The sequence below is a fragment of the Corylus avellana genome, chromosome 4, assembly GCF_965113065.1.
Source record: "Corylus avellana chromosome 4, dhCorAvel1.hap1.2, whole genome shotgun sequence".
Taxonomy (NCBI): Eukaryota; Viridiplantae; Streptophyta; class Magnoliopsida; order Fagales; family Betulaceae; genus Corylus; species Corylus avellana.
The window spans coordinates 23,242,165-23,304,264 of record NC_142493.1 but is presented as its reverse complement, the minus strand read 5'-3'; the positions used below and the strand labels follow the sequence as shown (position 1 = coordinate 23,304,264).

Genomic DNA, 62,100 nt, shown 5'->3' with positions numbered 1-62,100 from the left:
CAACTTTTTTTAATGTGAGAAAAATGAAGAAAATTATTTGTTAATGTGAAAAAAATGAGTTTGTCATTTTTTTTTAAAAAAAAAAGAAAGAAAGAGAAATTAGAAGAAATCTTTATCAAACAAACCCGACTTTCTAGAGGGCCACCGATCAAGTTTAACATTTTAGATGGGAGACTTGGTTTATGTGGTGTAAAAAAATTTGGTTACGTACTAAAAAATAAAATAAAAATTATATCATATGCGCTATAGTTTTTTTCAACCATTCAGATTTTCATTTAAAATTTTATTTTTTAATAGTCCAAATTTAATTTTATTCTCTATTAAAAAAATAAAATATGAATTGCTAAAAAAATTACCACGTGTAAATGAATTAGACCCGATACAAAACATGATTTTGAGTGGAGTAATGATATTGGAGATACCGGCTTGCGTGAACAGTACATATGCCAGTGATGTGGCACATGCCATGTTTGCCCAGAATAAAAAAAAATAAAAAAATTTGAAAAACGCTTCAAAACCCATTCCCCAACAAAAACCATTCCCACAACCATTTCCCCCTAAATTTTTCCCCAAACCCATTCAAAATCGCCTCCCCCTCTCTCAATCAAGTAATGCTTGGCGCAAGGGAAGGATCCGGTGGAAATCCGGAGTTGCCTAAGGAGCCGCCGTCCACCATACGGTGCTTCTCTCCCCACACTCCTCTCTCTCTCTCTCTCAGCGACACCCGCTAAACGACACAGTTTGCATTTTTACTCTTTTCTGATCTTTGATTTTTTGCCCATTGCTTGCTCAAATTTCTTAGAAAGGAAAACTCGAACACGCTTGCTTGTTTTTTGAAGAGATGGTGTTGAAGGGAATGGTTCCAAATGACTGCACATACAAGATGTTGATGGAAGAAGTTGAGGGTAAGAGTATGACAAAAGCAAAGGAACACATTGAGAAGTTGATGTCAAATGCAAAAGAACAAAGAAGCATCTAACACACCTTTTAGAGTGCCTTGTAAACATCAGGATCAATTGGTTCAGCTGTTTTATACTATGGTTCTGGTAAGTTTTTTAATACATTTCCAATGTTACAGGCAACTCTTCATCAGTATAGTTTGTCTCACCCCATCTAGTTTTGTGAATCTATTACGATGAAAGCAACCATTTTATTTACTCAGATGATCAATGTAGAATTTCGTATAATGTTAGGCAGATAATCAATATATCATGCCAAAATAAGTGATAAATTACTGACGTATGATGTGGGTTATTTGAACTTTGAGCACGCTTGCTTTTTCTTTCTCCAGTTTTCTAGAAACTTTGGAGGACAAATTACCACTTCCCCTGTTGTTAAAACTTAAAATTCTACTCTACAGATAGTTAAGACAACCAGTGTGTTTGACACAATATTGCCTGTCACAGGTTTCTTGGGCTTCCAGCTGGGTTAGGATATTAACGAACTCCAGGCATGGGATAGCCACAATGATGGGCTCCAAAAATCCGGAAATTTTACATGAAAAGAATAATACATGCACCACATGTATTCTGTGTATCCAAAAAATTTAGAATAATACTACTTTTCACACTCGTTTATCACATACTTCATACTGACTGATATGATATGTTTTAAGTAGCTGACATAAGAAGTTACTTAAAATATACCATATCTGTCAATATGAAATAAGCATGATAAATGCATGTGCATAATAGCATTACTCAAAATTTTAAGCTACAGCAATTAGACAGACAGTGTTCCTACAAAAGTTTTCCAGAAGCAGAACACAACCGATAGTATCAGCTTTTCAAAATTATATTGTACTTCCTTCAAATGACACTTTTGGTGGGATTTTTAGGTGTTCATTGCTTTTGCTGTGAACATCACATTTGCCCTTCCAGCATAGGGGCCGTTTTTCTTTCTATAACCAAGCAGGCTTGTAACTTGAAGCATTGCCCATGTAAATTGTTTGTTTTATGGAGAGCTTATACTTGCAGATTCTACTGGATCATATTATGGCCTGTTAAAATTGGTTCACTTCCAAGTTTGCAAAGGGAATACCAATTCTGACAATTTATATTGTATTATTGACACTAAATTTTTACATTTAATATTGTTGTGTAAATAATACAATGATTGCCGAAGTAATTGATTGAATTTATAAATATAAAGTAAAGAAAGTTTCTGTGAAATGCTCTGTTCAACTGTTAAACAGAAGTAAATAGTTGGAGATACAACAGGTTGAGGTGAAGTGACTAATCTAAAAGTTGAGAACTTAAGCGTCTGCGTGATTGGAACCTCCTTGCTATTGGCATCTCCCACCCTAGTCTTTCAAGGAACTCCTCAATCAACCTACGAATTCATGTAGAGGAATAAGACAGGGAGCAAAATGAAAACCAAACACACTACGTAAGACCCAAGTAAACTCACAGGCTACAAATGGCCTTCTGTGATGATGCCAGCTCGCGGTCCGGGAATGAATCCTCCAATCGGAAGCTCAACCAAACATACAAATCCAACACCTTCCGTTTTGGTACCAAAAAAGAAATTTTAGTTGCAAATCCACGTTATATAATAATAGTGAAAAATGGAATTCAGTAACATATTTCCTTGAAGAAGCTCAAGTTAAACAAAACCTCTATCTTCAGCTCCTGAGCTTGACAAAAGAATACTATTGACAAATTAGGAACTAAATGACTGTAAAGAGTAATAAATGTTTTCGCTTTTGAACCTCTATTGATATCGAAATCATTTACAGACAGGAGAAAATGTACAGTTATCTACATACACCATTGGCTGTAGGGGTGCCGATGGTTTAATGGCCGAATTACAAGAGTTTTCATCCGAATTTCTTGGCCAAATTTACAACTAAATCAATGGAACTTATATATATATATATGCAGCTAAAAGTTTAGAACTAAAGTACCTTAAGAACTAGCAATTACTTAACTCCAATCCCTTCATTATATAATTAATTCCAAACATACAACAGATGCACCTCCTTTTCTACTGTGCAGTGCCTACAATCACAATAAACTCTGAAAATTCCATTCCTCAATAAAACTTATGTACCTTTTGATTCTAAAATTATTCCTAAACATTGCAATTTACAATTCTAATATTATAACTATTTCTAGGTTTATTAGAAGTGGTGACTATGCAAAAACAAAGAAAAAAGAAAAAGTAATGCCTATTTAAGAAGATTGTAGTCACTTGCAAAGTCCAATATAAAATTTTCAGATTCTCGGTTATGTCTACTTAAGTTGTTACTTGATTATTTCGAACAGTGCTACAAAGTAGAAGATTGCATCAATGAGTAGAATTTCTGAACCAATGGAAACAAGACCAAGTTTTGTCCCCCAGGATCAAAAAAGTGATACTAAAAAGAAAATTACCTTGTGGATGGATTCAAGCTCTTTGAGAGCAGCAGGTGTTTTTGGCACCTGAAGTGTTCCTGGTGTAAATATTTCTCGCAGCCGTACTATGCCATTGTTTGCATAATTTTGTGCGAACTGGCGCATCATAATATATCATATTAATTCATAGTTAAAAACAAACATCAAATAGTTTTTCAAGAACTATAAACTTGATCTTACTTGTGTGAGACCCTGAGATGAAATCTCATCACCCATGTCAACTGGACTGCACAAAACATAAATTAATGATACTGAAACTGAACAAGTTAACAAAAGAATAAAGCTACCTAACTTGCTCAGTCCACCAAAACAGGTAATCATATTTTAAAAACTTGGGGGACAAGCTAAAACAAAAACAAATTTTGACCTTTTCAGATGGATAAAAGACAACACCTGATGCAGAAAAGGTACTTATCATGCAACCCGAGCGGCAATTCATCAATAACAGCAGCAACTTTCTGACATCAATATCACAATTAACATCTAAAGCAAAAGTTGATAAAAGATAAATACATATTGAAGAAAGTGAAATGACCAAAATTGTTGACCTTCTTATAGCCTATTTGAGATTGCGTTTAAAAAATAGAGCTTTTAAGTCAAAAAGAGCTTTTGGATAAAAACTTCATTTTAAGCTTTTGACAAAAAGTGTTTTTTTTTATCATTTTTAAGCTTTTTGGACCCTTAAAAGCGCTTTTAGTTTTTTTATCAAACAAGTACCTTTTTTTTTTTCTAACCGACTTTTTGAGTATTAAAAGCACTTTTAGACTCCTCAAACACAATCCCAAACAGATCCTTAGTAGCCAAGAAGAAAGCAACATATTGGGATATGTTCCCCTGATTGATGGGGGGAGAATGATAAAAACATACCAAAGTTTCTTCACAATCAGCAATAAAATAATTCTCAGATAATTTGGCGTTGTCCAGAAAGTGCTCCTGCCCAAATCAAAAGCCTCTAACTATCAAATAGTTGGAAACAGATTACTGTCATAATGCAAAAAAAGTCGAGTTTCTACAAGTTTTTCAACATTTTAACAATCAGATTTACTTCTCAGTTGGCTGAAAGTATTCATTACAATTTCAAATGTTCCATCGCATTCAATGAGGAATCATGGTTTGTTTTACAACCATAATTTCTTTACTTGTTTAAACCTTTTTATCATTTTTTACCAGTTTCAACCGGCACTCAGGTGATGTCAAAGGAAATTAGAAGTGGATTATTAAAACAGAAAGGAGTTTTCTTGGGAGCTAAAATATGTAATTGATGGATAGACTCTTTTTTTTTTTTTGATGGGGAGGAGGATAGATTACTAAAAATACACTCATCAAAGTCGGGAAATATTACACTCATCAAAGTGATATATATATATATATATATATATATATATATATATTCTTTTGCACTATCACATGCAGCGTATGGGGAGGGCAGGAGAGTGAAGCTCCAACATTCAACAACCTCCACATACAATGCAAATGAATTTTCGCTTCTCTTTTCTTTCTTTTCCTCACAGGTAAAAATCCATGACATAACAGATTGAATCATAACCCTTAGCATCAGCTATGCAGACACAATTTTAATTGTTCTAAAAAATGTATAACTCAATAAATAGACAGGCACAAAATATATATATATATATATATATATATATATATATATATATATATATATATATATATATGTTTTTGATAAGCATGAAACAAATAAATAGATGGCTATAGAAGATACAAAGAAAACAGAAAGTGTCAAGTGAACGCCTACCAAGATCTGATGGAGGTCATTTGTTAGGTGTACACGTGAGTACATGAACATGAGTTCGAAAGTAGGAAATAATCCAGCACGCTGCATAAGAAGAGTTACTTCGATTAAAAAAATGATGATGCAACGTAAAACAATGATACAAAAGCCCATATTTATATTGTAATTGACAAGTAATTAGTAGTCAGATGCATAAGATGTGTGGTGGCCATTTTGATGATGGTAGAATAACCTCTAGAGTGGGCGATGGGGATTTGAGTGATGAATGAAGCAAGGGTAGATCCTCTGCATCGATACAAGTCACTTCACCAACAGGAAATTTTGATCCATACCGGCCCGCTCTCCCTACAGGTAAATTCAACAAGCCATCTGAAGCGTTCATGGAGGATCAGAATATACAGATCAAACCATTCCAAGCTCAGGAAACAAACAACAACAGAACATTATCACCAAGCGACTATTCTTTACTCAATATGCAAGTGTTGGCATAACAGATGATATCTTGATAGCACATAAATTGGTTGAACATAGTGACCATTAGGTAATTCCAGACAAAGGGAGATCTGCAGCCATGAGCCTCTAGCCTCACCCATGGCTCACTTCAAGGGCAAGCCCCAAACTCATTCCAAGCTTTCAATGAGATACAACATATAACGAATGTAAGAGAGAGTATCCAACATCTATATTCAAATAATGTATCAGGCATAATGTCTTAATGATCTCAAGCTCTACATACTGCAAGCTCTTCTTCCAAAATACAAAAAATAAAAAAATAAAAAAAACTATCAATGCAGCAAAAAATGAAAATTAACATTTAACTAAAATAAATATCTGTTGTTACATTGATGTCAAAAAGTTGCAGGTTACCAACAGAAAAAGGAAATCCTTTCACAAAATTTTCCTGCCCAATTTCCACATTAACATGAGCTTTATAGGTATTGAGTAACAAGTAACAGTTAAAACTTACAACCATGCTAAAAATCACTACCAAAACAAAATTCTATAGTTTGGCTAGGATTAAGCTACCTGCAATTTGCTTGATTTCTGAAATGGTAAGATCCCGCATCTCAATACCATCAAACTTCTTCATAGTTGAAAATATGATCCTGGAGATGTTCAAGTTGAGACCCATCCCAATGGCATCACTAGCCACAAGGACATCAAAGTCACTGCTTGCATCGTTGAACATTGTTGCCTGCAGTCCTAAAGAATGTTTTAACTCAGCAAATCCATAATCATCAACTATAGAGGACCATAAGAGAGAAAATAAACAAGCAACTGAAAATTGAGAGAAGGTTTACTTTTATGTTTATGTGTGTGTGTATATATATATATACAGGGAGAGAGAGAGAGTGGAAAAAGTGGAAAAAACCTTCAAAGTACATTAAGAAAAATCGCACTTCCACCAGGAGAAGTAGCCATTGTAAATGAATTTTGTTATCAGTATATACCAAACACATAACTCACTGTAGAGGAAAACATATTTTAGATAAGGGGGATAACTGTGAGTTTTTCACAAATGTATAACAGAAAAAGGAAAAAAGAAAAGAAAAAGTAGATAAAAAAAGAAGAAGAAGAAGAAGCAAGGAAATGTAAATGAGATTTATTGAGAAAATACATCTGTTGCAATGAACTAAGCATAAGTAAAACAGAGGCGAGATAAAGCTTTTTAGACACAGGAAGGAAGGCATACCTGTCTGGTTCGAGTCTCAGGCGGCAGTGAACCATAAACTACGGAACAAAGATGCTTTTCCTCATTTTCAATTTTCTTCTACAGTGGTGGAGAGGATACAAATGAACTTAGAAAAGTTATTTTTCAAAATAAAACTCATATTATGTCACATGTGCATCGTTTAAACAGAACTCGGAAAAGAGAAAGAAACAAAGTTCTCTTATGTCAAGAAAGTAAACTCAATACGTAGGATCTCAATGGCAACAAAAGTTGGAAAGTAAATTTTCTATCTTTCGTAAGCCAAGGAGCAGAGTTTAAAACATGAGTAGAAGAAGGTTTTATTGAAGGAAACCCTTCAGTTCTTGAGTAAATAAAAAGAGTGCTTCCACTTCTGCCAGCTTGATCTCTCCCAGCAGTACAATAGTAACATGAGCTCGTCTGGCCACCACTCAGACTACTGAGGACCTGTATCTTCTCCCTCTTTTCTCATTCTCCTTCTATTGGAAACAGAACTTAGGGGCATTTGACAAAGACTAAAATAGGATGCCCTAGAACACCTTGAAGTGAAGTCCATAGCAAATACTCATTTGAACTCCATCAATAAGAAGATTAACTGATTCAGACTCTTTCATTCCAGACCACCTAAGTAGAGCCATGAAGATAAATTCACGGGTTACCATCATCCCATAGGCCTCAATAATTTTAAATCGTTAGTCAAATTTTGTGTATCTTCTCCCTCTTTCTCATTCTCCTTCTATTGGAAACAGAATTAGGGGCATAGCAAAATACTAGCCTTTGACAAAGACTAAAATAGGATGCCCTAGAACACCTTGAAGCGAAGTCCATAGCAAATACTCATTTGAACTCCATCAATAAGAAAATTTACTGAATCAAATTCTTTCATTCCAGACCACCTAAGTAGAGCCATGAAGAAAAATTCACGAGTTACCATCATCCCGTAGACCTCAAGAATTTTAATCATTAGTCAAATTTTGTCTATGTTATATGGCATACTTACAGGCTAACTAACAAAGTTTCCAAATTGTAACTAGAGAATTCCAAATTGTGCAAAGTAAACAAGGAAGAAAGCTATTATATGACATCTCTGAGTCCAACTTGAGTCTGATTTGAAAATTATTCCAAAACCACACAACAAAATTATGTATTGATCTGTCTGCTGAAGCATATAACAAATTCTACCATCATTAAAAATATAGATTGATCTAAAAATCTAAACATGGGGGTCTTCAAAGTTTCATATAATTTCAGATTGGAATACAGCTTTCTGTCTCCACCTCCTTCTGCTGAAATATCCTTACATATCTGAGCAATCTAGCTACAATCGCCTCTCCAAAGCTAATTACATGTGCAGCTTGAACATGCTTTTAGAGCTTCTTGGGCTCAAGTATGAAAATACTTACAAGTAGAAGATAGAAACTTGATATTTATTATCAATAATAATTCAGAAAAAGAATAGTGTTGCATGGAGCAAGAAGACCAGGGAATCTATTGATCAGCTTCTACTCCACTGCGAAGTAGCTAAAGATTTGTGGGTATTAATTTGTCTTTTCCGAATGGAGTGGGCAATGCCCCAACGTGTGCTAGTTGGAGAGGCCAGGTTGGTCACCACCATAATATAGAAGTTTGGAGGACTGTTCCCCTTTGCTTGATGTGGTGTATTTGGAGAAAACGCAATACTCAGAATTTTGAAGATTGTGAGAGAATGCAATACCCAAAATTTTGAAGATTATGAGAGAACTGAAGTTGAGTTAAAAGCTATGTTGTTCAAAACCCTTTATGGGTGGATGACTGCTTTCAACAGTTCTCACTTTTCTAATATTTTAGAATTTCTTATTTTTTTCTTCTTCTTCCTAGTTGGGTGTCTCTCTTGTATACTTCATGTATACTTAGGTTGTGTTCCTTTGCGCTTTCTAATAAGATTGAATTACTTATCAAAAAGAAAAAAAGAAAAAAGAAAAATAAATAGCTTTTACCTTTTATTACTTTGCTCATGATCCAACTCCAATCATAACTCTTAACAAGTCTGTCAACTGAAACTAATGAACCATAATGAGTTTGATGGTATGTTCAAATCAAATTCTGCACCCATTACCAGTACCAGCTTAAAGCCCATTTTGTAACTCCCAAACATCTTTCCAGAATGCTCCATGCCTCAATCATGTGTCCTCCATTAGGATCACCATTCTGACATGATCTACTGTTTCTACTTATAAAAAGACATGATCTACTGTCTCCATTTAACCATGTAGCAAAAGTCATGTATTTTATACAGGTAATTTTACCCAAGCCTGTAAGCCTCATGTGGATCAGACGTTAGATCTGATCATAGTTTGGAAAATTGCTTTATTAAGATAAAATGAACCAAATCAACATGGCAACAGCTTAGAATAATTTCACAGCTTCCGCCCACATGGTCATTCTACTCATTTTTTCTTTCATCCTTTTTTTTTGGGGGGGGTGGGTAAGAACATATCTTTCCATCTAAATACACACAAAAAGAAAAACAAAATAAATATTTTTTTTTTTGATAGGTAAATAAATAAATAAATTGTAAGATAGCTGGATAGGCTCATGGTCACTGCAAATATATCATTGCAACAAGAAAATTTAGACAAGAAAAAATAATGATTCAGGACAAGATAATTAAACCCACGTCAAGTGGGATTAAACAAGAAAGAAAACAAGGGAACAGAACATAACGATAAAAGTAGAAACAAAAGAGAAGTAACTACTGACCTTTAATCTGTATATCTCACGACGCGAAAAGGTTACAATACAATCGCCTGTTTGTATATGAGAGAAGGAAACAAGAGGGACCTTTGATGGAACTAGTGGTGAAAGTCTCTCATAATAATGAACCTATTGTATGGCATATACAATAAAAAAAGGTTTTCCAATCAGTAACATGATACAAACACCACAACATTAGCATACAACTTACAGCCACATAATGGTAGACTTGTGGATGGGAGGGGCATTGTGAATTAGAAAATATAGAATGATATCGGCACATTACCATTTGTATACCCAAACATAAACGTCTGAGGATATTGGTTAATCAAAGACAATTTACAGAATTATGACTACTTCAAGAGAAGCTGCTATGGAAACCAAAAAGTGCTCCCTAAACTTTGTTGCAGAAGAATTTCAGGTTCATTTTAGTCCAATGCAGGTAAACAGAATGAATACATCTAAAAAGAAGAAAGAAAAAAAGTTTCGTACCAACAACAAACTTAAATTATCATTAAGAAAAAAGAGAGAAAAAGTTACTTTCTTTTTTAAAGATATTCAACAGAGAACCAATAAATTTGAGAGATGGCAGCATGGGAGAGTGATGGGTGTTGGGGGGGGTGGGTGGGGGGGATAGCAGAAGACCAAAAGAAAAACAAAAAGTCACATTACAATAGGCTTCTCAATTTCATTCTATCTTCTCTTTTGAACAATGAAAGAAAGCGAACTCTATATGGACATTAGACAATAGAAGAATTTGTAAATATGCCACTTCAAATCAATTATTTCAAATCCACAAAAAAAAGTTCTCATCTATTTACGGAAGTGGTAAAGTAGGTTTAATATATCCTTTATGAACTAAAACAAGTAAATTTTGACTCAAGATTACATTAAACAGATTATTACCTCAATCTCATCACCTGTCACTTTGAGTATTTCCTGGATAAGGGGAACAGCAGCTGCATCTCCGCAAAGGTGAAGCTCATCAGCAGAGATTCCTAATAAAGCACGAGTAAATGAAAAACCCCTTGTCCTACATCCCAACATCTGAGGAAGGAAGATAATAAGAATATGAATATAAATAACCACAAAATATAAGTACCTACAGAAAATTCATAAGCTTTTATTTATATAAAACAACACTGATAAAGACAAAGCCACATAGTCCAAAAACTTGGGGTTCTCTGGACCAATATTACTTCACCAAGAATTTCCATCTAGGATTCTTATCAAAAAGAAGTTCCATCTAGGCCTCATCTTCAAACATATAATTGACCAACATGATGTTCAAAGAAACTTCTTATAACTGTGATGGTAAAATAAGCAAAGCAAAGATATTGAATCAAAGTATTGTTATAACATGAAAACAGACTCCCTTTTATTAAATAGGAGGAATATTTCATTAAATAGGAGAAATCTTTTAAATACAATTGTACATGATTTAAATCAATGTCGTGATGCTTTATAGCAGACCCTAACCTTTCCAATAATTGGCTGATTCCCATCTACAAACTATAGAAATTAGATCATTTGCATCAAGGTGCGCACTTTAACTAATTTCACATTTATATAGAATTTAATTAACAGCATCCAAATGCTGATGAACTTGCTAAAATATGCAGGAAGTAAGTCTCCAGATAAACCAAGGGCATGCCTGAATTTCATCAATAACAGCGCAATGGTAGTCTGATGTTACATCAGCCATCTCAACTGTCACAGCCTTGTGTTCTGCACCATCAACTTCCTCTCTTTCTTGTCCCGTAATGAGATCACAAGGGACTTTTGCCTTGTTCAACCGTTTAGCCACCTCCCAAGCCAACAATCTCAATGGACCACAGTATATACCTGCACAGTAATGACAGATGCTTAAGAAGTTTACATACAGCTATAATACTCTCTCTTAATTCTTTTACTAAGAGGATTTGGTAAGGAATTTACCAGATGAACTCGACTCAAGTTGCTTCAGAGCATGGTATGTTTTACCACTATTTGTGGGACCCATATGCAGGAAAACCTTGCGATGTTTCCTTCGAGCATTTGGGTACCATGTATGTGGACGACTAAAATAAATCAAAAACTCCGTTGTGAGGATTCTATGATGGTAAAAGAAAATATTGCATTCACAATTAGCATAAGCATAAAGAAAAGAATTACTGATATCCTATGACTTAAGTATGTGGATAAGACATCTATTAGAACATTGGAAAAAAGGCTTAGTCAGAATCCAACTTTTTTATTTTTTATTTTTTTATTTTTTATTTTTATAAGGAATTGAAATATCATTAAAAGCATAAGGCGCCTCAGGTACATAAAAAATATACAAGAGAAAACACCTAGCTAGCTAGAAGTAGAAAAAAAAAAACTAGAAAATCAGGATAACTAAGCACCAAGGGAGAAATAAATGAAGTTATCCAAAGAAAAAGTATAGAAGAAAGAGGACTCAAGCTCCACCAACGTTCAATCACGGTCCTCAAAATTTCTATCCTTCTTTCCCTTCAAAGGCACCATAAGAGCCAGAGAGACATCATCTTCCACACAACTGCACTCCGAGTGCTACCAACAGTCCACCAATAAGCAAAGAAGCCAACTAATCAGCTAGGCATAACTCAAGACAGCCAAAGCGCCCAATAAAAAAAAAAACATTTCATAAGGTGCAAGCAACCTCACAATGGAGAAGAAGATGGTATGCAGACTCCATAGTCCTCTTACACATCCAACACTTGTTAATTACAATGGCCTCTTAAGATTGTCCATAACAAGGATCCTTCCTAAGGCCTCCAACCAAGCAAAGAAAGCCACCCTCTAAGGAGCCTTAATCCACCAAATACTCTTCCAAGGGAAAGGAGAGCCATCAATACAAACTAGGACACTATAGAAAGATCTGACATTGAACAACCATGTTTTGAAGAGGGACCAAAGCTTGTCTTCACCTTCTCGTCTGCTGCTAATTGAATACAACAAGCTGAAAGACAAGGCAAAGATATCCACCTCTTAGTCATGAGTTGCTCTGCTTAGAAAAAAAAAATAGTCATGAGTTGGTCTAGCAAAGTTAACGTTCCACTTATTAGAGTCACCCAAAAGCACCAAGTGGGCCGCTACAAAGGCATCCTTTGTGTAAGCAATACTCTATAAATCTAGAAAGGCTTCCTTTAGAACTTTATCCCCACACCACAGTTCATGCCAAAATCTAACCTTAGAGCCAACTGCTACCTTAAATCTAATATGACTTGAAAACCCCCCAAGCCCTCCTAATATTCTTTTATAACCACACCCATACACCCCAACAGGTCCATTAGAACACCACCCGCCCCACGAACTGCCAATTTAGTGTTCACGACAACTTTCTACCAAGCCTCTCTCTCACGCATGTAGTGCCATAACCATTTTCCTCCAAGAGCACGATTGAACATCTACACATTTTGAACCTCCAATCCTCCCTCAAAGATTGTAGAGCAGACCTTGGACCAACTTACCAGGTGAAATTTGAACTCTTGGCCTAGCCACCCATAAGAAATCTTGTAAAAGCTTCTCTATACGGTTTGCAACACCCACTAGGAGAGGGAAAAGGAGCATAAAATACGTAGGAAAATTGGAAAAGGTGCTCTTGATATCGCCCTAGACAAATACATCTTTTTCCAACTAGCCAACCACCGATCTAGTGTTTTCAATAACACTGTCCCAAATAGACTTGGCCTTATAGGAGGAGGCCCCCACCAACGAGAGACTAAGATACTTCATAGGCAAAGAAGAAACCCCAAAACCTAAAATGCCAACCAACCCATACACATTCTCAGCAGTATTCAAAGGAACCAATTCTGATTTAGCTAGATTAATCTTTAATCCTGAGACAGCTTCAAAGCATAAAAATAAAGCACGGAGATAGTGAAGGTGGCCAAGCTTAGCCACACAACAAACCAAAGTGTCATATGCAAACAAGAGGTTTGAGATATTAACCTCCTTAAACCCCACAAAAAAGCCTGAAAGAAAACCCCATCAATAGTTGCAAAAATCATTCTACTTAAGGCCTCCACAACAATAACAAAGAGAAAAGGTGACAAAGGATCTCCCTGCTTAAGATGACGGGAGCTACTGAAGAAACCAAACGGATTGCCATTCACCAAAACGGAGAAGCGCGCCAGAGAAACACAAAACATTATCCAAGAGGCCATTTCTCCCCAAAAACCACACATCCTCAACAAGTAAAGAAATTCCAATTGACATGATCATAGGCCTTCTCAATATCTAGCTTCTTAATATATCTTTACTTATCAACAAAAAAAAAAAAAATATCTAGCTTACAGAGCAACCCTGACTCACCATATCTAATCCGACCATCCTTACATTTATTAGCAATAAGTGCAAAATCAAGGATTTGCCTACCTCTAACAAAAATATTATGGGGCTTCGAAACAATCTTCTTGACGACCCTTTTCAACCTATTGGCAAGGACTTTAGCAATAATCTTGTAAACTCCACTTACAAGACTAATAGGACGAAAGTCCTTATGATCAATGGCCCCAAGAACTACTCCAAAGACTATGCGCAAGCAAACGCATACACAGAGACAAACACACACAGATGCAAAAGTGAGGATTGAGAGGTTGTTCTGGTGTCAGAACGAGGAAGAATGAGGAACATATTTTTGGTTAATTCAAAGATATGATTTCATTGACTTCATTGAGGGGTTGTTCTACTTTGAAGAATGTTAGCTTTATCAGAAGATGTAAAGACCAGATAGTTACTAATCCCATATAATGTCAAGCCCCATGATTTTGTATCCATATCACTAAAATAGAAACAAAAATAAGGAATAGAATGATTAACCTAACCGAACAACATAGCAATTCTGTCTCATATGCATAACAAAAAATAGATAAATAAAATCATTTCGAATGCTATGCTAGAGCAAACCAAAAGGTCGTGATATCCAAGAACTCAGACATGTATTATGTAGTTTCAGTCTATAGAATTTTCATGTACAAAATTATTACATTACAAAGGCAAAGGTATTTTTTTCTCTCTCAAGTGAAGATAACACTATATCGGTAGTTGTGAGCCACATTTCTTACGTGAGATCTGTAAAGTCAAACTTCGTGGTACCAGCACAACTGCTGTACTTTCTCGTTGCACAAGAAATGGTAACTAAAGCTGCAATCCTCAATTCCAAGTGCTGCCAAATGGGCTCCATATTTCCTGCTACACAATGGAGAGAAAGGGACTGAGAAAAACTCCAAAACAACACAACTAGTTCAAAACCCACAACAATAAGTTTTTATGTAACTATCAAAAATAAATCCCATTCTGCAGTATACCGAGAAAACAACAAACTGCTCAACTAAGCCCACTATTATCAATTTCCTCAAATTAGTTTGACTTTAAAAAAAAAAAAAAAAAAAAAAAAAAAAAAAGAAGCAAACAAGCAAACTTCTTTCTTCTTTATATTGTCCACAGTTTTCTCGGGTACCAAACACCTTCAACTAAATCATAAAAGAAAAAAAGAAAAAAAGAAAAAAAGAAAAAAAAAAAACTTTAACATGAAATTTAAAGATTTGTCAAAGAAAATGAAACGAGGGTCCGAAGGTCGAACCGTGGAGGGTACGAGAAACTCCCAGAGACGACGAAATTCTTCGACGAAGTAAGAACGAGGCCATTGCTTTTTGGATTGGAAAATTTTATTTTTTTGTCAAAAAAAATCAGGGAAAAACCAATAGCGGGAAATAGGTGTTAACGTAAGCATCGTATTCGAAGGGAAGCATGCGGTGCTCCCTCTCTGCGCTCTCGGGGTTCGTGGGCTTCGCTTCTAGCGCCGTCGTTGGGGGAGAGAGAGTGGGGAAGTCGAAACCGTGGAACATGTGCTACGAGTCGTTTAGCAAGCAAAGAATCTGGGTTCAGTTTGGGCTGGGCTCATGTCCAGTCCACCCAATCTCCAAACCTTTGAAACAACATGGTCCAGTTGACTCGATGTCCCAAGTAGGGGTGGTTTCGGATAACCGAACCGAATAAACTAAATGACATCGTTTTACTTGAAATCACAACGACGTGGTTTTGATTTTAAATCAAAACCACCGACTTAATCGTATATAATATATATTCACAGTCTCACTCATCAGCCGACTCTCTACTCTCTCTCGTCGCCGCCTCTCTCTCTCTCGTCTCTCGTCGCCGCTTGCAGTTTCCGGCTACCAAAATCAGTAGAATTTTAAGGGTAATCTCTCACTCCCTCTCGTTCATCTCTCTCCCATGGTTTTTCTTGTTCATCGAGTTAACAGGAGCTGATGTACGTAGTTATTTTCTTTCTTTATTCTTTAGACTCCTTTAGATTTTCTTGCTATGTTTTAAGTATGAAATCTTACACTGATTCGTGAAATCTTTCTTTCATGAAGCCACAGCGGTGGATTCTGCCGGAACAATGACGAGAAAGCCCATGCTTGCCTTGGAGATTAATTTGATCTCAGCGCAGAATCTCAAACCCCCCTCCGCCAATCTACGCCGAATGCAAACCTACGCAGTAGTCTGGGTCGACCCCAGCCACAAGGTCAAGACCCGAACCGACCGGGTCGGCGGCGAGAACCCAACCTGGAACGACAGGCTCTTCTTCAGTGTCAGCCCGGAGTTTCTCTCCAGTGAGACCTCAGCCGTCTCCATCGAGATCTATGCCGTCGGTTACCTTCGCCACCATATGGTTGGTACCGTACGGTTCCTCGCCAGCAACTTACCGCCCGCCGTCCTATCCGGTTCGAGCATCCCCTCCTTCTCCGCGGTCCATATCCGCCGCCCCTCTGGAAGAATACACGGTGTCCTGAACATCGGAGCCGCGGTAATCGTTCGCTCTCACTTCCCGGCATTGGACCGAAGGCCCGCCATCGGATACCGCGAGCAAGTGGGGGAGAACAAGCACAAGTATGTCTTCTGGTTTTCGCGCACTTCTTTTTGGAAAAAATATTCTTTAAATGGTATTATTTTGCTTTCTTTAAATGGTATTATTTTGCTTTCTTCAAATATATATATATATATATATAGATATTCACTTCTTTCTCTTTCTCTTTCTCTTTCTCTTGCTTAGCCTTCTCCCCTCTCGGTTCATTGGTGTTTATCACACACAGTAAAGCCGACTATGCACCCGTTAGCAAATTTCAGTCCAAGAAGCAACTTATAGATCAACACACCATTCATCTGCTGTCTTGACAGCACTAACCCTTCCTCGATGAATCTCTTCTGCTCTAACCTTCTTCCTAAAACGCATCTGAGAGCGAAGTTTTAGGGAAATAGGACAAAGATCACTCCTTCTTTATAATAGGATTCCGTTGAATCTTTGAATTATTAGGAATTGATTGCTCACTTGTCGAAGTTGTTGCGGGCCTTGATTTCCAACCCGAGGGTCGTTCATGCCGAATTATAAATTGAATATTTGAAGAGTCCAACGGATGACAAATTGTCTAAGTTGTTCTTCTAATCCAAGAATTACCATCTTCTGCCCATTTTTCCAGTCACCGTAATTCCTTGAAATCTTAAAAGACGTTAGGCCCAGAAACTACCAAAACCCATCCTCTGTTTCCGGTGAGAGCACGGATTCCACAGCCAAACACCCCAAAATCACCTTCTCCGGCCACTGATGAGTTTCAAAAATTCGAAAACGAAACAAAAAAAATCAAACAATGGGCGGGAGAGAGAAGGGCTGGGTTGATGGTATTGGAGGGAGAGAGTTGCCGATGGCACGTCTGCCCCCTCCCATGTTAGATATCTGGGATTAATATGAGGTGCTTTATTTTTCCTCTAAATTACTCAGTCTGAATTTTTATTGTTTTTTTGATTGAATGGTTTTAAACATGCAGGTACCTTGGGGCATGCTGGTAGACAAATGCAGCGAATGGAGCATGTTGTTAGACAATTGCAGCGAATGAAGCAAGGTATTTTCTTATAAAGTAAAAAATTTAGGTACATATGTCATTCATAAAACATTTTGCATATTCATATTTTCTGCTTTTTTTTTTGTTTGTCATTTCATTACATTGTTGCGTTTAATAAAAAAATTATATATATATATATATATATATATATATATATATATATATATATATATATATATATATTTTTCTGCTTTTTTTTTTTGTTTGTCATTTCATTACATTGTTGTGTTTAATAAAAAAATTAAAAAATTTAGGTACATATGTCATTCATAAAACATTTTGCATATTCATATTTTCTGCTTTTTTTTTGTTTGTCATTTCATTACATTGTTGCGTTTAATAAAAAAATTATATATATATATATATATATATATATATATATATATATATATATATATTTTCTGCTTTTTTTTTTGTTTGTCATTTCATTACATTGTTGCGTTTAATAAAAAAATATATATATATATATATATATATATATATATATATATATATATATATATATATAAGTCATATTACTTTTTTTGATAAGTAATATATAAGTCATATTTTTGTTGTTGCTTGTTTTGTCTTTTACATTTGGTGCATTAATCCGATTTTCATTTCAGTTTTGGTTTTTTTTTTTTTTTTTTCAAATAAAAATTATATATATATATATATATATATATATATATATATATATATTATTGCATTGCTTTTAAATCTTTGCTTAGTTTTTTTTCACTATTTTTTATTTGATTTTCAGTTTTGAAAAGAAGAAAAAAAAAATTGGGGGTCTTACTTTTGTATTCACACGTGGTTGCATTTGTGCTTAATGTTCTTAAATTATGCATTAGTTCATTTTGCGTGACTTATGCTTGAGGATTATTTTTTGTGATGGATCTGCATGTTATTGTGTGCATAAATGGTATTAAACATTTAAATTATGCTTGCAATGTTCGTGCATCTAAGAATTCCGACTTGTTAATATGCTGTCCTATGAGTTCTTGGTAAGCAAAGTCATTGGTGGAGATAATACATTTTATAGGACCAAATCAATCATGGCCTAGTTGAACCTAGGGCTTATAATTTAGTGTGTTACCCTACTCACTATATGGTACACATGCAATAAGAAACACCAAAAAGGTGTACAAAAAAAAACACCAAAAAGGTGTAAAAAAAAATAAATCAAAAAGGTGTAAAAAATAAACACCAAAAAGGTTTACATTAATTGCTTGTCAAAGATTTAAATCTGATGTCCTTATAGAAAGAGTCATTGTTCATTCATTGCGGAAAAAGTCGAACAATAATGGACTAGGATCACCATTTATAGTGCCTAGTGCTGTTTGGGGACACAACGTTGAAAGACAACGTATAAAGTGCTCCTAGGTCCTAGAGCTCGATTGGATTTTCGGGCTTTAAAATGTATTATCATACACTAGTGGTGAAAAGCTTAACAATCTCATAAATCTAAGGTCTGGTTGGAAACTGTTTACACACGGCATGCAAGCGTTGTTTAATTGTTAAATTCTATGACTGCACTGTGTGTGAATTGAAATCCATCAATCTTTTGAAATCTGATTGCATCTAAAGTTAACACAATTTGATCTTCTACATGATTTTATTTCATTAATCATCAAATGTTTCTTGATATGTTGTGAAAAATTATCTTGATGCATCAGGTCGGGTATAAATTGTTTTGGTGCCTTAAAATTTGTAGAAAGCGGTGTTATTTTTCAAATTTTTTGCGCTGGTTTCTACAAATTTTTTGGTATCATGTTCAAATGGGATCGAAAGGTCACGTTTGTAAGTGATGGTTCTCCAACCTGATTGTTAACCCCTTTTTCACAAGATAAATTTCATCTCATTCTTTGAATTTTTTACTTCCTTGTTCCACATTTTTGCTTAAGTTTTTATGTGTATTTTGAGTTATGGTATTTCATGTGCATTGCATCTTTTTCCTTAAAATTTTCGCATGATCAACTCACAAGATAAATTTCATCTCATTCTTTGAATTTTTTACTTCCTTGTTCCACATTTTTGCTTAAGTTTTTATGTGTATTTTGAGTTATGGTATTTCATGTGCATTGCATCTTTTTCCTTAAAATTTTCGCATGATCAACTCACAAGATAAATTTCATCTCATTCTTTGAATTTTTTACTTCCTTGTTCCACATTTTTGCTTAAGTTTTTATGTGTATTTTGAGTTATGGTATTTCATGTGCATTGCATCTTTTTCCTTAAAATTTTCGCATGATCAACTTGAGTATCTGCTTTGAAAAGATGGTTTGTGTTACATTACTGATTTTCCTCATGTATTTGGGAATGTTTCGCACAAGTTATATTATTTTGCATCTTTCACTCTTCATAATGCATACCACTTGTTTGATAAAATGCTCCAATGAAAAGTTAGTCATTTTACTTGCATCAATTGCATTCATTTGTATTGTTTAATTTATTGGTTCCCCATGTTTTTAGGATGTGTTTCACTTAGTCTTAGATTGCATTAGTCTCATTGATTTTTCCTTATTTAAACTCAGGTTTATAAGTTTAAGGTTAATGATTTGCATTGGTGTTACTCATGGTGTGTTTAGACATAGGTCATCTTCTACACTTAGTTGCATTAACATTTGGTTGATGTGATACCCAACTAGGAATTATTCAATAAAAGGTATTAAGTGAATTTTTGGAATCAATTTATGAGTTAAAAAAATTTATACTACACATTTGAGAACACATAATCTCCGCCATGGTCCCTTTTTGGGATTGGGGTGTGACAGTTGCGATATCAGAGCTAAGGTTATAATATTCTGTAGGCTTTTACGTAGTAGGAAGCCGGAGCATGAGAGTAGGAGGAGAATAGGATCGGAAGAGAGAGAGAATGGATGGATTACTCTTGCCACTCAAGAAAGTTTATAGTTAGAAGACTTAAGAACTATATGGATTAAAGATTTAATGCATGATCCGTTTTGCTAGATGGAAAGAATATTTACTTTTAGTTGCTGAAAATGTTTAAGCTTAAGGTGCTAGGATTTGATTAAAGTACTTTGATGATCAGAAAAGTATCAATAAATGACCATAGAAATTGTTGGATGTTTTGTAGCTAGTATGAGTATTGAAGTCTGTAAATTCTGATAGAATATCAATTTTGGTCAATTAGGTGATACAATCTTTAAGATAAAAATTTTGGTAAGTGATGATAAGCAATTGATGATTTTTAGAATTTAATTACTGATTATGAAAGTTAATAGCTGTAAATTTTTGCTGTATGGATATATTGAGCGGTGGTTTTGGCCATTGATGTATTTAGCAAAACAAGACCAAATGAATTTTTGCTACATTACTTTATTTTGAGGTTGAAGTTGTATAGGTATGATCAATGTTACTGTTTGAAGTAATTAGTAAGAATTATTACTGATGAACAAAATGGAAATTTCAGCTTAAGTGTTTAATGGAACTAAGTGTAACGAAACACTAGAGATTTGATCAATTCTTTATTAAAGGTCACTTCAAGTTGTTAGATAAGAGAATGTAGGTGCTTGGTCAAAAGATTGATTCAAGGATAAATTGTGATTTGTAAACTTTCAATATTAAAGTTACATGTAGGGGTGTAAATGAAACGAGCCGAACTGAGTTTTGGCAATCCTAGCTCGGTTCGTTTTAGAGGGCATATAATTGAGCCGATTTGCTAACCCAGCCTTCAGAGACTGGTGTTCACAGCTGAGTATTACTCTTCACCCGCACACACCCTGGCCAATGGGCAGGCTAAAGCAACTAACAAAACGATCTTCAAGATGATAAAAAGAAGGTTGGACGAAGCCAACTTAAGAAGGTGCCATCAAAAACCCCTCAGGTATGAGTTGTATACTATGTCATTGCCTACATTCTCAGCGAAAGGAACCAAATCAGAAGCTTCAAAGGCAGGAAACAAGATGAATAAAGGTGATTAGCTCCAAATTATTTCATTATTTATTTTTGAATTATGAGTTCCATACACCAATACTGACTTAAGCATCGGAGAGTCCCCGGTAACCCGGGGACTATGTCCCTAGAATAACTCCAGGTGGACTACTCAACGGTCCCACAGTCTCTCTCCGTATTCAAAAGAAATAAGGTACATCTATATATGAAAGGCAACTCCACATACGTGAAACCACAAAACAGTGATGAGCCAACATCTTGCCCTGGTTGGTGCTGCGTCGAAAAGAGTGCAAACCCAAATGCAGTCTATCGTAAGTAATAAATTCTTGGTAAGTATGAGGTCGATCCACAAGAAATGGTAAAACACTATATAAAATTACTATTATTGTACAGAAAATTAAAAAGATTTGATTTTGGTTTTCCACTAAAAAGTGGTGCAATTGAGTAATTAAATATAATTGAGCCGGTTTGCTAACCCGGCCTTCAGAGACTGGTGCTCACAGCTGAGTATTACTCTTCACCCGCACACACCCTGGCCAATGGGCAAGCTGAAGCAACTAATAAAACGATCTTCAAGATGATAAAAAGAAGGTTGGACAAAGCCAACTTAAGAAGGTGCCATCAAAAACCCCTCAAGTATGAGTTGTATACTATGTCATTACCTACATCCTCAGCGAAAGGAACCAAATCAGAAGCTTCAAAGGCAAGAAACAAGATGAATAAAGGTGATTAGCTCCAAATTATTTCATTATTTATTTTTCCATTATGAGTTCCATACACTAATACTGACTTAAGCATCGGAGAGTCCCCGGTAACCCGGGGACTATGTCCCAAGAATAACTCCAGGTGGACTACTCAACGGTCCCACAGTCTCTCTCCGTATTCAGAAGAAATAAGGTACATCTATATATGAAGGGCAACTCCACATACGTGAAACCACGAAACAGTGATCCAACATCTCGCCCTGGTTGGTGCTGTGTCGAAAAGAGTGCAAACCCAAATGCAGGCTATCGTAAGTAATAAATTCTTGGTAAGTACGAGGTCGATCCACAGGAAATGGTAAAACACTATATAAAATTACTATTATTGTACTGAAAATTAAAAAGATTTGATTTTGGTTTTCCACTAAAAAGTGGTGCAATTGAGTAATTAAATTAAGGAAAAATTACATTTTACCCCTCAAAGTTTGGGGTCATTTTCAACTTAACCTCAAATGTTTCAATTTTTGCAATTCACTCTCCAAATTTGCCAAAGTTTTGCAATTCGGCCATTCCGTCAGTCAAAGTCGCTTACCCAAAATACCCCCATCTGTTTTAAACACACGCACACTTGTCAATGAAGAGAAAAAGCTTCATCATTGTCAATGGGTTCCAATGGCTACCGTGAAACAGCCCCTCCAGTTGAAAAACATACCAAAATTTATCAAAACCTACTCCAAGACAACAAAATCTCTCAAAACCAACCTTTTTTTTTTTTTTTTTTTTTTAATTTTATTATTATTATTATTATTTTTTTTTAAATTTTTTTTTTTTTTTATATCTGTAAAGAAATAAGGGGAAGAAGGGTGAAACTGCATCATGAGGTAAAGAATGATACAAACTGATGCATATCTAGAACTCAAAACATTGGGACAAGACTAACTTATTTAAAATAAAGTAAGGGAAAAACACAAGAGCTTCAAGGATCTGCCTAGCATTTTATTACATATTCTTGAGACATTTCTTTTTTTACTCAAAAAGGTAGAGAATTAACTCTCCTAATCGGAAGATTGATCAATAAAGCACTAATCAAATATAAAGTAGATTGGATATGGATTTGTTGAGAATTTGATTCTAATAACAACGTTACAATAAATTAAGCATTCACTATATTTTCGAATCATAACAAATCAAAGTAAGCATTTGATATAAACAAAAATCATAATACATCAAAATAAACTTGTCACATGAAAGTATCATCAAATCAAAAACATCTTTAAAATCCAATTATTAATCTATGAAGAACAATTAAACTCAAGAATACACAATTAAAATGTTAGGCTTAACCCATAGCCTTAGCTAAAAAGATTAGCCACGCATAATCATGGAAATAAATTCCATAAGCTGCTAAACATTAAACAAAGCAAAGTAAAATAAACTAATGGATCGAATGGGGAAAGAACTCCTTTTGCCAAATTCTGCTTATTGCTAGTTCTTGGCAATACAAAACTAAAAACAAATGAAAACATACAACATAAGTCATTTTTCGTGGGATATACGATTGTATTTAGCATATGCAATAAGCCTTTTAAACCTCTAGGCATCTCTAGTGGACAAGATTAGTCTCGTGATGGTTTAACAGAAATGATACCCACAAACATTGTCAGTATTATATTATTAAAAGGAATGAATGTTCACAAAAACAATGATTTTTTTATTCATAAGCAAGCTTAAAAATATAAACTCTATCTTTGAAATCTTTAAGAAATCCAAAGTCAAATTACTCATAAATTAACAATTGAGACATCACTTGTTTTGATTAGTGCAAAGTGAAACTAAGATTTGATCTTTAAAATAAACGGTTCAAACCTCAAAATTTGTAGGAATTCCTATCAAATTAAACAATCAAGACATAATAAATCTTTTAAATTTTTTAAATTTTTTTGTAGGCTGTGCAATGCTTAACTCCTTTAAGCTTTCTAATTGACCCATATAACGAGTGTTAGGCCAATGACTCCTAAACAAGATGGCTTTAGGGCATTAGGTGTAAAAACACCCCTATGAGCTTATTAACTCGAGTAAAAAAGGGTACGAAGCCAAACTAGCTAGGTTATCAATCAATCCAAATTTCTCACATTTTTACGTGAACACTCACTACTTAATGAGGTAAGATATCTGGTTATTCAGTGAAAAACTTAAAATGATCATTTTTGTGTGTATATATATATATATATATATATATATATATATATATATTATGCTAAGATTATCCATCCAATAAATCCATCAACAAATCTCAAGATAAACAAAATTGCTTTCATACCTCACAGAATATGTGTTAATGTGCTTGTGATAAGTTCAAATCAAAACAAGTGAGTCTTTTGCCAAAAAATTAGTAACAAAACTTGGATGCCTAACGTAATGATCATGTGTTCATAATTTCAAACTTGCCAATGAAATGCAAATCACTGTTATAGTTTAGCCCATTCTTAAGAACAACATTTAAAAATAAAATAAAATAAAATACAAACTGTAAAAACAAAAGGACGAAAATAAAACAAAATAATAATAATAATAATAATAATAATAATAAAGCAACATATATCAGAAATCAAGCTCCTCCCCCCAACCTAAAACTTACATTGTCCCTAATGTCACAACATGATGAAATAAAAGTTCCAGCCAATGGCGAGCAAAATGATCTTTGGTATACACCTGATAAAGGATTTCTCCACCCTTGCATTCAAAAAATAATAAATAAATAAATAATAATAAAAGAAGGAAAATAAAAAATAAAAAATAAAAAAAATAACATAAATTAAACTAGCAATGCCAAAAAGAGTGCAAATCCAAATGCAGGCTATCACAAGTAATAAATTTTCAGTAAGTATGAGATCGATTCACAGGGAATAGTAAAACACTATGTAAAGTTACTATTATTGTGCAGAAAATTAAAAAGATTTGATTTTGGTTTTCCACTAAAAAGTGGGGCAATTGAGTGATTAAATTAACAAGACTAACTTATGTACAATAAATTAAGGTAAAAACACTAGAGCTTCAAGGATCCATCTAGCATTTTATTACATATTCTTGAGACATTTCTTTTTTTACTCAAATAGGAAAAGAATTAACTCTCCTAATTGGAAGATTGATCAATAAAGCATTAATCAAATATAAAGTAGATTGGACATGGATTTGTTGAGAATTTGATTCTAATAACAATGTTAAGCATTCACTATATTTTTGAATCATAACAAATCAAACAAAGTAAACATTTGATATAAACAAAAATCATAATGAATCAAAATAAACTTGTCACGTGAATGTATCATCAAATCAAAAACATCTCCAAAATTCAATCATTAATCTATGAAGAACAATTAAAATAGTCTCAAGAATACATAATAAAAATGCTAGGCTTAACCCATTGTCCTAGCTAAAAAGATTAGCCACTCATAATCATGGAAATAAATTCCATAACTAAGGTGCTAAACATTAAACAAAGCAAAGTAAAATAAACTAACGGACCGAATGGGGAAAGAACTCCTCCTCCTGCCAAATTCTGCTCTTCTCCGTATGTCTCTCCCTCCCTCTTGAGTTCGTATGGCTTCTTTATGTAGAATTAGAGGGTAAAGCAAACAAATCTGGTTCCTTCTAGAGTTTTTAGCCGTGATTTACTTCATTAAGGATTCCTTCTCTTCATATGCGACGCCAACTATCAGAATTTTTGTGTTTTATGTGGCTGTTTCTTCAGAGAATTGATTTGCTCTATTGCCACGTCATAAAAAAAGTTTAGGAACGTGTCAATTTTGACACGTCACCATTTAGTGATGTGGCATAATTAACACGTTACTAAAACATTAGTAATGTGTCAATTTTTGTGGTGACGTATCAAAAATTGACACGTTACTAATATTTTAGTAACGTGTTGATTTGTGACACGTCACCAAATGGTAACGTGTCACAAATTGAAACATTACTAAAGTCCTATTAGTTACACCCACCTTTTTTCACATGCCACACACGTTGCTAATGACACATCACTAACCGTTAGTGACGTGTCATCAGGCTTGACACGTCACTAACGGGCCGTCAAAAAAAAAATTTAATTTTTTGTAGTGTCTACAATACTAATCGAAACATAGGTAAAAAAAAAAATAAAGTTGTTAAACCACATGGTAATGTGCGTTTAACCCAAAATTTAAGAGTATGGAAGAAAATCTTGTCCTCTTGAACCATATAAATGAATATCAAGTTATTAAATAGCATATTGAACCATATAAATGAATATCAAGTTATTAAATAGCATATTGAACCATATAAATGAATATCAAGTTATTAAATAGCATATAGTCATATGTAAATCAACGAAATGGAAGGAAAGCAATGAATATCAAAGGAGTTGCAGAATAAAAGTGTGAGATTCAATCATTCAAGTGATACAATATACTTCTCAGCTGAAATTGCCAAGGATATGTAGAAACAGAAAGAAATCTCATTCTGCAGTAAACCCAGGAAACAACAAACTATGCTCAACTAAGGCCACCATTATATATCAATTTTGACTTAAAAATAAAAAATAAAACAAACAAACAAACTTCTTACTTTCTTTACATTTTCCACAGTTTTCTCGGCTACCAAACACGTTCAACTAAATCATAAAACACAAAACAAAACTTTAACACGAAATTGAGGATTTATCAAGGAAAATAAAACAAGTGTCCGGAGGTCGAACTGTGCAGCGTACGAGAAACGCCCAGAGACGACGAAACTCTTCGACGAAGTAAGAACGAGGCCATTGCTTTTGGGATTAGAAAATTTTATTTTGTCAAAAAAAATTCAGAGAAAAACCAATAACGAGAAATGGTGTTAACGTAAGACATCGTATTTGCAGGGAAACATGTGGTGCTCCCTCTCTGCGCTCTCCAGGTTCATGGGCTGCACTTCTAGCACCGTCGTTGGGGAGAGAGAGAGAGGGGAAGTCGAAACCGTGGAACATGTGCTACGAGTCGTTTAGCAGGCAAAGAATCTGGGTTCAGTTTGGGCTGGGTTCATGTACAGTCGATCTATAATAATTTTTTAGAATTTCTAGATAATTTTATAGTGAAAGTAATTAAATTTATATGTATTATTTTTAATAGGAATAAGTTTATTTTAGACCCTTGAATTATCATCCGATTTGAGAAGCTACTAAAAACTTCAAAATCTTTCAATTTGAATTCTTAAACTTTCAATTGCAGTCAATTTGAACCCCTTTGTTAGATTTAGCCGTTAACTGCCCTGGTTTACTCCTAAAAAGACCAAAACATCAATAATTTTTTTTTTTTTTTAACTTTTTTTTTTAAAAAATTTGAAATTCGGGGTAAATTTAAAATTTTATATAAAAAAAAAAGAAAAGAAAAAAAGTCAGGAGTATAAATATCATTGTCTCACTTTTAATGTTTAAAATTTGACGATGGGTTTAAATTGATTGCCATTGAAAGTTTAGGGTCCAAATTAAGAGGTTTTGAAATTTTGAAGCTTCTTAAATTATTTAATAATTCAAGAGTTTAAAGTGAAGTTACCATTTTTAATATAAACAATTTAAATTTAGAAAGAGATAGTACTCAAACAAAGGGAATTCGGGATTTACCGATGGTAGATTTCCCTTTGTTTGAATAATAAATAGATTTTTTTACTTGAATAGAAAAAAATTTAAATTTCTATTTATTATTTTTAATATAAACCGTTTAAATTATTATTTTCTCTTAATTTTTTTTGACAAAAAAATAAAATTTTCCAATCCAAAAAAACAATCGCCTCGTTAATTGTTACTTTGTCGAAAAGTTTCTTGTCTCTGGGCTTTTCTTGTACGCTCCACGGTTCGATCTCCGGACTCGTTTTCATTTTCTTTGATAAATCTTCAATTTCGTGTTTAATTTTTGTTTTGTAATGAAGGTGTTTGGTACCCAAGAAAACTGTGGAAAATAAACAAAGAAAAAAGTTTATTTAAAAAAAAAAAAAAAAAAAAAAAATCTCAACCCATGTTGAGGAAAGTGATAATGGTGGGCTAGTTGAGCATAGTTTGTTGTTTTCTAGGATTACTGCAGAATGGGATATATTTATTTCCGTTTCTACATATCCTCGGCAATGTCAGCTGAGAACTGCATATTGTATGCTTGTTCTATTATAGAAGAAAGAAAAGAATTTGGTTCATGGAAAGACTAAATTGAGAATTGAATCTTGCATAACAATTTAGATCGGGTGTTTTGATTTTGATTTTGATTTTTTTTTAATTGAAGAAAGGAAGAAAGGAAACAGAGATTTCAAAATTTGCCAAATGTTGAAAAACTAGATACTAGTTTCTAGAAAAGAATTTCACAAACAAAAGATTAGAAAGCTTAAATATCTCTACAAGGAGTAGCTCAATCGGCTAGAAATCACGCCTTATGAAGTGGAGGTTTCTAATTCGAATCTCTCTTTCATCTCTCGTATTTTTAGTTAAAAAAAAAAAATAAATAAATAAATAAATAGTGGGGAATGAAAGACATAAGAAGGAAGACCTTTCATACAGTTTGGTTTAGAAATTGACTTTTAAAGCTTTTGTGTGAGAGGGGACAAAGTTATTCAACATTTAATTAATCAAGTAATTTTATATATTCTATCACTTGAATCTCACACTTTTATTTTGCAACTCTTTTGATATTCATTGCTTTAGTTTTTGCTAGCATTATATTTGTGACAAACTAACTCCCCATGCAAGTATCATGAATTATATAAATCATATCAATGATGCTTCCCTTCCATTCTGTTGATTTACATATGACTATACACAATTTAAGAACTTAATATTCATTTATATGGTTCACAAATTTTCTTTCATACTTTAAAATTTTAGATAAAACTTAAAAACAGCTACCTTCTTCACCATTCATTTCCTTTTTATTTTTGTACTTCCCTTAGGTGACTCAATCTAATTCTTTAGCGTGCCTTCTTATGTGGTGCATGTCTATCTTATTGGGGGTAAAAGCAAGCTCTTTCTTTAAAAGGAATTAAATATTGTAGAGACATAATCTATTGAGATATTGGAGGAAACTAAAAATACACTATAACTCTATTTGTTTCGATATAAAATGATTTATAGAAAATATTTTTCGAGATTGAGCATTTTATTGTTAATTCTTAAATCGACGGATCTAATTGGAACGTATTCGGGACCCCACCAAGACTTCCTTAGGCCACCATCGAGACCCTGTCAAGACCTGATCGGGACCTCGCCGGGACACTAGCGGGATCGACACTACTGAAACCCAATTGAGACCTCGTCAAGGCTAGCTTTTATGCATCTATTGGACACAATTTTCAGAACCTCCATAAAGAGTATTGAAATGGCACCTTAGACCTTTGATACTACACAGGGTTCTTGAATGTTATTCCAAGAATTTGTTCGTGTGAAGATTCTTGGATGAGGATTCAAGCCAAAGTTAGAACTCAAGTCTACCGGTAATAATCGATAAGGAGGTCACCCTCTGAAGAATAATCAACTAAGGAGAGACATGTGAGGAGTGGGTCATCCTACAAATTGTCGTGGTAAAGTTACAAAGGAGTTGTAAGCTTTACTGTTGCTTGTAATTTGTTCTCTTTTTTAGTAGAGTTGAATCTGGGTTTGGTTGCTCCGGAGAAGTTTTTCTTTGGTTTAAGAATTTCCTCTTTGCCAACAAAAATATTGTGCATGTGATTGTTGGCGTTGAAATTTTTATTATTACAATAGGTTATAGTTACCTGTATTGTTAATTGTTGCATGTTACTTATTCCATTGCGTCTGGGTTTAAACCATAAGAGTTACTTCAACTCTTGTATTTTTTTTTTTTTTTTTTTACAATGATTCTTTTCTTTTCAAATTTATTTTATAATCAGAATTTAAAGTTAGTAAATATAAATTATATAATAATATATATAAAGTAAATATTGGCATATTTTTAAATAATACAAAATTATGTGCATCATTAAATATACCAACCTTAAATTTTAGATGTACGATAGGGACCCAACTTTTTTGCCAAACAAAAGTTCAACTTTTATCTTATTTTTTTTTAAAAAAAATAAAAATAAAAAATGAAAAAAATGTCTGAAGCAACTCTATCTATTTTTTGTCTTTCTTTTATTTGGTATTTTTTTTTAAAATGAAAATTGGTATTTTTTTTCATAATAATGTCCTTTTTTTTAAAAGAAAATGTCATTATTATGAAAAAAAATATAATTTTTTCATTTTAAAAAAAATACTAAATAAAAGAAAGGCAAAAATAGATAGAGTTGCTTCAGACATTTTTTTCATTTTTTATCTTGTTTTTTTTTTAAAAAAAAAAAAAAAAGACAAAAGTTAAACTTTTGTTGAGCAAAAAAGTTGGACCTTTAGTATTTGCCTAAATTTTAACCGTAAAATAAAAACCATGGTCATCCCTTTTTGTGGAAGTACCTACGGTAAAATAATTATTAATAGTATAATTGAGAGCAACCAGCAAAGGACAAACGTGGAATTAAATAATTAATTAGAGGTGTTTCTAAATCATAGCGTCTCATTCTGCCAAAGCTGGAAATCTGTCGTGTGCTTTTGTATTTTGTTAAACATCCAACAGTAAAAATAAAAGCAAACCGCAGTGGAGATGGGAGACGATCAAGAAAACCGACCTTTTTTCAGTAGAATCATTAACGACAACAGAGAGAGCAGAAGAGCTTTATGATTTCTATCATTTCTTTTTCTTTTTCTCTACATTTTCTCCGTCACTTTTGGCAATGAGTATCCATCAAATCTTTCTTTTACTTCTCTTTGCATTTAAAGCAAAAAGTTAGACCCGGATGATTATTTTGACCATCTTTCAATGTCATCAGTCACCATCTATGTACTCCCTAAACAAATTAAAGAATCATGAATAAAAAATTCGTCATCCACCCACTTGGCACTTCTTGATAGGTCGAGTTCATCCTGCAGACAGCTTATTATATATATATAGTTTAAGCATTGAAGTACGTCATTATGAGATGCTCGTACGGAACTATGAGATGCCAGAAAGGGTGCTTGTTAATCGGTTAACAGAATTATGCAACTTACTGAATTGGTGTGTAAGTGTGCTGTTAGCTAAGAAGATGTGATGATCGAAAGTACAATGCGTTATAAGAGAAAGTAAAGGTAATATTAGACAAAGAAACTGAGAGCTACAGCAAAACCAAGAAGAGTGGAAAAAGAAAGGAAAAGAGAATGTAAATGTGAAGCACTTTAACATTAATTATGCAAAGCGCATGTTCTGTTTCTGAGGTGGGTTTGCAAATGGCTTCTCACAAAATGGATGCACTGTAGGGCTGAAAAAGGCATGATTCAGCTCCCGGAGGGATATTGTACAAAGCCTGGGAGCTGCTGTCATTAATAAGACTATAGCTTATTTATTTATTTTTTTTGTATAAGTATAATACTATAGCTTATTACTAATGAATAATAAGGCTGGGGCTTGACTCAACCTCAGCCCAAAATATTCCATACGACACATGGGTCTATGATCTGAAAATCTAGGTTCCCCACGAACATAAATAAGATAAATTGTTGAAGGCCCTCTCCATACGACAGAATTCGATCACACCTTCACACAAAAAACAATTAAATCAGCCACACACTAAAATAATCATCTCTTTACTATCTCTATTTTGCATTTGAGCTATGATTTCACATACTTTCTCCCATAAGGTAGGAGAGATGATGTAACACTCAGGTCCCATATCTGGAAGATAAGGAGTAACCTATATAGAGTTTATAAAGATAGTCATAAGTGCTAAGTTTTACATTGCCTAGTTATTAAGTGAAACTGGGTTTTATGAGAAATTCTATGAAAAATCTAAATTTAATAGTCCTATTCATGAAATGATAGCGCAAATATGGCTAACACTTTTTTTTTTGAGTCATTTCAGGTTTTAAATCTATAGGTTTGCTAGATAATCATGGTAGTAGTTGTTATAATATTATTTGCTTCTTGGTGGTTGTTTTGATACATCATACTACAAATGGAAGAAAATCAGTTAGGACTCGCAGCGGTAGGCTAGAGATTCCCAATGGTAGTGATGGGAATTGAATTTGCATAGAGTAGAAGATAATCTCGAGGATACCTTGGCGGTATTTGATGCAGTTGTTTCGAGGGTGATGTCAAGGATTGTTAATAGTACTTCTAGCAATAGGGCAATAACATATCATTTGGAGTGGGCCATTAGTAACGTCATACCATGCGGTATTGAAGCATTGCATGACATGGTTCTAACGAGGATGTTTGGAGTTTAAGAGGGAGAATGTGTAATACCCCGCTCTCATATTGGGAAGATGTGGAGTAATCTACATATAGTGGGTGGTTTATAAAAATAGTTAAAAGTGCTGAGTCTCACTTTGCTTTGTTACTAGGTAAAATTAAGCTTTATAATGAATTTTAGGAAAGTTTCAAATTAACTAATCATTTTGGGGATGATAGTGCAGATGTGGTTGACGCTTTTCTTGAATCATTACATTCAGCCACCCTCAGACTTGCAGTAGCTAGGCTACCCACAAGGCCTATGGGTGTGGTTTCGGCCACCCCCAAATCGCTGTAGAGGGTGGTTGAAACCAACCTCTGGCCAAACCACCTCTTTGCTTCTTTTTATTTATTTTTTTAATTATTTTAATATTTTTAGCTTTCTAGTTATTAGTTTTTTAAAATATTATTTTAATTTTTAATGAGTCACCTCTTTTCTTTTTCTAAAAGGACTTTTTTAATTATTTTATATTCTTAGCTTTTTAGTTATTATATATATATATATATATATAATTTTAATTTTTAATGAGTTTTTTAATTTTTTTTTTAAATTTTTAATATTATACATTGCCACATGCCAGTTTTTATTGGGTTGATGTGGACTTCCATCAATTTTATGGATGGATTTTAGATGGAAGTACCATTTTCATTTTTAGCCATAAGCTGATTACCATCTACGATACTAATGGAAACGTAGGTAGAAAAAAATAAAGTTGTTAAACCACATGGTAATGTGCGTTTAACCCAAAATTTTAGAGTATTCCTTTTGAACCATATAAATGAATATCAAGTTATAATTAAATAGCATATAGTCATATGTAAATCAACAAAATGGAAGGGAAGCATCATTGATATGATTTCTATAATTCATGCTACTTGAATGGGGAGTTAGTTTGTCACAAATATAATGCCAGCAAAAAATAAAGTAATGAATATCAAAAGATCAGTTGCACAATAAAAGTGTGAGATTCAGGTGATAGAATATATAAAATTACTTGACGTGCATTCTCACAAAAAAGCATTAGAAGCCAATTTTTAAACCAGACTGTATGAAAGGTTCATAGAATTGTAGTCTTTGCATATGCCCTATTTGTTTTCTAGCTATATGTTGTTGATCCAAGCCTGATCAATCTGCCTCAAGTTAGAAAATTTGTGGAATGGACTCTTCCTTCTTATGTCGTCTCATTCCCCACTTTCTTTTATTGCACTAAAATTCAAACCTTGCTTTCCAAATTCTTCATACTTAGAAGAAAAAACGTCACATGAACTTCATATCTAAGCTTTATAGTCTTTTGTTTGTGCAATTCTTGTCTAGAAACGAATACCTAATTATTCAACATTTAACAAACTTCGTTGTTCAAGTGTGGGATATTGGGATATTGGGGATGTCATGCTTATTATTAAGGAAAGAATACATTGGTGAATTTGATGCTATGTTTCGGTTTGTTTATGTGTCTTTTGTTTGTATTCAGATATTGTGGATGACATACTGATCATTAAGGAAATAATATATTGACGAATTTGATACTGATGTCAATGAACATTGATGGTGCAGTTACGTACCTTGGTGCATTTGCATGGATGGGTATGATAAACAAGTTGCTGCAGAATACACAAAGGTGAAGACATGAAATAAAGGCATGTATTTTTTTTTTCAAATATAAAAAATAGAAAATTGTGTAAATATATTTATCATTCTAGGCATGTCATTAACATTTTGCATATATATATATATATATATATATATATATATATATATATATATATATTGCTTTTTTTTTTTATTTGTCTTTGAATTACATTTGGTGTGTATGTGTCTTTTTCATTTCAGTCTTAGTTTTTTTTTTTCAAATAAAAAAATTGAAAATTAAAATAAAAAGAGAAGAAATCTCTTGAATGCTAATACTATTTGAACTTTATGTATTATCTTTTATTGCATGTTGTTTTACCCGTTGCATTTTAATCTTTTATTGCATTGTTTTCGTTATTTTGCCTATAGATTTTATTTTTTATTTTTAGATTTTACAAAAAAGAAAGAAAAAAAAAAAGAAGAAGAAAGAATCTAACTGTAATATATATATATATATATATATATATATATATATATACTCCACTGCTTTTAATTGTTTTTCTTATTTTTTCTATTTTTTATTTGAGTTTCAGTTTTTATATAGTAAAAAATAATTGGATGTCTTACTTTCGTATTCATAAATATACATCATATCCTCATTTTTGCTTAATGTTTTTAAATCACGAATGAGTTCATTTTGTATGACTTATGCATGATGATTACTTTTTGTGATGGATATGCATGGATGTTGTGTGCTTAAATGTTGTTAAATGTTTAGACTATGCTTGCAATGTTCATACACCAATTAATTCCGGATCTGGCTTAATTAGGTGTGGTAGTGCAAAACTACCGCACCATGCAGTAGTCCAAAACGACCCAGTTTGGGGTCGTTTTGGGCAATAAAGAACTATTTTTTTTTTAAGTAATAATATAATATTTATTAAATATTAAAAAATCAATAATTAAAAAATAAAAATATTAAAAAACTAAAAATATTAAAAAAGTAAAAGAAAAAGAAAAAGAAAAATGAAAGGGGTGGCTCCAGCCACTCCCTTGGCCGGTTTGGGGATGGACGAACCATGCACCCCCATGGCCAAGGGTGTGGTCCAGCCACCCTCAAAAGGCCAAAAAAAAAAAATAAATAACATTTGGGTTTTGGCCCTTTGGGGGTGGCCGGACCACCCCCAAAGGGCCAAAACCCAAAACTTTTTTTAAATTTTTTTTTCCTTTTGGCCTTTTGGGGGTGGCCGGACCACCCCCTTGGCCAAAATGGGGTGGTCCGGCCACCCCATTTTGGCCCCCAGCCACTCCTTTCATTTTTTTTCTTTCTCTTTTATTTTATTTTTTAATATTTTTAGTTTTTTAATATTTTTATTTTTCTTTAAAAAAAATAGTTTTTTATTGTCCAAAATGACCCCAAACTGGGTCGTTTTGGGCTACTGCATGGTGCGGTAGTTTTGCACTACCGCACCTAAGCCAAATCCATTAATTCCGACATGTTAGTATCTTGCTCTGTGATTGCTTGGTAGGCAATCATTGATGGAATAATACATTTTAATACATTTTCTATGAACAAATTGATCATGCTTGGTTGAATGTTTATAATTTAATGTCTTAACCTAATCACAGTGGTACACATGCAATATAAAGAAATCCAAAAAGTTTTTTTTTTTTTAGAAAAAAAAAAAACACCAAAAAGGTGTACATTGCATGTCAAAAGATACACATCCTTGTGTCATTAACAGAAATAATCATTGTTCATTTATTGTGAAAATAGTTGAACAATAATGGACTATGATGACCATTTGTAGTGCTTAGTGCAATTATAGGAGACATAACATTTAAAGACAACGTTTGAAGTATTCTAGGGCCTAGAGTTTGGTTGGATTTTGCACTTTAAGATGTATTGTGATATACTTTTGGTGAAAAGCTTAACCTCCTCATAAATTTAAGGTCTTGCTGGAAATTGCTCACACGCTTCATGAAAGCATTGTTTAATTGTTAAATACATTTTATTGTGTGTGGATTGAAATCAATCAAACCTTTGAACCTTGATTGCATTTGAAACACAATTTGATCTTTTACACTATTTAATTTTATTAAGTATCAAATGTCTAATAATGTATTACATGGTGTAAAAAATTATTTTGATACAACATGTAGGGGACAAATTATTTAATGCATGCCTTAAAATTTGTGGAAAGAAATTCTCTTTTTCAAATTTTTTGCGCTACTTTCTACAATTTTTTTGATATCATGTTCGAACGAGATAGAAATGTTATGTTTTTAAATGATAAATTGTGATTTGCAAATTGTGACCTTTTGATCCCGTTCTAAATGCTCTACCAAAAAAATTGTAGAATGCAACACAAAAATTTGAAAATAGCACTGCTTTTCACAAATTTGAAGGCACTAAAATAATTTGTCCCTTACATGTTGTATCAAAATAATTTTTCACATCATGGAAAACATGACGAGATATTTGATACTTAATGAAATTAAATCACATAGAAGATCAGATTGTGTTAACTTGAAATGCAATCAGGGTTCAAAAGATTGATGGATTTCAATTCACACACAATGCAATCATAGTATTTAACAATTAAACATCGCTTGTATGACGTGTGTAAGCAATTTCCAACAAACACTTAGATTTATAAGGAGGTTAACATTTTCACCACTAGTGTATGATAATACATTTTAAAGTCCAAAATTCAATCAAACTCTTGGAGTTATGACCACTTTAAACATTGTCTTTCAACGTTGTTAACCCGAACTGCAACAGACGCTATCAATGGTCGTCCTAGTCCATAATAATTGGTCATCCTAGCCCATAATTGTTCGACTTTTTCCGCAATGAATGAACAATGACTATTTTTATAAGGACATGAGGATTTGAATCTTTGACATGCAATTAATGTACACAATTTTGGTTTTTTTTTTTTTTTTTTTTTAATTTTTTTTTAATTTGTATTTGTATTTCACATTTTGGTGCATTTTATACTGCATGTGTGCCTTAGGGTAAGACACTAAATTATAAGACTTCAACTAGGTCATATTGATTTCGTGTTAGAAAATGTATTATCCCCACAAATAATTTTGCTTACCAAAGCACTCACACAGCAACATATTAATATGTCGGAAATAATAGGTGCATAACATTGCAAGCATAATGTAAATATTTAACACCATTTATGCACACAATATACATGCATATCCATCACAAAGATAATCATCATGCATAAGTCACACAAATGAACTCATGCGTGATTTAAAAATATTAACCACAAATGAGGATATGATGCAATCACTTATAAATACGAAAGTAAGACCCCATATTTTGATTATATAAAAATTGAAAGTTAAATAAATATAGAAAAGAAACAAAGCAAAGCAATTAAAAACAATGCTATTATATATATATATATATATATATATATATATATATATATATATATATTTAATCTTAGCTTCCGGTCATGAAAGACACTTGAAGAAGATTGGCTAGCGAGGAGCTAGAGCGAAGGCAAGTAGGAAGCTTGTTGTTCATATGGAATCTTAGCTTCTTGTTGGCTACCCAGAGTGTTTTTTTACCTTTGATGTGTTCAAAGAGTTTTCTACTTTGTAACGAAAATATTTGTGTTGTGGTTGTGATGTTTTCTTGTTCATTATCGCTAGTGTTGGAGGTAGAACTTGGTCCCTAGTTCTTTCACAAAGTTTATGGTTTAAGATCTTCTGTGTGATAATCTCATTGCTCACACTTTAAACCATATTCAATGCAATCTATGAACCTTACATGTATATGATAAATAATAATATTTAAAAACATACATGTAAACAATTTATAGCTATGTTTGGCAAGGGGAAGCCCCGCACTGTAGTTGGAACGGTACTGTTCCAGTTACAGTGCAATCTGACACCAACAGTAATAAATTTGACTTTGTAATTTTTTTTTTTTTTAAAAAAAAACAAAGTATTAAAATTAGCCAAAAATTGCTGCACGCTTCACGTGAATTTTTTTTTTTAATTTTTTTTTTCAAAGCAAAAAAAAAAAAAAAAAAAAAAAGGGGGGGAGGAGAACGATGGGGTGGCTCCAGCCACCCCCTTGGCCAAAATGGGGTGGCCCCAGGCCGATCTGGGGGTGGTTCGACCACCCCCATGGACCCCCCCCTTGGCCAAAAAAAAAAAAAAGGGAACCGGCTGCATTTGGGGGTGGCCGGACCACCCCCAAGGGGCTGGGGTGGTTTCGGCCACCCCACACCGGCCGTATGGGGTGGCCGAAACTACCCCAGCCATTTGGGGGTGGTCCGGCCACCCCCAAATACACCCCTTCCCTTTTTTTTTTTTTGGCCAAAGGGGTGGCCGGACCACCCCCTTGGCCATGGGGGTGGTCGAACCACCCCCAGATCGGCCTGGGGGTGGCTCCAGCCACCCCCTTGGCCAAAAATGGGGTGGTCCGGCCACCCCATTTTGGCCAAGGGGATGGCTCCATTGTTCTCCTCCCCCCCCCCCCCCCTTTTTTTTTTTTTTTTGCTTTGAAAAAAAAAATTAAAAAAAAAAAATTCACGTGAAGCGTGCAGCAATTTTTGGCTAATTTTAATACTTTGTTTTTTTTTTTTAAAAAAAAAAAATTACAAAGTCAAATTTATTACTGTTGGTGTCAGATTGCACTGTAGCTGGAACAGTACCGTTCCAGCTACAGTGCGGGGCTTCCCCTTGCCAAACATAGCTTATATGTCCAATGCTCATTAAATACAATAGAACATTCACAATAGACTCCTCCAATAAAAGTTAAATTTGAGGAGAAAAATTCACTTTATTAAATTAAAAGAGTCACTTTTAAAAGGAACCAAACATCAAACTTATTATATATTTCTCTACTATAGTTAAATACCATTTTTATTAGTTTTAAACTAATAGGAGAGAGGAGAGTAAAAAGTAAAAATAAAAAATTATATTACTTTTGCTTTTTGACTTTCAGAACGTGACAAGAGTTAAATTTAAAGTAATATAGGGAGTTTGTTAAACTAGTCCTCTTAGGAGTTTTGTTAAATTTTTAGAGAAAAGTTAAATGTAGAGAGCCCATTATGAATACTATTAATTAATGAATATACAATTTTATTCATTAAAAATAAAAATATTATACAAGATAATTGGAGTTTAGAGCATTATCCCCAATATCAAATGGCCAGTAGGATTGCGTATGACTCTCAGCGAATCAATGACTCTCGGCTTCATTTCTTGTCTTGACGGGCCCATCTTAGGCCATCACCCAAAGGGCCCTCAATAAAGGGGTTCGTCAGAATATACAATTTAGTAGTGCGATATAATGATTATAAGGAGAAATCATTTAAAAGTAATAAATTTTAATGTAATAATAATAATCCACATTTTAAAAAAAAAATCATCGTAAAATTATTGTTTAAAAAAATTAAAAGTTGCTAATTCCATTAAAACACATGTACCTGTGAAGAATAAGAAAGAAAAATGTAAAGTGATCAAAACTTAGCCCAATGGGTCATAGAATCTACTTTACATGCAATGCTTATTGGGCCTTTGTGATTCGTCAATTGGTGAAACCTTTCAACATTATAGAGGAGAGACTTGGGTCCATTTTCACTTTCGTAGCATCAATTCTGTGTGAACGGTAGGCGGCGAAGACCAATTGTAGCTAATCTATTTGGGCGTGACCATGTCTAATCACTTTGAGATTTTTCTTGAAGCCACTGAACCATCACCAATTACGATTTTTTGATGGAGTTTTTGTTTGTCTTGAGGGGACCATTGAGTTTGCTTATAATATATTATGAGGATGATGATGATGAAGAGATGTGGGTATTGTAAGAAGGGAAATTGTACTGCAAGTCTTGTGGTTAATTGGTTTTCCAAATTTTCAAATGCACTCATGCAAAGGAGATGCTCATTCATGCACGCACGCTTCTGCTATGTGCAGCTTTAGAATAGAGCAAATCATAATGCGCAATATTCTGAGTGGAACAGATTTAGATGCCATTGGGGTGTGGGGGGTACCTAGCTAATTAGGAGTGTATTATTGTGATATTGACACCATAAATACAATTAAGCCTCAATAATTGCATCAAATAAAAATGTACTTAGTGTATATATATATATATATATATATAAGAGATAAATGGCTAGTTATGTTTGAAATAATAAAAGCTTTCATGTCCACCCAGGAGCTTAAAGTCTTTGTAGCAATTAGAGGGCCACATAGACTTTAATGGTGATGAGTCGAGGGCTTTCATGGAGGACAAGACATTGAAAGAGATAAGCAGCTCATCATGATTTGATAGGCAATATGGAGGGTGATATAATGCCTGGAAATTGAGAGAAGGATGACTACCACACACATCAACCAAGAAATGAATGGTGAGGGGCTTGTCTGGCCCATTTTCCCCTACATCTTGGACTAATTATTCCTTCATATCTACATCTTCCTTCATTCATTCACATCAAAATGAATCCATTTGATTACAAAACTTCTCTCTCTCTCTCTCTCTCTCTCTCCTACTTCTTGGACTAATTACTCCTTCATATCTACATCCTCCTTCATTCATTCACATCAAAATGAATCCATTTGATTTGAAAACTTCTCTCTCTCTCTCTCGTCTTTTCTAAGCTTGAGGTCCATCGAGTCTATGAGCTATCCAATATAAGATAATAACTTGAGAAAGAAGAAAAAACGATTCTGAAAATAAAAGGGAAGATTATGAAGTTGGTCAATGTGGTTTAACTTTGTAATAAATAAATCATTGTTGCTAAAAATGAACTTATAAATTCCTGTCGAAGCATACTACAGGAATTTGGGAAAACTTAAGAAAACTTCCATGAACTTCCACTTGTTTTGAAACTACCTCCTCAAAGTTCAAAAACTCTCAATTTAGAGTATCAAACTTTCAAATTTTTTGCAATGTCCCCCATCCGTTAAGATTTTTAGTTAAATATTTTCAAAATTTCCAAAATACTGTTAAATCACCACTTGTCACAAAGTTTAAGCTGATAGGAAAAAATAAATTTAATAATTTAATAGTTACTTTAACACTCTCCCTCATGTGTGGGCTCAAACTCCATTTTAATATGTAAGGCCCAACACGTATAATATTTAATTTAAATTGGGGGGGTGATTTGATGGAGTCAAGGTTCGAATTTAGGATCTTTGACTTTGATATCATGTTAAATTCACATTTTAAAAAATTAAATAAAAATTGCAAAGATTCAGGTGTAAGTATTTTTGCAAATTCTGTTAAACCCTGACCAAAGCTTAATATTTGCAATTTTTTTTTTAATTTTATTATAAAAAATGGGCATTTTGGAAATTTTGAAAATATTTAATGGAAAATCCTAACGGAGAGCGACATTGCAAAAAATTGAAAGATCGATACCTTAAATTAAGAATTTTTGAACTTTGGGAGAATAATCTCAAAACACGTAAAAGTTCAGGAAATTTTGTGAAGTTTCCCTTATAAATTTCGGACATTTTTCCGAGAAAGTCTTTATGTAATTATAAATTTGTCCTTAAATAAAAAATACAAAAAATCCAAAAAAAAAAAAAAAAAAAAAGATAGAGAAAAAAAAAGGAAGGTTTTGGGTGGCCACCCCCAATGCGACTTCCAACGAGTAGGTATTATTATGGTCATACATAAGTAGAATAGCTAAAGTTATTTTTAAAAATATCCTGTCTCAATATTAATTATAATGACCTCATGAATAGAATATTCAAGAATATTTTTTATAAGGTGATCATATTGGACGGCAAAGAGCATACACACTGTCAAGGCCCTGAAATTTATTCCTATTTATTCACCACTTTTGGCTCCCCTTTGATCGTAATGGGACACAGGAAAACAAAAAAGCCTTGAAATCCAGTTCACTAGATTGAAGTCCTTGTCATGAAATTCATTTCTCAATCAAAAGGAAGAATTAGCTCAAGTCCTTTTCTTCTATTCTAAGATGAAAAATATATGTGGTCCTAACAGTTTCTTGATCAGCCATCTTTGACTTTCTTTTGGTGAGAGGATGATTTACTAATTAGCATTAGGGCTCGTTTGGTTCGCGGAATGCGTATTCCATTGGGAAAGTGAATAATTATTACTGAGAATGAAAAAATGTTGGAATGGAATAATTATTCAAATTCTCTAATTTGGTAGCCACACATATTTCATAATTAGAATTGAACTAAAATTACTAAAAAGCCCATTTGATTTCTAATTTTTTAGAATCTCAAATTAAAAAAATATATATATATGGTTAAACGTGTGGTGGCCGGCCACCCATTGATCTCAAATTCAAAATAAAAAATGGTTAAACGTGTGATGGCCGACCACCCCAATGGGTGGCCGGCCACCACAACATGCATTGGGGGTGGCCGCCCCACCCCCAGAGGGCCTCGCTGGTCCACCGCGACGCCCTCCGGGGGTGGCAGCGCCACCCCTAGGGCCTTCTGTAGGTGGGTTGGCCACCCACATGATTTATTTTTTTAAAAAAAAATTTATTATTATTATTATTTTAAGTTTGAGAATATATATATTTTGGGAAACCTTGTCCTTCCCATAAGGAGTAGCTGTTCCTCTCATTTTTTAGAGGAATAGCTATTCCTGTGTGGATGTGATTAGTTATTTTCAGGAACAGACCCTACTAAACAAAAGAATGAAATAGTCATTTCATTGCAGGGATCTATTCTGCAAACCAAACAGGCCTTTAATCTTATTGGTTGTGATTCCATAAATTACTTGGGTCAATTGTTTTACATCACAAAAGAGGTCAACAAATACAATTAAAAAAAAAAAAAAAAAACCTTCACAAACGATCTTAACTATTACGTGTTTTGAGAAGACTCCATAACTTTAAAAAACTCTCAATTTCACCCCTCAAATTTTCAATTTGATGCAATTTACCCCCTCCGTCAATTTTTGCCATTAAACACTAACAGAAACCCCGAAAAAAACAATATTACCTTTCGATTTTCATTTTTTTTTTAAAAAAAAAAAAATTGAAAAAAATGAAAGAAAATTTTTTTTGAAAAAATAAGGTCACAAGGTGGCCCAACCGTGGGTCCACTTGTGATTTTTTTTTTTTTAATAATAATTTTTTAAAATTTTTAATTTAAAATTAATGGTAAATTTATAATTTTATAAAAAAGTCATAGATATAATGATCATTTTATCACTTTTAACATTTAAAAATTGTTTGAGAGTAGAAATTGCATCAAACTGAAAGTTTACGGGTGAAATTGAAAGTTTTTGAAATTTATGAAGGTCTTCTCAAAACGTGTGTTAATTCAGTAGTTTAAAGTGAAGTTTTCACCAAAAAAAATCTCATGGTAAAACCCTCGTTTAATTAATTAAGTTCATATCAAAACATGTAAGCATGAAAACAACATCATGAATTAATATATCCCACATGTTCTTACTAATTATTAATTATAACAACCTTTTTTTTAACCTCGGAGATCATTAAAGTGGGCTCAATCACAACATCATCATGGTAATTAAACTCAATCAAACGGAAGCATGTATGAGATCTACACACTACACTTGTAATTATTTAGTCATTTCTGTGATTGATGCATTGGGACCCATGATAAATGTTGACATCAAATATATATATATATATATATATATATAAAATCTGGAACAGCTAGCTAGCTCATGTTCTTTGAGACATAGCAGTCAAACACCAAATCTCTATTATGATATCTAAATTTATGGTCCTTTCTTGCCAAAAAGAAGAAGACGAGAAAAAGTAAAAAAAAAATAATAATAATAATAAGAAAAGAAAAGGACATGAACATGAACATGAACATGATCCCCTTTAATCTGGGAACATATATCTGAGTCATTTGTACATGTGAGAGAGGTCGACGTCAGTACGCATATGGAGTGCAATACATGTAGCTAGGAAGCGTTTTGAAGGATAAATATTCCCAAAATTAGGAAGAAAATCCAGAGAGAAAAACAAAGAAGGAAGTCAGAGAATGAATTAATTGTAGGATGGATGATTCAGTGTGGGGATGACTCTGATCATGTTATATATGGTATGATGATGATGAATCATGATCATCCATCAAAACATGTAATCAATAGATGATGGAGTTACTTTTACTGTGGTAGATGCTAAAGAAAACGACGTGAGGAAAGGTTTGTCGCATTTTGAAAACCAAAGGACCCAAAAACCATGCCTTGAAACGGATTTAAAAAAAAAAAAACGCCAGGAAAGAAAAAGAAAGAAAGAAAGAAAGAAAGAAAGAAAGAATGGGGTCTCTCTCAAAGCCGGGAAAAAGCAATAAAGTAGAATGTGGGAAGAAAAAATCAAATGCTGCAGCTGCTGCAGCTGCAGCTGCTGCTGCCCTTTGACTGCATCTGCTGCATGCCTCGTAAATCATGTGTTTAGGGTTAAATATATTGGGGGGGTTTGGGAAACAAAAAGTAAAAGCAAGAACCAAATCTTCTTGGAGTTCTTTTATGTTTTTGACCAAACCTACCTACTTACTTAATCAATCATATCTTTATATTCCCATTTCCCACCAGGAAGAAGATCCATCGAGCTGTGAAAGTTACAGGCGGTTAGGATCTGGAATATTTTGTTTTCATTTTAAGGCAATAAATCTACAACAATAGTTGTCTTTTGTGTGTGTCGTTGTTATCTACATGATTGGATGTTTGAGGAACACACAGAGATGTCCTTTGCTAATAATAATAATAATAATAATAATTAGGATGGCTTTTCAATTAAAATAAAATCTCCATTATCCCATGTATTTCAAATGTGAAATATTATTTAGCATTTTTAAATGTTCATCTTTTAGTGGTACATTGACGTCCAAAGAGCAAAAGAATTAACAAGGAGAATGCTGAGTAAAGAAAAACAGATAAAATAACAATAATTGTAATAAGTTTTTAGCACCTCCATGAAACAGGGAATAAGTAATTAATGTTATATTATGTATCATATTTTATTTCACAATGCTGATGTGATGCGACAAAATTTTGATTGAGTCTGCCACATAAGTATTGTAAAATGATTTCTAATTTTTTAGCGTTACTTTTACTTTTAATTTTTTTTTTTTTTTTGACATGTCTATATAAGGGAAGGGGGAGAGGAAATTCGAACTAGTGACCTCCGCTTCATGAGGCGTATATAGTTTACAGCCAATTGAGCTACCAATTAGGGACTCTTAATTGACTGTGACTTTATAATCAACTTGCCAAATCGGGATTTCCATACAATTAATTGTTTGAATAGCATGCAATTTAAACAACTTTACATAGAGGGTATTATATCCGGGGCTCATTTTTTCAATAAAGGTTGGCTTTGGACCTTGGGCTGTTCGGAGTAAGTAGGCCCCATAACTCCTCTCTTTGTGGTATTGCCCCCAAATTGCATGCAATTCGGACACTTAAATTGCAAAAGATCCTTATCCCAACTTCCAAAGAGTTAGGGTACTCAACCCTAGATACCATTTCAATCTTCTTCTTCTTTTCTATTCTTTTTCTTGGTTAAAAATAATAAGATTCCAAAATTCATTATGTCCTCATTGAATCCATGAAGGCCACTTTGACAATGAACAGCTAGTGTTTCGTTGAAAAATGGATCAAAATTTTCCAAGGTGTAGGATCTCTTGTATGATGTATCTACAGCAATTTGGATGTCATAGTCATTTACCAAAAGGACCCATTGTCCCATTAGATTCGCAACAGCTCTCCATTTTGACAAGAATATTTATGTATAACTCAATGGTCACTTTTTTTTTCCAAAAATGTATGGCTGATTTTTAAAGATTTTTTATTCCTTTCAAACATTTAATTAGATACTTTACTATTTGAATTTGAATGATCATTCATGAGAAGCTTCTTGTGATAGGAATATATATATATTTAATTCATTAAGGACAAAAAGTGCGATTTTAAACTAAATCGTAGAAAATGAATCACTTGGGATTACGTTTTAAAAAAAATTGTGATTTGAAAATTCAGATTTCCCATGTAAAAATATGTTTTTTTGAAAACATAGAATTTTAAAAGCTAAACTGCGATTCTGTCAAACACTTAATTACATTTTTAAAAATCACATTTTCAAATCGCACATTGTAAAATCGCTATTTTTAAATTGAACTTTTGAAATCGCAAACCTAAACGGACTAGCTAGTAAAATTAAGTAGGACCGAGTTATACAAAGCAATTGTTGACATATAAATAAATTCTATAAAAAGTTTTACATGAGTGTAGGATTGTGTTTATTTGGGTTTGCAATTTTAAAAAGTGCGATTTTAAAAATAACGATTTTTAAAATATGCGATTTGAAAACTTGATTTTTAAAAACATAATTAAGTGCTGGCAAAATTGCAGTTTGGCATTTAAAATCGCAGTTTAGCCTTCAAAATTGTTCATTTTCAAAAAACCATCTCATTACCTACAATTTGAAAACGCAATTTTTTTTTTTAAAAAAATGCAATGCTGAACAATTTATTTTCTACGATTTCATTTAAAATCACATTTTTTTATCTATAAAATCACGATACCAAACACACCCTAAACACATTGGGACAAGAAAACACAATATTCTCATTTTCCCATAAATTTTATTTTATTTATTTGCGTACAACCAAACAAAATTAATGAAATACAAAACATTCTTTTTGAGAGGCTTCTCTCTCTCTCTCTGTCTCTCATCCGTACAAGGAGGCTTCAAGAAACTGCGCATCAAAATTTCCCTTTTCATTATGTCCTCATTGAATGAATCCTAACATATTGGTTTCTCTTAGATACCACTCATGAAATGCTGCATCAACATTGTCAAAGAGTGGACAAAAAAAAAAAAAAAAGAAAAGAAAAGAAAAAAGAAAAGTATTTTATTTCAATTTGTAGGGCCACCTCTTGTGCCCCTTTAGATAATCCAAATACCAAAGATGGCCCATTGCTCTTTAGTCTTTGATACAATATATCTTTCACTTTATAATTTTCTTTGTATTAGTTCAAGGTTCACTTTTTCTCCTCCTTATTGCTCCAAATCATTCTCTAGCTAAGACCCACAATTTAATTAGATGAGGCAAAACACAGCCATTTTGTTCTAAAACTCATATATATGTAAAAGGAAAAAGCACATGGTCACCTACCATTTCATGAAGGAAAAATCATTTTATGCTGATTAGATAACCTTGATTTGGACAAAATGGAAGTCCACTCACTCAACAACATGTTTAGAAAAATAGACAAGGCAACAAGCATTTCAATTGGTCTCCCATAATCTGCGTTTTTATCCTCTATACTCCAACCCCATGTCCCTGGAGAATATACCAGTATATATGTACATATGTGTGATGGGGGCATACATCTTCTCTCCGTGGGTGGGTTGTCATTTCAAAGATGCTTGCTCAAAACTTATCTAAATACTTGTCGGCCTAGTGGTATTTTTCTCAAGAGCCTTGGATCGACTTCAATTCCAGAGAATTTGAGCTCAAATGGAATATATATTATGACCCAGATCAAGGAATTATTTCATGGTTTAGATTAGATTAGATTTCATCAAAGACTAAAAAATACATGGTGATTACATGAAATGGAGATGATCTTATTCCTTTTTTTTTTTTTTTTTCATGGTGATTACAAAGAGAAACAAAAGAACTTTAAACTAGAAGTGGCAATTCGTATTTGTGTGTCGAGTTTGGATTGTGTCGATGTATGCATATAAGACAATATATGCGGTCAATCATAATCCGACTCATTTAATTAAATATGTAAAACCTTTGAACCTTAACTAACTAATTTCGTGCTGAGTTTGTGGGTTGCGTAAACAATTATCAGCCTTAATGTCGTGTGTCGAATTCGGGACGTATTGAGATATGAGTATAAGGCTATATAGGTAGGTTGCTAACCTTAATCCGAACAATCTAACTAAACGGCCAAGACTCTTTAACCTTAATTTACTGATTTCGTGTTGAGTTCGCGGACCTGGATCTTCTCAATTTCAACTAAAATAAAGAAGATGCATTTAGTTAAAACAAGAGGGCATTTTTGTCCAAAATTTGTTATGGACAAAAATGCCCTCTTATTTTAACTAAATGGATCTCCTCAATTTCATTTGAAATGGAGAGGATCCTTCTCCTAAATTTGCGGGGCTGTATAAAGTCTTAATGTCGTGTATTAGATTTAAATCTTATTAAGACTACATAAATTAATCCCACTTATTAATTTCATACAAAATTCGCATTGATTCGTGTAACAAATTGCAGGCCCTACTTTAAGGAAGACTTAATTATCTCTATTTGGAACCAACCGGCTACACTAGACATTAAAACTAGCATATAATTTGGTTAGTGGGGGCTCATGAAGTTGTTAATGATTTCCATTTATAATGTTGATGGTTTGATTTGTGGCTTTGCTTGGAAATTGGAATGTTCCGCCGTCAGCTCAATATTTTTTTTTGTGTAAAAAAGTTTGCCTAATCGATGGCCGAAAGACCCTACAATCATGAGGATTAGGATCAGTCCAAATATGACAGACGGCCTCTTTGCCCTTTGGTGCTCATTATGTGCTGAAGACCGGTCAAATTAAAGACTTCAAACTTGTGTCTTTATATTGGTTTCTAATTAGGGAGCCTTAATTTGTTGGCAGCCCGAGGAGGCAGCGTGGGCGGCAGGCGGCGGGGCACATCAAACTATAATTGTGAGACCAAATGAGTGAGGGAGAAGGCTCCTTTCCTTCTGCAAAACATCCACATTAACCCATAAATTAGATTTTTTTTTTTTTTTTTCCCAATAAACAGAAAAGAACCCCCAACACCCTGAAATTTGGGACACCTGCCTTTGTTTGCAAAGACACAAGCCTAGATTAAGCCCCCCTCCCCAAAAAAAGTTGCTTGAAATTAAACACTACCCACATTCCATTCCATCCCATCAATGATATGAATATGTGGGAAATGACACACACACAGGTTGCTCCACAAAACCAAAGTTGAAAAGGGGAAAAATGACAAGAATGAGTTTTATTGAGTAGGTATACACAACATGACTCACATACTGGTATAGGGAAAAAAAAAAAGAAGAAGAGAAGAAAAAAAAACCAATCAAAACGCAAAATCCTAAAAAAACATAACAAGAACTTGACAGAAGCCAGGAAAAAGAAAGAATATATTAGAATTGTTTTTTTGTCAAAACACTGTACCTTCTCCTGCAAACATTCCTTGTCCAACAGAAGAAGAAACAAAATAAAAAGAGAAACAAAAACAAAAAAAAAATTAAGTACGACTACTACAACAACACATCACATACATGCCCTTTATCTTTTTGGCCTTTCTTTAAACTGCTTTTACTTTGAAGGAAGACTAAAACGGGAAGAAGGACACAGCAATAGGGTATGCTACCTTCACTTTGCTGACCAGGTGGGCAGCCTTTGTCCAGCTGCCCGGGTCGTTTTATGTTCAGAAGTTAAAGGCTTAAACAACATGCCCGTTGCCCCTTCCCTGCTTTGCATGTCTTGTGCTTTGGGGTAAAATTATTAAAACAATTAACAAAAATAAAACTAAAACTAAAGGCTCTTGAGACACAACTCTCTCTCCCTCTCTGCACTTTATTCTGTTCAAATTCGATACTTTGCTGTTGTTACTGAGACCGAGGCCCTTTGTTCAAGGAGAGAGAAAGAGAAACTCAGGCAAGCAGTTCTCTCTCTCTTACTCTTTCTCTCTTTCTCTCTCTCTGGCGCATTGTCTTGTTCTGCCTCAGAATCTCGTCTCACTTCCACGCATTAAAGCATTGTCTCTCTTTCTCTCTCTTTCCAGTCGTTGTGGGTGTTTTCATATTTCTTTGGTTTCTACTTCTTTGCGCCTTAAAGACTTCCATATAGTGCATTTAGTAGCTCCACAAGAGAAAAGCAAGAAAACCCATTTGCTGCTTGGTTGAGCTCTTGAGGTTATTTTTATTCTTGTTCCAAAGCCCAATATAGAGAAAGCCCAGGAGTTGGGGTGGGGACTGAGGAGAATCCTCTGCTAATGAGGTTCTATTCCTTGTATTTATGACATCTTGGGTTTGTTTTAAGCAAAACCCAGAAATCCAGAAATAGCAGAGAATACTAGGAGAACTGTATGAAGTGGTAGTGAAACAATGAGAGATGGGAATTCCAAGAAAAGCAAGGTTTTTCCCTTTCTTCTGCTAGAAAACAAATTCTCTTCTTGTGTTCAAAAAAAAAAAAAAAAGTATTTGTTTCTGGTTTCCTTTCCCTTTTTAATTATTGGATGTTGTTAGCTGATTCTTTGTTTGCTGTTTGGTAAAGCTCTCATGGTCAAAGAAAATGGTCAGGAAGTGGTTCAATATCAAGAGCAAGACTGAGGATTTTCAGGCAGATGATGTTAATCACGGTGGTGGGTATCATTATTCTCTCTGGATTCTTACTAGGCTTGTAATTGTTAGGACTTTAGGACTTATTGTTCATGTTGTCGTGGTTTTCAGAATAATATGGACTTAAGAACTTAGCCAAATAGTTGAATTAGGCTCAATTAGGTAGCGGCTTCTGTTTTCCGCACAATAAGTAGTAAATCATTTCAAATTATAAATTCTATGTTTCTTTCCCCAAATTTTCTCATCAACCAAACAAAGCATTAACGATTTTGATCAAGTTTGTTTTTAATGCTTCTAATACCATTTTAAGTTCTTGTTTTTATTATTTTTCTTTATGCACTATATATCCTATTTGTTTTAATTAAAAGTAGGACTGATGGATTAATAGGGATTCCTTTATCAGGAGGTGATATGGAATATAGGAGTAGCTTCTCAGAGAGGGAGCCATGCACAATCAAAAAAAGCAAAACAGGTTTAGTATAACTAGAGCACAATTTAAGACTTTATTTATAATGAATATGTTGTAAATTATTTTTGTTTTTGTTTTTTTTTTCTCATTTTTTTTTTCTCACTCTAATGCACAGAAAAATTTAGCCGAAACACAGAGCAGGTCCGGCGAGGAAGAATGAATCTTGACCACCCTCGGATTATAGATGTGCAGAACTATAGGTATCATTTTCCTTCTTTTCCTTTGTGTTTTCCTTCTTCTCACAGATGTTGTTGTATTGATTATGAGAGCTTTTGCTTTTTAATTTGGGGGCAGCATATTCGTAGCTTCATGGAATGTGGCTGGAAGATCCCCACCAAGTAATTTGAATCTAGACGACTGGCTTCATGCCTCACCTCCTGCTGACATTTATGTTCTGGGGTATGTTTTGGTAGCATATATTTCTACAATTTTCTGTTCTTGAAGAAAACTCTGAAATTAACCCATTTCTAATGGATGCCATTCTATTCCTTGCCTCTTTCAGATTTCAAGAAATTGTTCCACTGAATGCTGGGAATGTTCTGGGCGCAGAAGACAATGGTCCTGCCAAAAAATGGCTTGCTCTCATTCGAAAGACTCTAAACAATCTTCCTGGGACCAGTGGAGCTAGTGGATGCTATACACCATCTCCCATTCCTGAGCCAGTTATAGAAATAAATGCTGATTTTGAGGGATCGGCTAGGCAGAAGAACTCGTCTTTCTTCCACCGCCGATCATTTCAGACAACCCACAGCTGGAGAATGGACAATGACCCTTCAATTCCACAACCGCGACTTGATCGGCGATTCAGTGTTTGTGATAGAGTAATCTTTGGCCACAGGCCAAGTGACTATGATCCCAATTTTAGATGGGGTCACAGGCCAAGTGACTATTCCAGGCCAAGTGACTATTCCAGGCCTAGTGACTATTCCAGATGGGGTTCATCTGATGATGATAACGGGCCAGGGGATTCACCAAGTACTGTGCTATATTCACCAATGTCCTTTGGTGGATCTGCTTCCACTGAAGATGGATATAGAATGCCAGGCCGTTCAAGGTACTGCTTAGTTGCAAGTAAACAAATGGTTGGCATATTTCTCACAATATGGGTGAGAAGTGAATTGAGGGATTCTGTTCAGAACATGAAAGTATCTTGTGTTGGCAGAGGATTGATGGGTTACCTCGGAAATAAGGTATCATATTAGTTAATCATGGTGGTTTCCATGTATACCTGCTTTTTACCTGAATTCTCAGATATAATTAACGAAGAAATAAGCATTATTCTCCTTGTATCTGCAGGGATCAATTTCGGTCAGCATGTCTTTACACCAAACAACTTTTTGCTTCATCTGTAGTCATCTAACCTCAGGACAGAAGGATGGTGATGAGCTAAGAAGGAACTCTGATGTCATGGAGATCCTTAGGAAGACTAGGTTTCCACGGGTTCATGGCTCTGGCGATGGGAAATCCCCAGAAACAATCCTTGAGCATGAGTAAGACCCTTTCTTATCCTCCATCAATTAAATAGGATTCTCATAACATTCAATGAACATAAATTATAGAAAAGATTAGGGCAAAGTGCAGAGTAGTGGGATCTGAAAACAATTCAAAAATACTATCTGTTTACTTCCCTTGGGATTTGACTTAATTTGTTATATTTTACATGGGATCTCTAACATTATATACACCAATTGTATTCTGGTTTTGTTCGAATGAATCTTTTGTTTTTCTTTGGTTACCTAAGATCCCTCTTGAAATTTAAAGGCTTAGCATCAATTTGTGTGGAAATCATGCACACATATACTTGTGCATGCTAACATTTCTGTTTCTAAGTGGCTCACAACCCCTTTATAATCATCTTTGTTCGATAACATTTTTTCTTCAATATGCTAACTATGTATCTTCCTTTTATAGTCGAATTATTTGGCTTGGGGATCTGAATTATCGTATTGCCCTCTCTTACCGCTCTGCTAAGGCGCTTGTTGAGATGCAAAACTGGAGGGCATTGTTAGAGAATGATCAGGCATGTTTCCTCTCCTGGAGTTCTTCTGTCTGTTTCTTTTCTCCGTTTTAAAATGCTTTATTTAAAAAAATTATTATTATTATTACTTACATATAGAAGAATTTCAGTCTAAATTGTTGATGGTTCTCTTGGCAGTTACGTAGAGAGCAGAGACAAGGTCGTGTTTTTGTGGGATGGAACGAAGGGAAGATTTATTTTCCCCCAACTTACAAGTATTCAACTAATTCAGACAGATATGCAGGGGATGATATGCACCCAAAGGAGAAACGTAGAACACCTGCTTGGTAAGATTATCTCTCCTACCTTACAGGCAAAAGTAAATGAAATCATAGCTCAAATGCAAAATAGAGATAGTAGAGAGATGATTCTTTTTGTGTGTGGCTGATTTAATTGTCTTTTGTGTGAAGGTGTGATCGAATTCTGTGGTATGGAGAAGGCCTTCAGCAATTATCTTATGTTCGTGGGGAATCTAGATTTTCGGATCATAGACCCGTCTACGGAATATTTTGGGCTGAGGTTGAGTCAAGCCATAACCGATTGAGGAAAAGCATGAGTTATTCTAGTTCCAGGATTGAGGCAGAGGAGTTTCTGCCTTATTCACATGGATATACTGAGCTAAACTTTTTCTAAAGTGAAGGAGAATAAGTACGATCCACACTGATCCGCACTCGAGTATGTTCTCTCTCTCTCTCTCTCGCACGCGCACGCGCACATACACATTATATGTTTCCCTTCAAGCATTCGGGTCGGCGGAAGTACAAAAGTGGCTTAGTATGCTAGTCTTATTAATGACAGTAGCTCCCAGCCTCCTGCAATCCTTTGTATAATAAACCTGGAGGATATACTATACTTGTACATGCCTTTTTCAGCCCTATAGTGCATGCATTTTGTGAGAAGCCATTTGCAAACCCACCTCAGAAACAGAACATGCGCTTTGCATAATGTTAAAAGTGCTTCACATTTACATTCTCTTTCCCTTTTCTTTGTGAAAGTTTTCCTGAGCAGCAGATCTCTCCTTCCTCTTCTGTTCCTGTTCTTATTTAGCATTTGGTCCCCAGTTGCAGGCGGGAATCTCTTTGAAGCAACTCGTCCTTGAAGGGTGATGGAGACATTCCGTTGCCCACAAACCGAAAAAGGTTGGTCTTCCTTACCCTTTTTTTTTTCCCCACTTTTCTTGGTTTTGCTGTAGCTCTGAGTTTCTTTGTCTAATATGACCTTTACTTTCTCTGATAACAGGTGTTAATTTTGTATTTCCTTGCCATTGCCAACACATTGTATCTTTGATCATCACATCTTCTTAGCTAACAACACACCAGTTCAGTATGTTGCATAATTTTGTTAACCGATTAACAAGCACCCTTTCTGGCATCTCATAGTTCCGTACGAGCATGTGCAGTGCTGCATAATGATGTATGTTAACTAAGCACTTACTTCAATGCTTAAACTATATATATAATAAGTTGTCCATGTACTTAATATGAAAACTTTTTTGCTCTGCAGGATGAACTCGACCAATCAAGAAGTGCCAAGTGGGTCGATGACGATTTTTTTATTCATGATTCTTTAATTTGTTTAGAGAGTACATAGATGATGACTGAATGACATTGAAAGATGGTCAAAATAATCATCCGGGTTCTAACTTTTTGTTTTAAATGCAAAGAGAAGTAAAAGAAAGATTCGATGGATACTCATTGCCAAAAGTGATGGAGAAAATGTAGAGAAAAAGAAAAAAGAAATGAAGTTGATGATAGAAATCAGAAAACCTCTTCTGCTCTCTCTGTTGTCGTTAATGATTCTACTGAAAAAGGTGGGTTTTCTTGAGTCTCCCACCTCCACTGCTGTTTGCTTTTATTTTTACTGTTACATGTTTTACAGAATACAAAAGCACAAGACAGATTCCCAGCTTTGCCAGAATGAGACGCTATGATTTAGAAACACCTCTAATTCCACTTTTGTCCTTTGTTGGTTGCTCTAAATTACAATATTAATAATAACTTACCTTAAGTACTACCACAAAAATGGACAACCATTATTTTATGGTCAAAATTTAAAGTTGGTATATATAATTTCGTATTATTTAAAAGATATGTCAACATTTACTTTATATATATTATTAGATACACCAACTTTAAATTTTACTATGAAATAAATTTGAAGTGAAGAGAATTCTTGTCAAAAAAACAGCAAAGGCAACAATACCAAAGCGTCCAAATTAAATAGAGAAGTATTAGGAGCCAAATGAATGAATCCAGAAAAATTTTCAAATTGACGTGGCAAGGGTTTTTAAATTTAAAAAATGCAATTTTCTCTTTCTTGTTTGCTATTCACGGTTTGCCACGTCAGTTTAAAAATTTTTCTGGGTTCATTTGTTTGGTTTCCTAACACTTCTCAATTAAATAAAGCACAACAAAGCATAGTTAGGACTAATTTATACCTTCAAAAACTATAATATGTAGGGAGGTACTCGTGGTCTATTTGTTAATGCATGGAATTCATTTTTGGGTTTATGGGATTCCAATGGTGCTTCTCTGTTTCATTTTGTTCCACAAATGGGTCAAGCCCACCTTCTTCTCTCAACATGGCACTAGGCCACTCTGAAATTCCTCCCTAAAGTAAAACACCTTGTTCCTGAGTCTAAGGTCCAAGTAAATTGGTGTATTTTGGAATATATGATATGATTCCATACTAGGTTTCTATTATTCTATAGATAAGAAATATGACCTATTGCAGTAATAAAAGTCTCAAGCCAATGAAAAATCTCTCAGGATAGCCAAACCCAGGATTCTACTCTACTAAAAAAAATATTACAATAAATATAGTAAAGCTTACAACCCCTTTGATCAAATCTTAGTGTTTCGTTACACTTATGCTCCGCTTGTTTTAATGTAAAATGTTTTTCATCAAAAAATGTTTTCAGCACAAACCATTTTTCTGAAAAATAATTTCCTTGAAAACATTTTACGGTGTTTGGCACGTACGGAAAATCACAATTATATATATTAACTCTAAATTACGAAAATGTCTCGACCAGGTCTTGGAGGTGTCCTAACAGAGTCCACTGGGACCAAACCAGGATTTGACCAGGACCTGGTATGGTCGTTTATTGATCGATACTTTTCTGATCATCATGAAAGTACTTTAATCAAATCCTAGCACCTTAAGTTTAAATATTCTTTCCATCTAGCAAAACAAATCATGCATTAAATCTTTAATCCATCTAGTTCTCTAACTTAACTCTTCTAATTATAAATTTTCCTAAGCGACAAGAGTGACTCATCCATTCTCTCACTATCTTCCTACTCTCATGCTTTGGCTTCCTACTAAGAGTCTACAAAATCTTATAATTAACCTTAACTCTAATACTCCATCAGTCAGAGTACTCTAGTATTTAATCAAGGAATTGAGGTAAAAGAGATAGAAAACCACTCATTGAATATTTCATATTGATAAATTGATTAAAATACATAAACTGACAGCTAAGGCCATCTTATTAGGCTTATATAAACCCTAAATTGGAAACCCTAAAAAATAATAATAATAAAATTAAATAAATACATTTTGCGGTAGAAAAAAAATACATAACGACAATTGTCCCCTAGTCAACGTCGGAATTACAAAGTGTTCATGAAATACAAAATTGCAACCCTCTAACTAATCTTTCCAACGCCATCAAGTTTGTCTCAATTCGATGTCAGAATCAGAAGATATAATTTTTTAAAAGTAAAATGGGTATGACAAAAAATGGGTAAAATTGGCATGCATCACCCTTACACAAGTCCCATGCCATGAACATTTGCCCTTATTACTTGAAGGATTCTCATCCATGCTTGCACCTTGCACCTTTGTCCTTACTGTAGGGATCTTTGTTCGTGCTTGCGTCACTCTACTAAACCACACACCACCCTCAGCTCTGATACTATTTGTTAAAAAGATGATACTTTAAGGAATCTTTTCAATGAGCCCATAATATTGAGACGTTACTTAACCCAAAAGCTTATGTGTTGAGGCCCAATCATTGGCAAAACTAGAATTTGGAGTTTGGGGGGATTAAAATTAAAAAATTTAAGTGGGGAAAAATTTTAATTTTAAAAGGGTTATAAGTGTATTTTTTTTTTAAAAAAAAAAAAAAGAAAAAAAAAAAGAAAAAGAAAAAAAGAAAAGAAAGGGGAAACCATAGTGGCTTGGGGGCTTCAGACTCACAGGTCACCATGTAATTTTGTCTTGGGCCTAACTATATATATACTATATTAATCATTTACATTTATGACATATTTTCAACGTGAGACTCAAACCTTACTACACTTGTTGAAAGTCCCACATTGCTTGGGTATTAAGGAGATTGGCCATTTATAAGGTTGAGAGGAAACTTCAACTCTTGAGCTAGCTTTTGGGTTGAGTTAAGCTCAAAACCCATTTCTAATGCATCTTGTTGATTGCATGCATGATATGATATCAGAGCTTGGCCCAATTAGTTGTGGCTCATCGTCTCTCATTGCTACACCTCACACCTGAGGGGGCATGTTGGAAGTCTCATATTACTTGCGTATTAAAGAGATTTGTCATTTATAAGGTTGAGGGAAAACCTCAACTCTTGAGCTAGCTTTTGGGTTGAGTTAGGCCAAGACCCATTTTTAATAACACTCACATGTACATACTCAACAAAATAATTTTTTTTTTTTTTTTTTTTTTTTACATGTCCACACAAGGGAAGGGAGATGGGGGATTTGAACTAGTGACCTCCGCTTCATTAGACGTGGTCCACAACCGATTGAGCTACCCCTTGGGGACAAAAAAATAAATTAAATTCATGTCATTTCTTTATCAAAAACTTTCATAACTTTGAGAAAAACCCAACATACAATATTACATATTACATCATGGTCAAAGATTTTGATCGACAATGTATGAAACAAGCCCATAAAAATACTAAAAGAAACTGCCAATCCAAGACCCCGCACCGATTAGACTTTGAATAGTAATAGGCTCCAACTTAATTAGCTCGGAATTAAAGAGCAATAATTAAGTTGAAACAAGGCAACTCCCTTCTCACACTCCTCTCAGGGACGGAACTAGAAATTTTAGTGTGATGGACGAATTTTTTTTTTTTTTGGAAATGACCATTGATTGCAAGGGAGAAGGTGTTAAGATTCCAGAAGGCAAGTGGTAATGAGGGGGCAACTTATATACGAGTAGTGATACAACTTACGCTTGGCGTGCATCAACAATGATGCACGCCAGGCAAAAAATAATAATAAAATAATAATAAAATTTTTTTTTTTGCCTGGCGTGCATCACTGTTGATGCACGCCAGGCGTAAGTTGTATCACTACTCCATATATACATATGGAGGTCGAATAATAAACATGAAATGACAGGTAATTAATAATGAGGACATCATATATGGAGGTCGAATAATAAACATGAAAGGGCAGGTAATTAATAACGAGGACATCATTTATGGAGGTTGCATAATAAATATGAAAAGGCCACAATTTTCAAGAATTGTATTCCATCAATAAAAGATCCACGACGGTTATTTCCCTACAAAAGGAAATTTTGAATTAATTAATAAGTACATTTTTGTATAATTTCAATAATTAGTTTCCTGAAGCGGAGGTCACTAGTTCGAATCTCCCTCCCCCTCTTGTGCAGACATGTCAAAAAAAATAATTAGTTTCCTATAAATGTAACCCTTAGATTGCAAGAAGAATCACCAAATGAATTACCAATTCAGTGTTTTCTTATCTTATTGTGTGGTCTCTAACAGTCTAACAAGAAATTAAAGGGAGATTCAAATTAATAAGGTGAGCTTACAAAAAATAAATTATATATATATATATAGTGAATTAGAGTCTGGACTGGAAGGAAACTAAATGAATGAGGACATTTTCAGTTTTCCAAGCTAGAAGAGGGGGAAAACTAAAATTAAAAATTAAAAATGGGACAAAAATATTATTTTGGGGGACAAAATTATAAAAAATGTATACTTTTTAAAGGATTATAAAATTTTGGAAGGACATTTTCTGTTTTACTAAAAGAAACTGCCAATCCAGGACCCCAATTAGACTTTGAATAGTAATATGCTCCAACTTAATTAGCTAGGAATTAAAGAGCAATTACTAATTAAGTTGAAACAAGGCAACCCCCTTCTCACACTCCTCTTAGGGATGGAACTAGAAATTTTAGTGCGAAGGACGAATTTTTTTTTTTTTTTTCAAATGACCGCAAGGGAGAGGGTGTGGTAATGAGGGGGGCAGCATATATATATATATATATATATATATATGAAGGTCGAATAATAAACATGAAAGGGCAGGTAATTAATAAGAAGGACATCATATATGGAGGTTGGATAGTAAACATGAAAAGGCAACAATTTTCAAGAATTGTATTCCATCAATAAAAGATCCACGACCTACGGTTATTTCCCTACAAAAGGCAATTCTGAATTAATTAACAACTACATTTTTATTGTACAATTTCAATAATTAGTTTACTACAAATATAACCCTGAGATTGCAAGAAGAATCACTAAATGAATTATCAACTCAGTGTTTTCTTATCTTATTGTGTGGTCTATAATACGAAAGGGAGATTCAAACTAATAAAGTGAGCTTACAAAAAATAAATTATATATATAAATTTAGTGAATTAGAGTCTGGACCAGAAGGAAACTATATGAATGGGGACATTTTCAGTTTTACAAGCTAGAAGAGGGGGAAAACTAAAATTAAAAATTAAAAATGGGACAAAAGTATTATTTAATTTGGGGGAGAAAATTATAAAAAATGTATATTTTAGAAAGGATTATAAAATTTTGAAAGGACATTTTCTGTTTTACAAGCTAGAAGAGAGATATAAATATTATTTTAAAGGGACAAAATTATAAAAAATATATATTTTAAAAATTTTGAGAGACATTCGCCCCCCTAAACCTTCGAGCAGGTCCGCCCCTGCCTCCTCTGTTGCACTGATCAATCGCACCCAACTGAAACAATATATATCTGCCAATTACCACCCAAAAAAAAAAAACACATCTCGCATAGAAAAGCCAATCATTGTGAATCTCTAATATGCAAAACCACATGACATTGATTAAACTCCCCACAAATACATGCATAGTACTATGGTGGTCTGCAATGAATCACCCATGCATGGTTATCCCTGTCCCAAATTTGCCACCTGCTTGTCGAGATTCCACTTCACGGATGAGTATCGACGCGTCCCACCAACTAAATATATCGCCTTGCATGCAAACAAACACGTAAACGCAGGAATGAGTGGTTCCAACAATTTTCGAGTGTCGGTGACTCGTGTGACGCGGGTGGATGTTTTATGTAGGCCGCCCACGTCGATTTGTCACGTAGGACACTCGTCATCTTGCATGTCAACGTGCCAAGCCAACTGTCCCATGCATGTCTAAGCCGTAGCAGCTATAAGTACGTGAACCCCTCCGAGCCATACCTTCACCTTTTTCCCTCTTAATTTCAAGCTAAACCAAAACCATGGTGATCAAAGATAGGCATAGGCTTCCTTTGTTTCTGCTCCTTTCGGTTCTTTTCCTAGCCCCGGTGTCTCTTTCTCTCGCTCATGAGACTCTTGAGGAGCCGAGGTATGAGCTGAGACAGAAAGACGACCGTGACCCTGAGAGCCATCGGAGGGAGTTCCAGCAGTGCCAAGAGCGTTGCCGGAGGGAAGAGCGCGGACAGAGGCAGCAGCAACAGTGTCAGCAGCGCTGCGAGGAGCAGTTGAGGGAGCGGGAAAGACAGAGAGAGCGGGAGATCGACGCTGTGAATCAACAGGATCCACGGCGGCAATATGAGGAGTGCCAGAGACGATGTGAGAGGCAGGAGCCACGTCAGCAACAACAATGCCAGAGAAGGTGCGAGCGGCAATTTGAAGAGCAACGAGAAGGAGAAGGAAGAGGGCGCCGAGGTGGCAGCAGGGACGACGACGAAGAGAACACGCGAGAGCCACGAGAACAGTTCCAACAATGCCTGCAGCGTTGCCAGAGGGAAGCGCAAGGCCAGAGACAGCAACAACAATGCCAAAGGAGGTGCGAGGAGCGTTATGAAGAGGAACAAAGGAGGGAACGAGGACGCCAAGGCGGGAGAGACAATATTGAGGAGTATACTAGAGACCCTCAACAACAGTATCAACAGTGCCAACAGCGTTGTGAGAGGCAAGAACAGGGCCATCGCCAACAACAATGCCAAAGGAGGTAATTTCTTTAATTTCTTGAGGACCTTAAGGGATAACTTGTTAAGGATAATTTGTTAGGTTGGTAGTAGAGAGACCTTTAAGTGGGTAGAGAAAATCTAAACTTTACATATGCATGGTTTGACGATAACTTTTGGCATTAACTTTATTAATTTCAGAAGAGTACACTTAACCTTAAAAACTACTAACACTACATATTGACTCCAAACACTATCTAATTCTAATCCCTTCCTAATTCCTATAACAAGGTGCGATGAGCGTTATGAAGAGGAACAAAGGAGGGAACAAGAACAAGGAGAGAGAGGTCGCCAAGGCGGGAGAGACAATATTGAGGAGTATACTAGAGACCCTCAACAGCAGTATCAACAGTGCCAGCAGCGTTGCGAGAGGCAAGAACAAGGCCAGCGCCAACAACAACAATGCCAAAGGAGGTGTGTTACTATGAATTTCATAGTTTCTTAATTAAATGGTATAATTTGTTAGGTTGGTAAAAGAAACTTAGACCTTTAAGTTTCTACACTAACATATGGAGACCATATACTTTTTATTGTCTTCAAACATTATCTGATGAGATAAATTTAATTTTAAAATACTAAACAAAACTAATATAAAGTAATGTTAAATAAAATCTAATCCTTTCTATTTTCTGTAACAAGGTGCGAGGAACGTTATGAAGAAGAACAAAGGAGGGAACAAGAACAAGGCGGGAGAGACAATATTGAGGAGTATACTAGAGACCCTCGACAGCAATATCAACAGTGCCAACAGCGTTGCGAGAGGCAAGAACATGGCCAGCGCCAACAACAACAATGCCAAAGGAGGTGTATTACTATGAATTTCATAGTTTCTTAATTAAATGATATAATTTCTTAGGTTGGTTGAAGAAACTTAGTCCTTTAAGTTTCTACACTAACATATGATGACCGTACTTTTTATTGTCTTCAAACACTATCTGATGAGATAAATTTAATTTTAAAATACTTAACAAAATTGATATAAAGTAATGTTAAATAAAAGCTAATCCTTTTCTATTTCCTGTAACAAGGTGCGAGGAACGTTATGAAGAGGAACAAAGGAGGGAACAAGAACA

General features: G+C 34.3%; 4 protein-coding genes across 13 annotated transcripts in view; 3 read left to right on the top strand and 1 right to left on the bottom strand.

Moving 5' to 3' along the window:
* Positions 1–2,043: 2,043 nt before the first annotated feature.
* On the bottom strand, positions 2,044–15,482 carry ATSUV3 (ATP-dependent RNA helicase). Of its 7 annotated transcripts, none has more exons than XM_059589738.2 (16): positions 15,162–15,482; positions 14,644–14,770; positions 11,513–11,634; positions 11,229–11,419; positions 10,481–10,621; positions 9,581–9,703; positions 6,845–6,922; positions 6,178–6,346; positions 5,384–5,520; positions 5,155–5,235; positions 4,263–4,328; positions 3,789–3,849; positions 3,576–3,616; positions 3,375–3,491; positions 2,410–2,501; positions 2,044–2,331 (listed from the first exon to the last, which is right to left on the bottom strand). In XM_059589738.2, exons 1-16 carry the CDS (start codon positions 15,223–15,225, stop codon positions 2,235–2,237), a joined length of 1,707 nt encoding a protein of 568 aa, XP_059445721.2. In that variant the 5' UTR covers positions 15,226–15,482; the 3' UTR covers positions 2,044–2,234. The 7 variants fall into 7 exon arrangements, with proteins under 7 accessions (XP_059445721.2, XP_059445719.2, XP_088372203.1 ...); XM_059589736.2 differs by having other exon boundaries at positions 3,576–3,621; positions 3,789–3,853; positions 15,162–15,481; XM_088516077.1 differs by having other exon boundaries at positions 5,384–5,496; positions 15,162–15,481.
* A 219-nt stretch (positions 15,483–15,701) lies between these two features.
* LOC132176906 (uncharacterized) lies at positions 15,702–17,484 on the top strand. The gene is made up of 3 exons (XM_059589067.2): positions 15,702–15,779; positions 15,958–16,474; positions 17,407–17,484. The coding sequence occupies exons 2-3, from the start codon at positions 15,984–15,986 to the stop codon at positions 17,426–17,428; spliced, it is 513 nt and encodes a 170-aa protein (XP_059445050.1). The 5' UTR covers positions 15,702–15,779; positions 15,958–15,983; the 3' UTR covers positions 17,429–17,484.
* Positions 17,485–49,601: 32,117 nt separating this feature from the next.
* LOC132177508 (type IV inositol polyphosphate 5-phosphatase 7) lies at positions 49,602–54,703 on the top strand. 4 transcript variants are annotated; one of them, XM_059589862.2, is made up of 13 exons: positions 49,602–50,097; positions 50,237–50,324; positions 50,690–50,773; positions 50,886–50,970; positions 51,065–51,169; positions 51,273–51,960; positions 52,067–52,260; positions 52,682–52,790; positions 52,926–53,074; positions 53,198–53,462; positions 53,835–53,926; positions 54,027–54,200; positions 54,291–54,703. In XM_059589862.2, exons 1-10 carry the CDS (start codon positions 50,068–50,070, stop codon positions 53,418–53,420), a joined length of 1,755 nt encoding a protein of 584 aa, XP_059445845.1. In that variant the 5' UTR covers positions 49,602–50,067; the 3' UTR covers positions 53,421–53,462; positions 53,835–53,926; positions 54,027–54,200; positions 54,291–54,703. The 4 variants fall into 4 exon arrangements, with proteins under 4 accessions (XP_059445845.1, XP_059445846.1, XP_059445844.1 ...); XM_059589863.2 differs by having other exon boundaries at positions 49,603–50,097; positions 50,705–50,773; positions 53,849–53,926; XM_059589861.2 differs by having other exon boundaries at positions 49,603–50,097; positions 53,849–53,926.
* Positions 54,704–60,264: 5,561 nt separating this feature from the next.
* The window catches only part of LOC132180100 (uncharacterized), a 4,830-nt gene continuing 2,994 nt past the window's right edge, over positions 60,265–62,100 (top strand). Inside the window, exons 1-4 of the mRNA XM_088515154.1 lie at positions 60,265–61,011; positions 61,259–61,441; positions 61,667–61,831; positions 62,056–62,100. The exon at positions 62,056–62,100 is cut by the window's right edge and continues 1,256 nt beyond it. Of these exons, the coding sequence (XP_088371280.1) occupies positions 60,296–61,011; positions 61,259–61,441; positions 61,667–61,831; positions 62,056–62,100 (1,109 nt within the window). The 5' untranslated portion in view covers positions 60,265–60,295. The remainder of the gene's footprint in view (positions 61,012–61,258; positions 61,442–61,666; positions 61,832–62,055) is intronic.

Coding starts and splice junctions, on each gene's coding strand:
- ATSUV3 (XM_059589736.2), bottom strand. CDS start 15,225: ATGGCCTCGTTCTTACTTCGTCGAAGAATTTCGTCGTCTCTGGGAGTT. Junction 3,622..3,788: donor AAGTACCTTTTCTGCATCAG/GTGTTGTCTTTT, acceptor TGTTTTGTGCAG/TCCAGTTGACATGGGTGATG. Junction 3,492..3,575: donor CATCTCAGGGTCTCACACAA/GTAAGATCAAGT, acceptor ATGATGCGCCAG/TTCGCACAAAATTATGCAAA.
- LOC132176906 (XM_059589067.2), top strand. CDS start 15,984: ATGACGAGAAAGCCCATGCTTGCCTTGGAGATTAATTTGATCTCAGCG. Junction 16,475..17,406: donor GTGGGGGAGAACAAGCACAA/GTATGTCTTCTG, acceptor TTAAACATGCAG/GTACCTTGGGGCATGCTGGT.
- LOC132177508 (XM_059589862.2), top strand. CDS start 50,068: ATGAGAGATGGGAATTCCAAGAAAAGCAAG. Junction 50,325..50,689: donor AGATGATGTTAATCACGGTG/GTGGGTATCATT, acceptor ATGGATTAATAG/GGATTCCTTTATCAGGAGGT. Junction 52,261..52,681: donor GAAACAATCCTTGAGCATGA/GTAAGACCCTTT, acceptor TTCCTTTTATAG/TCGAATTATTTGGCTTGGGG.